Below are 56,457 nucleotides of genomic sequence, written 5' to 3'. Positions count from 1 at the left end.
GTCTATCCTGATAAGATTGAAATTTCAAAATTGAAAACAATGGTCAATAAAAAATGGAAATGAGCCAAAACAATAGTCCATAATAAATGGAAATGCTTGGCTCATGTAAAACATGGTTGGAATATGCATTTTGTTTGAAAATGAAACCTCCATAAAATAGCATTTCAAACTGCACAAATCAATCCAGATATGGTAAAAATACACATTAAACTTCAATTCAGTTTCAAAACATGGAATATAAATGCACAACTAAAAATTGGAGAAAGAGTAGTGTATAGCATAAGGTCATTCAACATTAAGATTAATCACTTGTTGCACCATTGTTTGATGATGCATAACATAATTTTGTTAAGCAAAGCTTTTAACAAAAACATAGCAAGAATTAGACCACCAGCTATAATACTAGAGGCAAAAGTATTGACTCTATAGCTGATAACAACTAATCTACAATTAGTTTATCAAAAGACTTGGCTAGAGTTCATATTAAAATATACATCATAGCTTAAAAAGCTTGATTTTATAGCTTCATAGAAATCGCGGTAAAAGCATGGTTGGACGCAGGTTTAGAGTCTATCGCAAAACCAAACACATGCTTAGTAACCTAGAAATCTACTAGTACTAGTGTTTAAGAGCCAAAAAGTATACATATAAATCTTTGGTGAATACTAACAACCACGTGATTGCACGCAGTCGGCCACATCAGTCGGCCACATCTGAATCGTCTGATCAAGATCAAGCGCAAGTTGGATTTGTCCCACATAGCAACAAGTCCATGTTCTTCAACTTTTTCCACAAACTATGACCTTTCTTCCCAGCAAAATTCTTCCTAGAAGAATTTCCTTCTTCTTTCCACTTAAACCTTCTAGGCTTCTCCATTTGAACATGAACTTCCAAAGCTATCCCTTCACCACCATTCTTCCCTTTGTTGCCGATACAACCGCCATTTTCTTGACTCTCTCTTCTCAAAAGCCTCTCATAATACTCCTTGTTCCTCTTCTCCAAACCATGTATCTGTCCTTGAAGATCTTCAATTTTCCTATGCAATAGATAAACTCTATGATCCTCCCTCATCTTCAGCACACACTTAGCTAACTCACCGGCTTTTCTCTTGATGAAAACCGACTCAGATGCAAGCTCTTTGTTCTCTTCAACCAAACTATTAACTCTATAACTCAAACCCGCATTCTCATTCAACAAAACAAGTCTCTCAGATTCCAACACCTCAAGCAAACTCTTTTGTAACTCACTTTTCCTCGAAGACTCGCAATACTTTCTCTCCATGACACCAACCTCATGAACCAAAAAATCACACATAACATTCTTCATCACAAGCTCAGCTACAATTTCATCAACATCAACCATGGAACCCTTAATCATTGGCAGCATTTGTTGATAAGAGATTGAACTTTCCATATCCGAATCAACTTGACTCACACCACTAATAACTTCTTCTTGATCAGAAAATCCTTCTTCCAAAGTTGAAACTTGTGAAGAGTGTCTACTATGATGCTTATGCTTTGCAAGTGTTTGTATATATCGATCGGATAAAGTGACATAGCCATTGTACAAATCATGCAGAAGTGAAAGTAGTTGAGGTCTCTTTTGGTAGTAAGTTTCTGCTCTTTCAGCAAAAGTGTCCCCTTCTTCTTCTTCTTCATTTGTTCCAATTGCCAACATTTTCATCCTTTCTTCCAAATCTACCACCATAAATAAACCAAGTTCACATTTGAGTTAGTATTGTACAACAAAAGAACCATAACTTCAAAACCATGAAAAAAAACCATTAAAAGAACATAACTATAATAATAAAATAAAAAATAAAAAATTCTCTTACATGGTTAATTCAGTTCCATAGGTACAAAACCATAAAAATAAAAAATACAACTTTTAATAATAATAATAATAATACAGCATAAAAAAAAAGACTATTTTATTACCTGATTTACTCAAGTTCATAGCTTCAAAACCATGAAGAAAAAAGCACAACTTTATAATAATAGTACCAATGATAACACCAAAAGAAGGTTAATATAGACCAGATCTCAATAGGGTTGATGAGAAATTTGAGTTTAAGAAAGTGACATGTCACCAAACAAAGACACAATAAAAGGGAACACTGACAAAAACCATAAATAATTCTAGTAGTACATAACATAAATAAAAATAATAATGCAGAACTAATTTTGAAAATTGAAAATGAAATTTGAATAACAATGTTGTAGAATAGTATAGGTTAGGCATATATAAAGTCTACTATAGTTAAATTTGTCCATAGTTTTGAATGCAAATGTCAGCATCATGTACTTCACCTGAGATGTATGTGCTAAGTGCTAACTTTACATTATCTGATTAAAAGGTCTTATATTATCTAACTTTACATTTTTTTGATTAAAAAACTATAATTAAGTTTAAGATTATAAAGTGCACAAGACATGAGGATAAAATGGGAAATGTGTAATTCTAACGGTTACATACACAACATAGTCTAATGTAACATGTTATGTTAGTACTTCAAATATGTTGATGTGGTCCAGAACTATAATAAAGTTCTTTCCATTGGTTTCAAATTTTGAAAAACAAAAATTGGTATGTAAAGTTATGGCAAAGGTTAAAGAAAGGAACAAAAGTTTATTATGTGAGAAAGTGACAATAGATGTATGAGCCAGAACAATGACAATGGATTTGGAATCTTGGTTGAAATCAGATTGGAGATTGGAAATTTGAAAACAGATTGACACCATCATAGGGGTAGATACCTGTCAATAGCAGCCTATGAAAAAGATTCTTACATGCCATGCCAACTTTTTCTTAGCACATGTTTGAATTTTTATTTCAAATAAATTTTACAATGATAATCACTTAAATTTTAGCTTATTTTAGTATTTTAAGCTTTGTTAAAAACTACTCATATATCAACAATCAATATCTATTTTAAATATAAACAAACAATTAATCACAAATTAGACACGGTGTCACACATCCAAAACAAACACATTGTAGGACAACAAAGGTAAGGTTTAAAATACTATATTATAGGTTAATTTTATGTTGAATAAATGAAACATGTTTTGTATCATGCATAATTCATTGAATTGAATCTATAAATCATATAAATCACATCATTGGATCGAATAAGATTATGATGTGATTTATTAATCAAATGATAAAAAACACACTTATGTGTAGTGCAAGACAATATAATATTACTTGTGGATTAGACAAATCCCTATACTATAACCACATTGTATTAACCACCAATCTATTAGCAACACTTCAAATTACAGATCAGATAACACATGCCAGTATTAGAAAACAATGTCTCTTCGACTCATATGGTTATATTCAATTACTTTCATTTCGCATAAATATTACGTAACGTGTCAATGTCTAAAGATTAGATATTAGTATATTTTTTACGATAGTGTCATGTTTTTTTCTTAACGAAAGCATGCTTATAACATATCATTAAGGGTTAATTATGTTTTTGGTCCCTACAAAATTGCGACCTTGTAAGTTTAGTCCTTACTTAATTTTAATAGCATTTTTAATCCCTGCAAAAAAAATCTGCACTCAATATTAATCCTTACTCAATCCAAATTTGTTTAATTTATGCTTAAACTCTTAAGTTTTTCAACAATTTTTTACAGGCGTGTTAAGAACGTTATTAAAAGGTCCTCCGAAAAAAATATCGCAAAAATTTGATTTCTACGTCCATATTTTTGTTACTTATATCTTAAACTTTTGTCGTTTTAAAAAATTCATATTTAATTTATTTCATGTTAAAAAATTATAGATTTTAGTAAATGAACTTTTCATAGTGTTCTAAACTTATATAAAAAGAATCGTTAAAAAATTTAAGAGTTTAAGGATAATTAAACAAAATTTATTTTAGCAGGGACTAAAATTATAAGTAAATTTTTTTTTGTAGGGATTAAAAATGCTATTAAAATTAAGTAAGGACTAAAGTTACAAGGTCGCAATTTTGTAGGGACCAAAAACATAATTAACCCTATCATTAATTAAATAAATATAGTTATGTGATGATTCTTGTGTACTCTTCATATTTTAAAATTTAAATTCATATATCAATCTAGGCACGTGTAAAGAGAAGCGCGTGACAACATGGGGTATGTTGAGTAAAAATGTAGTAACATGGTATACAATGATGTACGGTTATTGCTGTTTCCAAAGAAGACTTGGACGTTTGTTTTGTTTTTTGAAGACAGTTGAAAGAGACATTTCAGTATCATACAGTGTGGAGGATTCTCTTCCTTCCTTCCTCATCCCTCCTTCCCATTGATGATTGATAGAAAAATGTTGTATTGTAAGGTTATAATAACTTGTAACACGACTAATACCTCAATTTCGTCCTTGAATTATCAGCAATCGATCAAATTCGTCCCTGAATTTATCGAAATATCTATTTAGTCCCTGAATTTTGCAGACGTCCATCAAATCAGTCCCTCCGTCCAAAAGCACCGTTAGTGGTGATGACATGTCCCCTTGCATGTTGTGTTGTCCTGTACACGTGTCAACAAGGCAGCCACGTGTACAAGGACGAAATTGATGGAAATGGAGAAAATTCGAGATTTCACTTTTGAGGATAATTTTTCCTGTGTTTCCAATTATACCCCTCAATTACCATTGTCTTTCATCCTCACATTTTCACTCAGAACCATCAAACCAGTCCCTTACCTTTCACCTTCCCGCCTAAACTGTCACCCTCTTCACTTCTCCAAAATCATCATCATCACCGGCGATCAACCGTGGAAAAGATACGGCTTTGAAGTCAGATTTCGTGGTTTGTCAAGGTAACGCCATTCAACTTCGTTTTCCATTCACTGTTGTTCGTTTCTCCCTTTTTTGTTTCCGTTTCTGTGATTATCAGTTTTAGTTTTAGGCATTATTTTTTCAACTTTTAACATCATATCATGTTTCGTTGATGTTTGTTTGTGCGTGTTGTGTGTTTGATTGCGTTTTTTTTATTAGTAATTTTAGGGTTTTTTGTTAGAAACTTAATAATTTCATATGGATCGATTTGGTTACTAAAAACAGAGTATATAATCAAGAGGAAAATGTTGATGGTACTCAAGGAATGGAGGAAATGGCTTGGGATACTCAAAGAAATGATGAAGACAATGTTGGTGCAACTGTCACCCAACAAACTCAACCAGAAACTCAACCTGAAACTCAACCTGAAGAAACTCAGTGATATATGTACCAAGGATCACAGTGATATATGTTGTGAAAATTCAAGGACCTCTTTGATGGTATTTTTATTAATTTGAGGATCGATTTGATGGATATGTATAAAATTCAGGGACCATTTTGATTGAATTTTTTTGACAGAAGGGTTTGATTCATTCATTTATAACCTCTTTTCATTACAACATTACATGGACTTGGCACAATACAATAGCATTCTAAACAACTCAATCAAACATAATACTCCTATCAAAATCTTAATCAACCTAAGCTCACTTCCTACACAATCAATTTTACCCATCAACCTTGTCTTCCAAACCTCTTCTCTGCCCCTATCATTTGGCTTCTCTATCAACCTTGCATTTCTTCCATGACCAGCACCATTGTTTTTAAAATAGCCCAGTTCTTCAGCTTCATCAACCCACACAAAAAATTTACAATTTTCATCATCTTCCTATACAATCAAAAAACAAAATAAGTACTATTTAAACAAACCATTCACACATCACATAACCATTATTAAACAAACCTTATGTAGAGGGCAGACATAGAAAGGCCTTCCTGGGTTTTGGACAGTGTTTGCTTTTCTTACAACACAAATTCTAGGACACCAACAATGAAGCTCTCTCACATCATCATTGTACATAGAGCTTGAAGATGAAGACTGGCTGTTGTAGTTGTTTTTGCCCATACGCCCACCACCCATCATTCCAGAACACCGAATCTTCAACAATCACCGATGATTTTTTAATTTCGAAATTAATCAACAAAAAAATTAGGGTTTTATGTTTTTTGAATTGGGGAAGAACACCTACTCAATTCATGGAAGAATTTTGGGGGATTTTGAACTCTAGGTGACAAATAATAACATTAGGGTTCCAAATTTATATATTTGGGGAAGAAAGAGCCGTTAATTTGGACTGGAAGAGAGAGCCGTTAATGAGTTCAAGGAGAAAGAGCCGTTGCCAATTTTCTGAAAATCCATCAATTTGGTCCTTCGAAATTTTCTGTAAATCAATCAATTTGGTCCCTGCTTGCGTGGCATATGACGTGGCAAGCTCTGTAAGAGGTTAACGTTACACGTCACCTCCGTTAACAGACCAACTTAACGTAGGGACTGATTTGATTGACATTTTGTAAATTCAGGGACTAAATAGATATTTCGATAAATTCAGGGACGAATTTGATCGATTGCTGATAATTCAAGGACGAAATTGAGGTATTAGTCCTTGTAACACACTAGATGCATGTGAGTCCATTTAATTCAGATTTCTTCACTTTACTTTCATTCCCTTTAATATTATTGATACTATTGTTATATTTTTCTTTTTCCATTTAAGGCAAGCTTTTGAAAAATTTCTCATTTAATACTATAGGTCTATAGTATCATTTTATTTTTAAAACAAACCTATATCAATGACATCAAATTCGTCTAAAGGAAAGTGACACCTATTTGGTTTTTTGGTAAGAAAAAAAAATCAATTTGGTAAAGAATTTGAAAAAAAAAATGTACAATGAAGCTATGAAGTTTAAACATAAACTAGTTATCTGAATTTAAATGGTTAATAAACTTTGGTTAAAGACAAATCGTTTAAAATGAATCCGAGATCAAATATTGGTTGAAACAATTTGCCCGACCTCCGAATTGCCAGAACAAATTCACACATCAATTGGAACAAAAGAAAAATGAAGTTTAAACAAAAAACTCAAGTGTAAAGCTTCAAATCTTCAAAAATTATTTTTATGTTAAGTAAACAAACAGAAATGGCTTTAGATTTTTTTTTAAAAATCTCTAAAAAAAAATTCTAAATTCATTTGACTCAAAATCTATTTGTTTTAAAGTTGAAACAAACGCATCCAATATTGTACCTCAAGAATAGATTTTTTTCTGACCTTATTGCCAAAAAAAAATTCCAATTATGACCCGTATGAGAATTATTAACCTAAATGATCCACTTTTAGTTTTTATTGTCATGTAGTGCTCGTTACAGCCAAATGAAATGGCGGCAATGGCAGATCACGACACGTGTCCTAAGCAGCCTTTTTTTTTAAACAGCTGCCCAGGACACCAAAAAACGGCTGCCCAGAACATGTGTCGTGTTCTGCCATTACAGCCATTTCATTTGGCTGTAATGAACAATACAGACCAAACAAAGTAGGTCATTTGGGTTAATAATTCTCATAAGGGTCAAAAATGAAAAAAAAAAAAAAAAATTGGCAATAAGGTCAGAAAAAAATCTCAAGAATACTACTCAAATCAAACCCATCGTTTAGGAGAGATTTTGACCTTATAAAAGGGCTAATTTAACTATGTTACAGATTTTAAGGACCAATTTATGTCTTTCAATTTGTAAAGAATTTATTTGAATATTCATATTTTATGATATGATATGATTGAACTATTCAACTAGTAAAAATAAAAGATTGAACTATTCAAATATATATGCTACCCCACATTTCTCTAGTCCACACTCAAACAATTTCATCATGAAGAAATTAATATAGGTACGGTAGAAAGAATTAAATACATACCAGAAATGCTGGTGAGAAGCCAGGAGGGCATGTTGTTGGTGGTGATGTTCTTGTCTTTAAACCCTTTTATGCATGAAGAAATCAATTGAGAATTTGAAATCACTTTGTCTTTGTTCATATCCACAATAATGTTGGGTCCCTTCTCCATCAATATCCTTTGCCTATAAGCCCTCTACACAAGGCAACAAAATTATATGAGAAATATGCAAAATCTCAATCTCTGAATGGAAACTATAAAAAGGACATTTTGCCAGAAATAATAGTCCTTTGTATTTAAGAATAAGTGGAACATTTTAGAACCAAAATAAATAAATAAACAAAAATTATACATTTTTTGTTTCATGGTAAGTTGGACAAAATAAGAGTCAATGTGATTATGTTTGTAGTTACACAAAATGTTGTTTTTGCAAAATTAAGATTGTGTTTTTTTAGGACAAAAATTGATTTTGAACAAATTGATTATTAGGTTAAAGGCTAAGCACACACTCAGACACCACCGTACACGACATAAACACATCGACGCCAATAAAATATGTCGATGTTGTATCAGTGTCGGACACGATTGTAGGTTAAAAGCAACTTGAAGGCAAAACGATTTATGTTTGACACAATCAATACAATCATGGTGTCATCGTGATTTCGTTCAATCAACCCTTTGAGACTGTAACATGAAACATACACTAATTTTGAGTCAAAATTACAAATGTTAAGTTAGAATGAATTCTAAACCAAAATCACTCCATGAAGAAACACATAGCAATAGTATAACAAAAATTAAACAGCACAGATCTCAAAGAACAATGCAGCACAAGTAATAAAGTATTCACATTGTGAACATTCAAAATATATCCATTAAAATAACCCTAATCCCAATGCATTTTGAATCTAATTTTCTAAAAGCCATTGAGAAAATTCCATTCTCTTTGATCTTAGTATCAAATTCTGAGTACTCAACGGAGAATAATACCATACCTATCTGAAATCCCAGAAACCAATACAAGAATAATAAGAAAACCATGAAGCAAAAATTCATCTTTTTTTGAAACAGAGGAATAATGAGATAAAGGTGAAAACTTTTTCGCATTAATCATTCAAATTTGAAAAATAAAACATACCCATTAAAGATCAAATACAATATCAAACATTACACCAAAAAAACATTACATTCTCCTCAACAATCTTAATCAATCATGCTTACAATAACAAAATACTCTGTTTTTTCCCTCTGTTTTCAACAAATACCATAAAAATTTAGTTTTAATTTTTTATTGATTTTTTAAATAAATACCCAGAATAAAACAATAACAGTTTTAAAGTTAAAATAATAAACTTTTACTATAAAAAAAATATATTACATTCTACTCAATAATTTTGATCAAACATACATTCAATAAAGTACTCTGTTTTTACTCTGTTTTTTCTCTGTTTTTAACAATAACATTCATTAATTTCTTATAAAAATAAACCCAGAAGAATAAATGCTATAGAAGTGTTATATTTTAAAATAAAATAATGAATATGATAGAATAGGAAGGGGGAAAAAAACTCACAGTGATGATTGATAGTGAAATGAAACAGGGGAGGTGTAAAATGATAGTGAAATGAAACAGGGGAGGTGAAAACAGAGGAAGTTGATGGTGATGAGAAAATGAGAAGAAGAGAGGGACGTTGTTTTGAATATAAGGGTAGGGTCCTACCTAGTAAAGGAGTAGGAGTATTCAGTGATGCAGTAAAGTACTGAAATGTAACAGTAACAGTTAATAGCAATAGTCAAAATGAAATCACCTAAAATCCGGGATAAGGATAGTGTTACACGGTAACTATATTTTTGTCTTTTTTATGTTAGAATATTGTTTGTCTTTTTGTCTAAGAAATTTCAAATTTTAAGTTTATACATTTTTTTTGTTTTTTAGGTGTATAATTATGGCGATTAATCTTTTGAAATTTAAATAAACGGTAAATTTTCATTGAGAGTCTTAACGTTGCGTAATGTTTAAGACTAGTTTCGAAACAAGAATTTTAGTTAATTTAGATGAGATTTTAAGTTTATACTTTTTTTTTGTTGTTTTTTGTGCGTAAATCAGATATCTTCGCACATAACTGCAAAAATTAATCTTATGAATTGCAAATTTTCATTGAGAGCCTTTACGTTACGTCATGTTTAAGGCCAAATTTAAAACAAGAATCTTAGTTACTACCTTCGTCCCGGTATAATTGACCTACTTTGGTTTTTCACACAGATTAAGAAAAGTGTATAAATAAAGGGAAAAGTGGAATATATTGTATTGGGAATGATAAAAGTAGTATTATTTAGTGTTATATTGTATTGGGAATGATGAAAGTTGTATTGAAAATTGAAATGGGTCAGTTATTTTGGAACACTTTTTTTTAGAAAATGGGTCAGTTATTCCGGGACGGATGGAGTAACTTTGAAGATATCATAGGCTAATATATCTTAGTAAAAAACCATGTATGTATCTACCAAAAAAAAAACCATGTATGATATTACTTTTATTGATTATAAAGATATGGAATTGATTGTGTCTTCAATGTTTTTAAATAAATTTGATTATGCAATTGAAATTGGTTCTTAAATAAAAGTAAGATTTATAGCTTTTGATTTTACATTATAATCCTCCTGAAAAAAATACCCCTAAAAATGATTTTACATTAAAATTTGTATTACTTCTTTATGACTCAACATTAAAAAAAATTATCCAAATTAAAATAGTGTCGGTGTATATTATTTGTCTTTTTATTTTTATGAAAGAATATTATAGAATAGTGTCAATGTATACTATTTGTCTTATTATTTTTATGAAAGAATATTATAGAATAGTGTCAATGTGTACTATTTGTCTTGTTATTTTTATGAAAGAATAAATTTTTTTCCTTTGAAGGATGAAAGAACATCACATTTCCTTTTTGTTTTAGTCAAAGAAATTTAAATTTTAAGTTAATGTATCTATCTATCTACTCTCAATATAACAAAACAAAATACTAGCAAAATTATTTAACTGTCCCTAACTCTATTAAATTTCACAGTTGCTTTTTACAACTAATTAAGGGTACATTTGGAATTTCATTGCCCTTTGAAAGGAAGAATTGCCACGTGTCGCGTTGTGATTCGAGCAAGGAATGGCAAGTGTATCACAAGCGCCTAACAAGCAAGTGAAGAGCAGAGCCCGGAGAGAGAAAGGAAAAAAGCTGGACAGCAAGGACAAATGTTGGGCTTCGATTGGTTGGTCGGTTTTTAATTTTTTTAATAATTGTAAATCAATTATTTTGTCGAAATATAATTTTTTTAAAAAAAAAATTATATCAAAATTCATGATTTTTTTTTCTCTATAAATAGAGACTTGGTTCATTTCATTTGGACACAGAAAAAAATACCAAGTTTTTCACTATCTTCTTCTTATTATATATTTCTATTAGCAAACTAAGTGAAGTTTTAATATTCTTTTTAGTGAAATGGATCCCAATAAATTATTTAAATAAATTTTTTAAATATTTTTTCAGTTTTTCTTTATTTTAATTTAATTATAATCGATAATTGTAATTTTATGTAATTATAAAACCAAAAATATAAAATCAAAGAAGAATAAGAAATAAAAGGTGGTGTGGTAGAGTAGGTGGTGGGGTAGAGTGTTGAATGAAAAAACCATTGGAGAGGTAGAAATTGAATGAGTGTTGAATTAAGAGAGAGAAGATGATGTGGAGTGTTAAAAAGTGAAAAAGTTGGTGTTGAAGGATGTTCAATGTTATGATGACAAAAACTTTATATTTTATAATGGATGGTGATTTCACAAGATAGAAATAGTAGATGAGAAAAATTGGTAGATGTACTATCATTTTAAATATTTATTTATATTTGTTGTGTTTCATGCTGCCATTTGTTGAAAATGTTGTTCATGCAAGTCAATGATCAGTTTTAATTGCACGCTACCATTAAAGTACGATTAATCGTACTTCAATTTTTTATGTTGTTTTTTTAAATTCTCTCAAAAAAAATGTTGTTTTTTTAAACTCATTTTAGTAACTACAACGAATGATCAGTTTTAATTAGTATTTTTTTAAATATGTGAGTGTATTGACTATATATTAATAAAATATATGTGAGTGTATTGACTATATATTAATAAAAATATATATGAGTATATGTTTCTTTTATGGGAATATATTAATATATTCTTATTTCTGAAATTTAATGGGAACTATATATTGATAGAATACAAATGAGTATATACACTATATATTAACAAAAATATATCTCACTATATTTCTTTACAGGAATATGTTAGTATATATTTATTTATAAATTCAAATAGAGTGTACAATTGTAATACGAGACTCATTTTAACAGCTACAACGAGTGATCAGTTTTAATTAGTATTTTTTTAATATCTCTATTTAAACATCGTGACTGCCTAAGTTTTATTAATATTTTAAAATAATATATGTGGGTTTATGAACTATATATTAATAAAACTATATATGTGAGTATATGTTTGTTTTACGGGAATATATTATTATATTTTTATTTCTAAAATCTAATGAGAAGTATATATTGATAAATATATGTGAGTGTATGAACTACATATTAATAAAAATATCTCTCATTATATGTTTTTATACGGGAATATGTTAGTACATGTTTATTGTGAAATGTATTTTCATTTTCTTTAATATCGTCAATACTAAAACAAACAAATAAATTCTAATATAGTATGATTAATCATACTTCAATTTTTTCCATTTTTTAAAATGTATCAATAAAAAACCCGTTCGAGTGTACAATTGTAACACGGGACCCATTTTAGTAACTATAACGAGTTATCAGTTGTAATTAGTATTTTTAATCTTTAAAAAAAATTAGTATTTTTTTAATATCTCTATTTAAACACCGCGACTGCCTGAGTTTTAATTTTATTGAAGGAACTGCCTAAGTTTTATTAATATATTTATAAAGTATATGTTGATGTATTGACTATATATTAATAAAAATATATATGACTATATGTTTGTTTTACGGGAATATATTAGTTTATTCTTATTTATAAAATCTAATGAGAACTATATATATATATATATATATATATATATATATATATATATATATATATATATATATATATATCGATAAAATATATATGAGTGTTTTGACTATATATTAACAATGACACATTCCACTGTATTTTTTTTACGGGAATATGTTACAATATGCTTATTTATGAAATATATTTTACTATAACAATATTATATAATACATTAGTTATGATTTTTCACGGGATGCTTATTAGTATTTTTCACATTAAAACATATTAGTAAAATAAAAACTATGATTATTTTTATTTATTAGTTTTTTTAATATCGTCAATACTAAAATTTAATATATATTTGTTCATATGAAAATTTAATTATTTTACAATTTTTCATTACTACCGATCAATATATACATTATTATGCTTTAAATATTTTACATATTTTCACTATGGACAAAAACAAATACTATATCAAGCACAGTCGAGACGCGACACGCGGCGGAGCCGCGGCCATACAGCGCGGCGAAGCCGCGCTAACCGTGCTATAGCACGGGTATCTCGACTAGTATTACTCGAAGAAACTTTGCATGATGCACTATGTCCAAAAATTGTATAAATAAATGATTTTTTTTAAAAGAATTTATAAATAAATGATGAAAACTATGGAAAACTTGCATTGAAGTAAGTGTGACATGGCAAACGATGAATTAGTATAACTTAAGTGTGTTCCTCTCAAAAAAAAAAAAAAAAAAACTTAAGTGTGTTACTCAAAAAAAAGAAAAAAAAAACGTAAGTGTGCATCAATTATAGAATCAACTTAAAAAATCTCAAGCATTAATTTTTTTTTGTTAAGTAGTCTGGTGAATAGAAATTCACATTTTTAAGATGAATAAATGAAGTGTTTGTGTTCGAACTCCGATCTCTTCATATACCATACATTGTCTTTACTAACTAAGATAAGCTCGCAGAGATATTTAAAGTTGATTCTAATTTAGAAGCAAGAATTGTAAATATTGATTTTACATTTAACATTCATTCTACTTTTTATGTATTATTCAACTTATTTTTTTAGGGATATGCATTTAAATAAAAAGTTTCAACTACTTTATTTTTTTCTGCAAATGAAATACTTTTTTTTTGGTATTTCTGTAAAACACATACTTTTTTGGTCAACTAGCCTAGTGATTATTTTTTTTTTTGACACAACTAGCCTAATGATTATAAATTCACATTTATAAGTTGAATAAGTGATGTGTCTGAGGTTCGAACTCCGGCTCTGTATATATTAATGTGTCCTTATCAACTTGAGATAAACTCATGAGGACCAAATACTTTATTTCTAACTCATTTTAAACTAAAACTAATTTTACAAAATTAATTCATTTAAAATTATTCTTATCACATTCACAGCATAATCAAACACGGACAAAGTTTAATATTTTTAAATAATTATTTTTATTAAGATTTTGAATTATTTTAATTTTATTGTATTGTATTTTCTTGGAACATTTTTTTAATAATTCAAATAGATACAAATCACATCACGATAATCTTCACTACACATGCAAATGTTTAACAAAAAGAAAAGAATTTTCTTTTACAGTTAACTTAAAAGATGTTAATGAGCTCGATGTACAAGTAGGACTACACATATATATATATTCACATAGCAGTTAATATGAGATATTGACATAGACCCACTGAATCATATTCATTGCCACTTTGAAATATTCAATTAACCCATGCTACAAGAGTTGGAAGGCCAGAAAGAATTCTTGCAAGCAGTTGCAAGACGAGGTAATTCTGCGCATAAAATCAAGCACAAATTTAACATTTTGATCATGAATCAACCCAACATAAGTTAAGCTTCTAGTGTTGGTAAAAATGTGATTCATTAACAATGAATTTGAGGCTCCCGAGAGGACGGTGAACATGTTAACAATATAGAGAATCAGAAGAACAACAAAGGATGTTAGGGTTCTAATAATACTAATGACATACATAAAATAAGAATTATAAGTGAATCTGTAGTAAAATATAAATTTATAAATCTAATAAAAGGCTCAACAACATGCGGCCAATAACTTAGTTTCTAACATAACCTGCATATACTTCAGACAAGATAGATCAAGGCTAAGGTTGATTACCAATGTCCTTACACGTCAAGTTTCATTTAGTCTATGCAAAAATGTTGAGATTGAAAAACTTACTTCAATGTTCTTCTTTTATGACCGTTGACCAAATCTTTTTAGTATCTTCACAATCTCTCAAATACATAAAAACGACTATTGGGCTTCCATACATCTACCACACTCAATATCATAAGTCAAGCATCTTCTAAATCTTTCTTCATTTGTGAAAAGTTTTTAATGAACAATTTTCCGCAAATTGGTTCTGTTTTTAGTTGGTGCCTTCCACTTTTAAATTTTGTCAATGAGGGGATTGATATTGTTCTCTGCATTATGTTGTTGGAGTTAAATCTGTTCGAGACGGGTCGAACACTACATGTTGGTATCTCACGTAAGGGAGATTAAAACCTTAATTCGTTACATCGTAAACGCCAGCTCTTTATGCTGAATTTAATCTCGTTGGTTATATAAGTTTTAATTGTTAAATATATCAAATTTCTTTTATTATTATATATTACACCATGAGCAAAAGGAACAAAATAAGAGTGAAAGCTGAGATTCCTTGTAGTACAAGTTACTGGCTATAGTACAATTAGCTTAAGTGTAGTACATTTAGCTTAAGTGTAGTACAGTTTCTACATGTATATATATGCTTGTACTTACTTCATTCTCAAATAATAAGATTCATTTTCACTTTTCTTCAACTTCATAATATAGTATCAAGAGCTCTCTTTGAAGAGAGAGTTTGTTACGATCCGTAACTAACTCCGCTGCATTTTTCGCGCGTTTTTTCCTTGACTTTTCGCGCAAATTTCTTCTTCTCTCTTGTTGAATTCGTTGTGAATTCACCGTTTCTTTGTTGAATTCGTTGTGAATTCGTTGTTTCTTTGTTGAATTCGTTGTGAATTCATAGTTTTCTTGGTTGAATTCGTTGTGAATTCATAGTTTCGAGCAATCTCTGTTTTCTGCAATTTTCCTTCATTCAATCATGGTTCGTCAACAAAATCAAGTTGATACTACTTCTATCTTCTACGTTCATCCCAGTGAAGGTCCTAATACTGTGGTTGTTACACCACTTCTCACCGGTTCCAATTATCTTTCATGGAGCAGATCCATGCAACGAGCACTTGGCGCCAAGAACAAGCTTGCATTCATTGATGGATCCACTCATGTTCCTGATGATGATGATTTGAACAGAGTAGCGTGGGAACGATGCAATTATCTCATACATTCATGGATTCTCAATTCAGTTTCCCCTTAAATTGCACAAACGATTGTTTTTCATGTGCGTGCTATTGACGTTTGGGAAGAACTGAAAGAAAGGTTTTCAAAAGCTGATCGTATTCGTATTTCTATGTTAAGATCTTCTATCAATAACCTTAAGCAAGGTTCAAAATCTGTTCTTGATTACTTCACTGAGATGAAGACGCTTTGGGAAGAGCTTAATTCCCATAGACCTATGCCAGCATGCACCTGTGTTCATACTTGCAGATGCGAAGCTATGCGCTCTGCACGTTATTACCGTTTAGAGGACCAAGTTATACAATTCCTCACTGGCTTAAATGAGCAGTTTTCTGTTGTAAAAACTCAAGTGCTGTTGATGGATCCTCTTCCTTCCATAAATAAGGTGTATTCACTCGTTGTACAGGAAGAGAGCAACAATGTGCAAGTTTCTGCACCAGTTCCTTTGGATGATTCCAATATCCTTGTGAATGCTACTGATTCTAACAGAGGTTATGGGCGTGGTAAGAACAATTATGGTGGTAAAGGTTCTAGATATTGCACCTTTTGCAACCGCACCAATCATACAGTGGAAACATGTTACCAAAAGCATGGATTTCCTCCATTTATGAAGTCCAAGTCCTCTGTTAATGCTTCTTCTCATGAAGCTTCTGAAGATAAGCCTGTAAATGTTGTTGCTGAGGCTTCTTCATCTGCTCCCAGTACAAGTGCCAGTATCACTCAAGAGCAGTACCTTCATCTTGTATCTCTGCTTCAACATTCAAGTTTGACTCCTTCAGCTCCTTCCCCAGCCAGTTCCGATCATGTCATTTCTCAACAATCCTCTTCTGCAGGTATAAATACCATTTCTTCAAACTCTTTAAATGCTCAAACTCCTATTTGGTTACTTGATTCTGGTGCTAATGAGCACATTTGTTCATCATTGCAATATTTTAGCACAATTTATCCTATATCTCCCACATATGTTAATCTCCCAAATGGCCAATCTGTTATTGTTAAACAAGCTGGTACTGTCCATTTTTCTCCACAACTTTATCTTTCTCATGTTCTATATTCACCTCAATTCAATATTAACCTCATTTCCATTTTTAAACTTTGTGATTCATTATCTTGTTTTGTCCATTTTCAATCTAAACATTGTTTTATACAGGACTTGAGCTCCAAGAGGATGATTGGTTTGGGTGAACTTCATGATGGTCTCTACAGACTGAAGTTTACTGATACTTGCTTTCCTTCTAATGTTTTTCAATCTAAGCTTCCTCATTGTAATAAACCCATAAATAAAGTTTCTTGTATGCATTACTCTAGTTCTTCTATTCCTTTATCTGCCTTGTGGCATTTCAAATTAGGTCATCTCTCTCATAAGAGATTGTCTCATATGCACTCATTGTATCCTGATATTAACATTGATAATAAAGCTACTTGTGATGTTTGCCATTATGCAAAACACAAGAAATTGCCCTTTTCTTCTAGTTCATCTTATGCTTCTGCTAACTTTGATCTGTTACATATGGATATTTGGGGTCCTCTATCTACTCCATCTATTCATAATCACAAATATTTTCTTACTATTGTTGATGATCACAGTAGATATGTCTGGATCATCCTGCTTAAATCCAAAGCAGAAGTATCACACCATGTGCAACCCTTTATAACCATGATTGAAAACCAGTTTCATACCATTCCCAAAATTGTTAGATCTGATAATGGACCAGAATTTAACCTTCCTACCTTTTATGCTTCAAAAGGGATATTGCATCAGAAATCATGTGTTGAAACACCCCAACAAAATGGGAGAGTAGAGAGAAAACATCAACATATTCTCAATGTGGGCAGAGCTTTGCTTTTTCAATCTAAACTACCTAAAACCTATTGGTCATATGCAGTTTTACATGCTGTTTTCCTCATTAATAGAGTCACCACTCCTCTCCTCAAAAATCAATCACCATATCAGTTACTTTATCATTCCATTCCTGACTCTACTCTTTTCAAAGTGTTTGGTTCCCTTTGTTTTGCTCCTACTTTACAAGCTCAAAGATCTAAACTTCATCCTAGAGCCAGAAAATCACTTTTCTTAGGTTACAAGTCTGGCTACAAAGGTTTTGTTTTACTTGATCTCCATAATCATACCATCTTTATCTCTAGACATGTTACTTTCCATGAACATATTTTACCATACATTCCATCCCAACCTTCTCCCACATCATCTTGGACCTATTTTCCTTCACCTGAACATTCTTCTCCTGTTGACAGTTCACAGTTTCTTGATGATGACACTTCTTTACCTACTCCTGTCATCCCTTCACCTTCACCCTCTTCTGTCATCCCTTCACCATCACCTGCTCCTCTTAGGGTTTCCTCCAGAGACAAACATGCCCCCACCTACCTTAAAGACTTTGTTTGCAATGCTTCTGTTTCTTCTTTTAATACTTATCCTATTTCAAATTACTTGCATCACAATAATTTGTCTCACTCACACTCTGCTTTTGCTTTGTCCATTTTACATCACATTAAGCCCAAAACCTATGCTGAGGCCAGTCAACATGAATGTTGGAGGCAGGCTATGCAAGATGAACTATCTGCACTTGAGAAAACTGGTACTTGGGAGATTGTTGACCTTCCTGCTCAGGTCAAACCTATTGGTTGCAGATGGATATACAAAATCAAGCATCATGCTGATGGTTCTGTGGAAAGGTACAAGGCTAGATTGGTGGCTAAGGGTTACACTCAAGTTGAAGGGCTTGATTACTTTGACACCTATTCACCAGTTGCTAAAATGACCACTGTCAGAGTTGTCATTGCTTTAGCTTCAGTCAACAATTGTCATCTTCATCAACTTGATGTCAACAATGCTTTTCTGCATGGTGACCTTCAAGAAGATGTCTATATGATCATTCCTCCAAGTGTGCCTCATTCTCATCCCAATCAAGTTTGCAAACTCCACAAATCCTTGTATGGACTCAAGCAGGCCAGCAGGAAATGGTATGAGAAACTGACCTCTATCCTTCTGCAACTTCACTATGTTCAAGATGCTTCTGACCATTCCTTATTCACCAAGCAAACAGATACTGATTTCACTGTTATTTTGGTATATGTTGATGATGTGATTCTTGCTGGCAACTCTCTCACTGAATTCACAGCCATCAAAACTATACTCCATGATCAGTTCAAAATCAAGGATTTAGGTCAACTTAAATACTTTTTGGGCCTTGAAGTTGCTCATTCTGCAAAAGGCATTTCTCTATGCCAGAGAAAATATTGTCTTGATTTGCTAGATGATACTGGTCTTTTGGGTGCCAAACCAGTCTCTACACCATCTGATCCCACCATCAAATTACACCATGATTCTAGCTCTCCTTATCATGATATACCTTCATACAGAAGGCTTGTAGGAAGATTGTTGTATCTAAATACAACAAGGCCAGACATAACATACATCACACAGCAGTTGAGCCAATTTCTCTCTAATCCTTCTCAAATTCATTACAATGCTGGTATGAGGGTTCTCAAATACCTCAAAGGTTGTCCAGGTTCTGGCATATTCTTCCCCAGAGATTCAGAGTTGCATATTCAAGGATTTTCTGATGCTGACTGGGCAGGTTGCAGAGACACCAGGAGATTTATTTCAGGACAATGCTTTTTCATAGGAAAATCATTGATTTCTTGGAGAACCAAGAAGCAGCTTACAGTGTCAAGATCTTCTTCAGAAGCTGAATATAGAGCACTAGCTTCAGCAGCTTGTGAGATGCAATGGTTATTGTATTTGATGAAAGATCTTCAAGTTCAATGTAAAAAGACTCCTGTGATTTACTGTGACAACTTGAGTGCTCTACATATAGCAGCCAACCCTGTATTTCATGAAAGAACCAAGCATTTAGAGATAGACTGCCATATTGTCAGGGAAAAGGTGCAAGCAGGCATACTGAAACTCTTGCCAGTTTCTTCAAAAGAACAAGTAGCAGATTTCTTTACAAAATCTCTACTTCCTCAACCTTTCAGCAGTTTATTGTCCAAGTTGGGGATGGTCAATATATACCAACCTCCAACTTGTGGGGGGCTATTACACCATGAGCAAAAGGAACAAAATAAGAGTGAAAGCTGAGATTCCTTGTAGTACAAGTTACTGGCTATAGTACAATTAGCTTAAGTGTAGTACATTTAGCTTAAGTGTAGTACAGTTTCTACATGTATATATATGCTTGTACTTACTTCATTCTCAAATAATAAGATTCATTTTCACTTTTCTTCAACTTCATAATATTATATAGTTTGAAAACCTTTGAGGGTTTTGCTTAAAAAGGTTTCAAAGCGTACCCAATATACTTGCTCTTTATATGGCTCCTAACCCTTTCTTGGAACTCATAAAGACATAAACTAAGCATAACTTTTTAACTAAATCATATTGAAAATATACAGATACATATAAAAATGTACTAAAACTTTCTTGAGAAATGATATTTTGACAACTTTTGGACAACTTTCTCTCTCATACTCACATGATGTTGTTATCCTCTCTCTTCCTTTTTCTCTCTCCATTGTTTTTGACCAATAAGAAGTGAGAAAACCAAGGTTGTCAACAAATTTGTCATTAAATAGATGTCAAAATATCATTACTCAACTTTCTTTCATGTGGTACATGTTGAAATTTACATTATTCACATTATATTTACCTTAAGTATTAAAACTAACACCTTTTCTATCATTCACATTATATTTACCTTAAATATTAAAACAACACCTTTTCTCCCCTCATTCACTTATTTTCCAAGCTCAAGAACACTTTCATTACACACTAAAAGTATATCCTCTTCCTCGTGTTGTCTTAGTGTCTCATATAAAGCAGCATTTTTAGTCTTAGGAAGTCATATACTCAACAAACCACTAACAATTGACAATGCATCAAAAGTTACAAAGCATAACAAGGACTCAAACGATCGAACACATCCAACAAAGATGAAACTGAAGCACCTAACATCAAACTTTGTCTAAGCATTGAAACATAAAAACTTCTAACATTTGTTTGAAAAAGTTCCAAACAATGTCTATACAATACATCTAGGCAGTTGAAGCGGCCATAAAACCAATTGATTCAATAAACAATTGTGTCGAATTTCCTTTTCCTCCAACAACATTTTCACACATGTTTGAAATACTACTTTTCTTCCCTTTGTTGTGTGATGAATTTGAAAAGAACTACATATATATGAATCGTGATACATGAATAACAATTTTCTTTTGGGTGTGACTCTTCCTAGGTTGCTTCAGTCGTTTTCTCTATCATACGACCTATCGAAATCCATCTTCCTATATGCATTTTTTCAGCAGATTGAGCATTGTTGGGGTTCATGGAGCAATCACCTCATTTTTTTATAATTAACCAGTCACATATCCGTGCAATGTGTTGGTATAATTTTGAACAAGACATATATACACAAATAATAATAAAGTTCAACATAACAATATAGTTTAAAACAAATATTTAGATCAGTTTCAAGATTCAAGAGCATCTTTATCTACTTGTGCAATTATCTCTAATTACGTTAATTTTGTTTTGTTCAATTCTACTTTCTAATTTTTCTGAATATGTTGACTTCAGTGTCATTTTGTTGTTATTGACAATTTGTAATGGGCCATAAAGGTGTGATTGTAAATCATGGTAATATTTGCTATTTAAGCCCCTATGTTGCTTAATACAGGCAAAATATAACATCGAAAAATACAACATTGAAAGATATCTTCAAACAAATAAGGACTCAAACACAAGAATAAATCTATATCTAACAAGATTTAGATTTCACAAAGCTTAACTCGGACTAACTTATTTATGCCTGGTTTTCTTATCTTATGATGATATGTACCATTAATTAGTTCAAAAATGTTAAGCTTTGTTTTAACCAAATGTTGATGAAAGGTTTATAAAGTAATCAATTCATGGTTTTAAGATTAAAAAATCAATATTTCTCTGTCAAAATTTGCAAAGTCAACAAACAATCATATGATCAAAACATGGTTTTGTTCATTTTATTCTTGACCATAATAACTTATGGTTGAGAGTAACAAAACCCTTTTCTAATTTCTACTACAATGGACTACTCTTGATGTATGTATTCTATGGGTGAAAAAATAAAGAAAACTGTTCAACTATCATCCGACAAATTTACAGTTTGAGAAAAAAATCGAAATAAAATGTAAAATAAAAAAATGAAATAAATACATGAGAAATGAAAAGAAAATAACTTTAATGAAAATCCAAACTCTAATTAAAAAAAAAACCACTTTAATTCACAATTTGCAAATTTGTAACCAGAATTCAGAGAAGTTGAATATTTTTCTCCCTGCCCTATATTTTAAAATTGTCTACCATTTCAACACATCTTTTCCAATACAAAAGAACTTGAATATTCTTTTCTCCCTGCCCTATATTCTCCAACCTTCAAAACCAATAAATCAACACAAACGATGTCACCAAGTAATAAAAAAAACAAAAAAAATGTAGCAGTAATTAAATAATAAAGTAATAAAGAAACAAAAAAAAATGTAGCAGTATTAAATTATAAAATGAATAAAATACACCCATGGTATGTTTAAAAATTATGAGCATAGAAGATAACAATAATTTAACCTAGAAAGATGAAGAGGGTTTAGAAGACAACAATGCTAACTATAACAAAAAACCCATGATTATAAAATTAATCTTCAATCTACATAAATACTGATAATTTACTATTATAAAATGAATAAAATACACCCATGGTATGTTTAAAAATTATGAGCATAGAAGATAACAATAATTTAACCTAGAAAGACGAAGAGGGTTTAGAAGACAACAATGCTAACTATAACAAAAAACCCATGATTATAAAATTAATCTTCAATCTACATAAATACTGATAATTTACCATACCTGTTGATAATTTACTGTTACGACCCCCCTTTGTTTTTCTGCAGCCTTTCTTTGTTACGTTCAAAGGAACCCCTACATGATGTCAACAATGTAGAAATTATAACATCTCAAAAAAAAAAATGTAGAAATTATAAATACAATAAATTGATAATATTAATGATGATAGCAACATAAAATGGACCCCAATTAAACAATGCTAGGAAACTACATTTTTTTCTAGAACTTATGGAAAATAAAATGGACCCCAATTAAACAATGCTAGGAAACTACATTTTTTTTAGAACTTATGGAAAGGTCAAATAACATGTAATTGACAATTGAATAGATTATTGATATTTTTTACCTTGATCTAATCAACATCTCCCAAAGTTGAATTGAATAATATAATGGTTCAATCTTGACTTTATTTTCTTTGACTTTATGACTTTATAGTTTTATAATATCTTTGTGAGATTTTACACTAAAAACTTGAGGCAAGATTTGGAAATCAATGTATTTTAACATATGTTTGGCATCACAGTGGATATGCCGGAATCATGGTGATCCACTGTGATTTTTCAAAAGCTACAATTTATAACTTTTGCAAAATCACAGTGAGTCATTGTGATTCTGACATACCTTCCACAATACGATACACACTTAACGAATAAAAGAAACTAATTAAGAGGCAAAATTAACAAAATTAATTTGCATTACCTGCAACTTTTTGGCACACTCCAAGAAGGATGTGAAGTTTTTCTCTTATCTTCAGGCAATGCCATATACTTCTTCCAATCCTCAAGCAAAATCTTAAGATCATTAACCTTGTTCTCCAAGCCAACACAACAATTAGCATGCATTGTTAAAGCTTTACCAAAATCCTTGCTAGATTGACAAAACCCTCCAAAATAGCTTGTGCTTAAGAACCTAATCTTAAGCTTCTTATTTGTAATTAAGGGATGCATTTTGATCTTGTTAAGAACATCTTGATCATGCATAGTTGGATATGTTTCTCTAGAGTTGAACCAAAATTTGTAGAACCAAATTGTTCTTGGATTTGATTTTACATATGTGAATCCTCCATTTGGATAGTTGTGCATGTCATAGGAGTTTCCATTGAAATAATCACAAGCAATTTGGAAATCTGTGTCTTTGTAAAATTGTTTGAATGGATCTCTTAGCCACATTATATCAGTGTCCTGCAAAGGAAAAAACAAACTATTAAATTTGTGTTATCAAAATTACAATGTGGCAATTGTGGAATTTGCCTGTTATAAATGTGAAATGTCAAGATCCTCTAAACAATTGGTCTAACCCCTTCACAATATAAATTGATATATAAGTTTTTTACTCAAAGCTCATCTAAGTTCATTTTATAAGCTCTTTAAAGGATGAATTTGGATAACAACTTAATTAAGTGTTTATTCAACAAGTGTTCATTGTATAAGAGCTAATATATAAGTTGTTTCTACAATTGAAGAAGAAAAAAAAAAGAAGCAAAATCTGCATAGGTTAAAAGTAGCTTATAAAAACAACATATCTAGATGAATTTATGAAAATTTTTGCACTAGCTGAAAATAGATTATAAAAACAACATATATAGTTGAGCTTATCATCTACACATAAAAGGACTTATTCAAATAAAAAAAGACCTATAGATATATCAAAACTTATTTTTATAAACTCTTTCAAACAACTACATAAGCTATGAAGCACAGACACTCATCGGATTAGGTGTGTCCTGATTTCGAACATGTGTTGGTGTCTGACATCAACACGACACCAACATATAATTACATTGAATTATGTCATTTTCTCAAATTGTTATCGGTGTCGGCGTGTCGGTGTCTGTGCCTTGTCCGTGCTTCAAAAGATAATCAAATAAGCTTTGCACACACCCCATATAATGAAACATTTGGTAGAACTTAGTTTAATCTATTTTATGACATAACCCCTTACACAAGTAACTAAGAATCTCAATCTTAATTGTCTCTATGTGTGTGAGCAGCATGATAAAGAATTTGAAGAAGTAACTTCTTGCACAAGAAATATACATACCGTGAACACAAAGCTATATCCCAAATGAAGAACAGCGCCAAGAAATTCAATTCTTCTCCACATCATGTGTAAGTAAGTTGGAGTCATGAAAAAAGCTTCATTAGTGAAATTATCACCTTTAGTTTGAAGTTGGTAACAATATTTGTGCAAAGCATTGCAACGAGAGTATGCTTTTTGGTCCCATGTTATTACCACAAGATGATCCAATAGCTTTTGTGTTTGGTTCCCACCAATTTGAAAACTCTCAAGAAATTGATCAAATATTGAACCTGGTTCAGCCCATGCATCATTCAATGTTGTGATTATCACTGTTTTACCCTTCATTGATGCTTGTTTAAGAACACTCTTTAGCTTTGGATCATAGTACTCCTGTTACATAAACATACAAGACATCATTAAGCACTTGGAAAAAAAATCAGTCATCATTTCACATAAGATATTCATCAATGACATGTCAGTTGTATATTTGAATTAGCGGTGTGTTTGACAGAATCACGATTAGCCGTTGTGATTTTAGAAAAAGTTATGAATTGGAGCTTCAACCAAATCAAGGTGTCACCGTGATTTTGTCAAACTAACCCCGACTCCAAACATGCAACATGGATTCTAGAGTAAATTGATTTTGTCTCCAAAATTTATTCTGATTTGAAATTAGAATTTTAAAGTTTTTGCTTTTACAATTTATTTTTATCTTTAAATTTATTATTCAACTCAATTTCACACAAATATATTCACATTTAAAGACATTTTGCATTCAACTCGTTTTTAATCAAAATCAACTTTTATCATTGAATAACCAAACACACACCAATGGTGAAGTAAAACTAAAGTTACAATTTGCCATCACAATTTTTTATGCATCAAAATAAGAGATATACCAACCTAAATTACCAATAATCAAACAAAGCAAAAATAAATACATCTGTCATAATGTATTCAACAAGATTCCTACACCAAAAAAATAGCAACTAGCTTCTTATAACTAGATAATAAAGAGATAAAGCAATCCTTTTTTGGTTACAAAAAGTTTAGGTGGGTTCGGCTCCGGTAACCACCAGGGTCATTGCAGGCCTCAGGGCTCAGAGGAATTTCTTCACAAAGAGCGCTTATAGAGGTTTGTTAAAATTCATGACATCAAAAAATGGTTAGGATTTAGGTAAAAAAATCCAAAAAGAATAGATGTGCAAAAAGTACATTAAAGCCATCAAATTTGAAGTCAATAACATATCATCATATTCATATTAATTGAGACATAGATAAACATACAATGAACGCAGGATGGTTGGTCCCCCCTCCATTTACTTATATACACAAGTGGCTCCTAAGGCTATTTGAGGTAAAAATTGTACATGAATTTTTAGTGGTCTACATGTCATATTACCTTCAAAATCTCACCTATGAGCCTATATATAGAAATATAGAGTGGAAACTGATTTGTGTGACACTATATCACCATTATTGAGGATGGCAACCTCAAAGAATAATATCCTGCCAAGGAAAATATATCCCTTTATTCCTTTCCCACTATATTATATATCAAAAATATAAAAAGGATAGTAGACATTATGGATCATGGAACAATATTTACCAAAAAGTCAAATTAATATATTGCCTTCTATAGTTAGTTTTATGGTAAGTTGCATATAGATATATTGCAAGTTGCCAACAATTAAGAATTCAAATTCACTACATTTATTACCCTTTTAATAGGTAAATACATCGATGTTCGTTGAATCGAAATTAGGTTGTTCAAATTTCAAACTCAATTTTTCAACTTAATACGTATGAAAATCTTAACTGTCTGATTTCAATCCAACAATCATTCATATGTTGACTCTATGAATACATGTAATCAGTATCGTATCAGTGATGAAGAAATCAGAATTCCTACTTAAATGAGTAAAGTGGGCATAAACAACATTACCAACACAATTATTTTCATCTATGTCAATAAAATTGGTAGTTTAAAGTTCTCTAATCTCTAACCAATAAATAATATCATGAAAGAACAATGTGGATTGGTAATGTTTATTTGAAATTAAAGCAAGCAGTCAACACTTAGTCTACATTGGGACAACCATGTGTACAGCTGGTTATGTCTGATCAATGGAAATTATATATGTTAGCACGTGGTTCACCAAGATGGTCACAAACATGCAAAAACATTACCTTAAAAAAAATGTAAATATGCAAGTTGAGGCAATGATGTTCTAAAGATGACACCTATATAAACAAATTAAAACAAAAAAAATTACAAATAACAATTTATTCTGAATAATTTGAAATCAGTTTTTCAATAATATTTTAGAGTTTAATAATTATGAAAAAAGAGATAATTAAATTCTATATTTTAAGTGCTAAAAAATTATGAGCACAAATACAATATTATAATGATATCTATGATCAGACAAAATCTATCAAAGTATTTAAGTTTATCATTTTCAACTTAAATCACAAAACCACAGGTCATTTTAAATAATTTATTTAAGTCTGTCAATGATCTTATGTCACCAATAAAATAACATGTGGTCCACATGAATGACTTTTATACTGTTATTATATTATTATATTGGATGAAATTCATAATTGAAACCAAAAAAACAGAGCTTAACAAGTGAAAATGGTAGAACAAATATAAAATTAACAATATTAAATATGAAAATTTGAAACTACCAATTTTTATTTTATGGGTTAATAGTGTTTTTCACCCCTGTAATATAGGCCATTTCCGGTTTTCGCCCCTGTAAAAATTCCGGTTTGATTTATGCCCTTGTAAAATTTTTTTTTCCGGAAAACACCCCTCCCCCTCCAACTCAGCAGATTCGCTGACGTGGCGGCTGACTTGGCTTTTTTTTTTTCATTTTTTATTTTTTTTTAATGCCACGTGTAAAAAAAAATTTCCAGGTCATATTTTTTTTAAAAATATATTTAAAAATAAATTTTTAAAAATAAAAAAAATCCAAAAAATAATAAAATATTCAGTTTTTTTTCCAAAAAATTAAAAAAATCGAAAAAAAATTAAAAAAATCCAAAAAATCATAAAAATAAAAAAGTTTTTAAAAAAAATTTAAAAAATCGAAAATAATTTTTAAAAAATAAAAAATCCAAAAAATCATTAAAACATTCAGTTTTTTAAAAAAATTTAAAACCGGAAAAAAAAATTAGATTTTTTTGAAAAATTTAAAAATTAGAAAAAACCTATTAAGATTGTATTTGGAAATTTAAAAAATCAGAAAATATAATCAGATTTTTTTAAAATTAAAAAGATTTTTAAAAATTCTAGAATTTAATTTTCAAAATACAAAAAAAGTAAATTTTCAAAATTAAAAAAAAGGTCAGATTTTTTATAAAACATTCTGGAAAAAAAATTAATTTTTAAAAATCTGAATACAAATTTAGAGGTTTTTATAAAAGTCATGGAAATTCCATTTTTCCTATAATTAAGTTCTTCCTTAGAGGAGGTAGAAATCATAAATCATAAATCTCATAAAATCTTTTCACGACGATGGCAAAACCCTTTGATATTATTTGAGAATAAAAAGTCTTACTATAGCCCCAAAATGGATTTTTGTTAGAATCATTAGGCAAAAAAAATAATTTTTGGAATGATATGATTTTTTTCGCAATATTTTATTAAAATTGTGGTATAAGATTTTCGAATAAAAAATCTGAATGTTTTATAAAAAATCCAATATTTTTTTTTTTCCAGAATGTTTTATAAAAAATCTGACCTTTTTTTTTTTAATTTTGAAAATTTACTTTTTTTGTATTTTGAAAATTAAATTCCAGAATTTTTAAAAATCTTTTTAATTTTAAAAAAATCTGATAATATTTTCTGATTTTTTAAATTTCCAAAAACAATCTTAATAGGTTTTTTCTAATTTTTAAATTTTTCAAAAAAATCTATTTTTTTTCCGGTTTTAAAATCTTTTGGAAAAAAAATATGACTATTTTTCTGTTTTTTTATATTTCGATTTTTTTATTTTTTTAAAAAAACTGAATGTTTTTATGATTTTTTGGATTTTTTATTTTTTAAAAATTATTTTCGATTTTTTAAATTTTTTTAAAAAACTTTTTTATTTTTATGATTTTTTTTATTTTTTTTCCATTTTTTTAATTTTCTGGAAAAAAAACTGAATATTTTATTATTTTTTGGATTTTTTTATTTTTTAAAATTTATTTTTAAATATTTTTTTAAAAAAAATATGACCTGGAATTTTTTTTTTACACGTGGCATTAAAAAAAAATAAAAAATGAAAAAAAAAAAGCCAAGTCAGCCGCCACGTCAGCGAATCTGCTGAGTTGGAGGGGGAGGGGTGTTTTCCGGAAAAAAAAAATTTTACAAGGGCATAAATCAAACCGGAATTTTTACAGGGGCGAAAACCGGAAATGGCCTATATTACAGGGGTGAAAAACACTATTAACCCTTATTTTATTTTGATGTTAGTCTAGTGGCGAACACATACATTCAGATAAGTATATATGAAAAGGAAAATGTCCCAGAATTTTACATAAAATATTCCCTCAAATTTTTTTACATAAAATATTCTAAGAGTCAAACTACTAGCACGTAACAGTAACAATGAGGATAAAAACAAGTCCAAAAGTTTTTTTTTCCTTCCAAAATTTTGTTTGTAATTGATGAACATATTGAGAAAGATAAAATGTAAAAACATATACATGAATTTATTGACCCAAAATTAGAAAGAAGAACACTTTTGCTCAGTCAAAGCAAATATAAAAGACTAGAAATTGTTTAACAAAAATTGATTTATTTTTAAGAATCATGGGGATTTAGGTTTATTTCCCCACATATGCATGAATAATGAATTGAATAACATGTGTTACAGGACATAAAAAATAAATTTTATATTGGATGCAAAGAATATTAATCAACAGATGCACGTGTTCGGGAACTGAGAAGCATATCAATGATGCTTAGAACATGCTTATATAAAATTAATATGATTATTGAAGCATTCTTTAGAAGACAGATAAATTGCTCACAGGTACAAATTTTTTATACATTGATTAGTTGTAGAATATTCACTAACTGTTGCTTATAATTAAAAATGATAAAATTATTTCAAGTATCTTTTTAAAATGTATAAAAATGTTTATATAATTTGAAAACCCTAAACAAGAATTCGTATTATTAGGCCCCGGTCTGTGTTGTCTTTAGCTGTGTCTTAGAATTTTCAGTTTTAAAATTTGAGTTTCAGTCTTGAGTTGAGTTTGGGTTCTTGCTTATGCATTAAGAGGATCAATTTGAAAATAAATAAATAAAGTTATTTATAAATTTCATTTTCAAACCCTGCTTTTTGATACGCAGTTCATAACTCGTATAATATATCATGTTAAGAGCGTTATAAGCCATCAAACATCTTATTCTTTTGAATTGTGATGTCGAGTTGACTCATACATTACGTGAAAATAATTTTGTAGAAGATGGTTAGGTTAAGTAGGTGCTTCAACCTCTTTGAGACTCGTTGTTTCGCAGCACCCTCTTCATGTATCTCCTATTCTCCTTGTGGATATGTTTACATTTTAGGAGGTTTCTAGAATGTGGGGAAATGGGGAACAATTCAAGAAAAAATATCAATTGATGCAGGGTTGAAAGTTGAAGCACTCAACACGTTGGAAACAACGGTCTATCAAAATTAAGAACCATGGCAATGTGAAAAGGTTTTAATTTATTTTTTTGGTACATTAAATTTGTTTTTTAATTAAGGTTAAAAGTGTCACGGAATAATTAATCCAATAATATGATTTTTGTCTGATCATACAATTTACAGAAATCTTATATGATAAATACAAAGATTCATAAACAAAAACAAGTAATAAGATTAAAAACTTTTGTATATTATAAGTGTAAATTAATTAATGTTGTGATAATTTAGGAAGTGACATAATAGTGTGATTGAATGTTTTTTGCACAATCAGATACACAAGCATAAAAGTCGTTTAATGGATTCAAAAAAAAATCCTTAAATAAATAATACTAGTATTCTAATTAAATTTTTACTTTTTTCATAACTAATTAATTAAATTATTCTAATAATAATAAGTTCCTCCTTCTTTAATACCTTTTTCACTAAAACTATTTTAAGTAATTTTATATTTAGATTATACAAGAAAAAAGATACCAATCACAACTTGCTTATGATTTTCCTCTAAAAAAAAAAAACTTGCTATGATTTGTAAAATAAAACTTATGATAATCACAAACAAATTATACAATTCTATACTTCAAGGAATATTATAAAAATGGGCATGAGAAAAAGACTTCCTCTTCCTCCTCACACAATTCCGAATGGTGCCAAAATCCAAAATTAAAATTGAGAAAATACAGAAATCTTTACCCCTTAAGAGTCTGCTGAAAAAGATGCATATCCCAATCAGCAAACGTAATCTTTTTATGTCATTAAAGTACTCAAATTAAGCCCCACACGCCACTAGTACCTATTTTCTACTAGCCCTTATTTTCTCATTCCAGATCAATGAATCTTCTAATCTCTATCAAGAAATCTTAAAAATTTCTCTTCAATTTTATCACTAAATAATATACAAGTTTAGTTCACATGATCTTGTTTAACAAACAACAAAAAGCTTGTCCTTCTTTTTATTAATCAATCAAATATGATATTAGATGTTATACAAAAAATAATAATATTTTGACAAAAGAAAAAGAATATCCTACTATTATACACATCATCATCACTATTTAGGTGGAGGAAAAAAGAAGAAAAAAATATGAATGAAACAGTGAATAGCTCCACTCAAAAAACAAAATAGGCAGAAAACCTGACAAAATCGGTTTATGATATTATAATTGCATCGAGTATAAACATATATTCAGATCATCTTTTATTCGAATATAGACTCTTTAACAAAATTTAAAACATTCAAAGTATAAACTATTTTTTTCTTTCTGTTCATGTTTGACTTGGAGAATCAAAATTGGCCCACAACAACAAAGCAGACATCAACTGAAAAACCATCAAAAACAAGAAATTCAACTTTTTAATTGGTTCAAAAGAAAAAGGGACATCCATCAATAACCCAAAATTAAAAAATTCAACTTTTTGAATGGTTCAATAGCAAAACACATCAATAACCCAAAAAAAAATCAACTTTTTGATCAACTCACAAAATAATTCACAAAACCCAGAATTATAATTGCAAATCACAATCTGAGAGAGAGAGAGAGAGAGAGAGAGAGAGTTTACTTGTGTAGAGATACCATTGAAGTAATGTGAGATAGTAGCAGGAAGACCAAAAGGAGAAGCAGAATTGTTATAAAGAAACATCCACAACACAGCAAAAGCAACAAGAAACATAATCATTTGCATAACCCTCTTCACAAAAACATGGCTTCCTGTTCCAATTGACTTCCATGACTTGTTCCCTTCTCCGGCGACGTTGTCGACGGCACCAGCAGCAGCATAATGATTCTTCATTCTATCACAACCTTAATTGTTGTGTCACAAAAATATTGTATCTATGAATGAAGAAAACTATATAATATAATTAATTATGTAATTATATTATAAGCTTTCTTTGTTTTCTTCACCAACACTAAGGTGTATGTATCTATGTAACTATATGTATGTGTCTTATATAAGAACTACCTAGTATAAACAAAGTTTGAGGTTGTTTGTTTGGTACTCTTTGGAAGGTAGATCACATGATTTTCAAGATTATGAAGAAAGAAAAAAAACAAAGGGAATTGGAATTGGGAAAGTTTGTATAAAGAGAAACGGGTTTTGAATGCATTAATTTGTGTTATAGATGCTGACAAATTCTAGAGAGAGAGTCTTTGGAAAAACAGAGTGACCAACTTGCAAAATAAAATTAGTAATTAATTTTAGGATTTTTTTTAATTAATTAGGGAATAAGATATTAGGAAATATTTATAATTTATACAATCCATTTATATAGTATCCCTTAAAAAAAGGTACTTTTTTTTTGGGTACTAAAAAAAAAGGCAAAAGAGAAAAGAAAAAAAAATGAACTAAGGTTTTTTAATTGATTGGGGAAAGAAGATAATAGGAAATAATTTTTACAGTTCATGTATATAAAACTACTATTAATACTAATCTTACGGTTTTTTTATAATTAATTCTACGTTTTCTTTATTGACTGGGGAAGAATATAAAATAGGAAATAATGTATAGAGTTCATGTATATTTTTTATAAGGAGTATACAGTTCATGTATATAATTATTTTATTTTTTTTGAAAGAAGTTCATGTATATAATTATAAACAGCTAATTTTACGGTTTTTGTATTTAATAGGGAAAGATAATTAATAGGAAATAATTTACACCTATACACAAAGTAGTAAAAATATTAGCTCAATTCGGGGTTTGAATCTGGCCCCTTCATTTGTGTTTGTGAGTTTTAATCATTGTTGTCATTTTTATTTATCTAAAAAAAAGTTATTATGTGTATGTTATAACTTAATAGGTAAAATTGTCGAAATTTTTAGTTTGGATATCTTGATTGGAGTTTGGACCTCAGCTTTTTCACTTGTTGGTGTGTGAGTTTTCAATGTCTAAAAAAAAAAAATACTAGTCATACGGTTTGAAACAAAATACTAGTTATACGGTTTGAATTAATTTTGTTGGAACATGTGTGGAAATTGAGTAAAAAGACTAAACACAAATTTCCATGTTGAGTAGAACTAGTGTTGTGTGAATTGAAAAAAGTGGATGTCCCACATCAGATGGAACACACACATTAGTAGTGTTTATATAGTGGGGGTGCACCTCTAATTAATGGGGGTACATAATTATGTGAACGAAGTAAACACTATAGAAAAAATATATATATTGATATATATTTTATTATTTGGAAATGATAAATTAAATAATTAATTTAATCATTATTAGAAAGATTAGAAAGTGTTTTCTTAGTCCCCAAGTTTTGCTAAAATATTTGGGTACGCAATCTAATATATTTTAGTATTTGATCTGAAATATATTTTGGTACATAATATAATATATTTTGGTACTCAATTAAGATATTTTTGTACTAGATCTAATATGTGAATTACTTAATCACAAAGTAATATATTACTTGTTCCCAAAGTTTCTCACTTATTAGTTGTGAATTTTCCCTATAAATAGAGAACTCACATAGTGCATTCCACACACCAAAGAGTTCCATTGAGTTGTCGGAAACTCTTTCTCTCTTCTCCCTTTCTTGACTTGTGTTGACGAGTCTTTCTTCTCGTCTTCTCCTTTTTCTGTCCCTTCGGATTTAAGAGTGTTCTTAAGACCATAGTCCCTTTTCGGTTTAATGTCCCTTCGGAATTAAGAATGGTCTTAAAAACATAGTCCCTTCGGTAATATACGTCCCTTCGGAATAAAGAGTAATTTTAAGATCATAGTCCCTATTTGGAATAACAATGTCCCGTCGGAATCAAGAATGATCTTAACTGTATATAAATATTATAACAATATTTTTTCTATTTGAGGAGAAATGGTGGTAACACCATATTTGAGTGGTCGTAGTACCATATTGATAGTTTGAAGAACTTAAAGGTTAGAAAGGTGGAAACACCATATTTGAGTGGTCTTAACACCATAATAGAATGGTAATAATACCATATTAAAGTGGTTTCAGTATTAAAAGAGTGGTCTTAGTACCATATTGAAGGTGTAATTCTCGAACGGTTTTCTACAGTGCAGTAGTTAACCGCACAGTTGTAGCTGGACTTGTTTTATCCTGGAGGCGGCGTGGTTGATAATCTGCCTTGCACAATTTTGGGCAGTGCCACGAAACGTCTTAAAGAGAGCGACCTGGTCGTGACTCAACCTAGTAACAACCGGTAGATAATAGAATTTGGAAATCCAAATTCAACAGTTTGGAATTCCAAAAACAACAATTTTAAGACGTTTCGATCTGCTATGTCTACCGAAGAAGTTACTTACTGAGGTTAAGTTGTCCCTAAATACATTAAGGATAAATCTGGCTATATAGAATTATATCTTTCGACTGAAACGATGAAGTACTTGTTGTTTCAAACAACAAATTAACCGGAGAGCAATATTGATCTTATTTGATAGCCACATTCAAACCATTGCATGTCTTGCTTACCTTTCATATTAAATAAGAATGTGACTTACGATGTTGAAGAACTTTTAGGGAATTACTAAAAGCATGACCTCACTGTTGCTATTGAAAAGCTAACATCTGTTACGAACCTCTTGCTAGTTGCTATTAAAGAATGGATGGTAATCTACTAATAATTTCCTGAAATGCAATTAGTTGTGATCGGCTGTTAGCTTAGTGAATTGCTCTTGGAATAACCATATGGAAAAATGTGCAAATTCATAAATTTGAGCACTGGTTAATCGTTTAACGAAATTATATGAGAAATTTGTTCAAGATTTCTATTGAATAAGACTGAGTTGACTCAGACTTAAAGAGAGACTTGTGTATCATGCATTCTTGTGGAAAAGACTGCGCATTTGATGGTATGTTCAAAATGTGTGATTTTAATGTTTGACATATCAAAATCACGTGAACAAGTATTTATTTTTAAATTTGAGTAACTTGGATTGAATTCCAAAGTTATATGATTAGGCAATTTTATTTTTTGCAGTCAAGATAAATGAACCAAAAGGTTTATTTAAATCCATGTTTAGAGAATATGAATCTCTAAACTTAATAAATTATGATATGTGCGAACTTGATGGCATATAAACTAGAAATGATAAAATGATATTTTATCATATTGATGACTGTGAATTTTGGAAAATAAAATTGATATGCTTGATAAGTTCAATTTTTATAATGAAAATTGAAAGTTACATTGGATAGAGTACCCAAGTCTATGAACAAAAATTCTAATTAACAAATTTTTGAAGAAAAGACAATTCAACTTGTCCTATTATTCAACTTGTCCTATTATTTTTGGACTTGGGATTGTCTGGACTATATTTTGACTCTGGATCCTAAGAGAGTTGAACTCACTAGTAGAGCCTATGAATGTGTATTCAATGGGTATCGAAACATATATGTTTATGACCTAAATGTTAAAGTGATCATAGAATTAAAAGATGTTGATTTCTATGAAGTAAGTACCCCTGTAAATTAAAGAATAGTGGGGGCACTAGTGGGGGTAAACTAAATTCCCCTTGTATATTAAGAACTAGTGGGGGCACTATATCTGATCATATTTCAGTAATCAGAATTAGTTATGAAAACATTGTACAAGATGTTATAGAACCTCGAAGAGGTAAGAGCAAGAATTGCTAAAGAGTATGGACCTTGTGGTTTATATATTGGAAGAAGATCCATTAAGCCTTAAAGAAGCTATATCCTCATTGGATGCTGAATTATGGCAAGAAGCAATAAACGATGAAATGAATTATCTAGATTCTAACGAAACATGACACTTGGTTGACTTGTCTCATAGTTGCAAACTAATCGGTTGAATTTGGATTTTGGAAAAAGAAACTAAAACCTGATGGTACGGTTGATGAATACAAGGCTCTCCTTGTAGTCAAAGGTTTTAGACAAAGAGAAAATATAGACTTCTTCGATACTTATTCACCATTCACTAGAATCATATCCATAAGAGTACTAGTCCCTTTAGCCGCCGTTCATAACTCGATAGTACTCCAAATGGATGTGAAAGTTGTCTTTTTATGGTGAACTAGAAGAAGAAATTTATATGGAACAACTTGGAAATTTTTGCGATTCATGGACAAGAAAACAAGGTATGTAAGTTAGATAATTCTTTGTGAGGTCTAAAATAAACTCTTAAGGAATACATGAAAAATTTGACATTCTAATATTATCGAATGAGTATAAAGTGAATGAAAGTGACAAATAATATTTGCACGATCATATGTCTCTATGAAGACAACTTGCTCATATTTGGTTTAAAGATTCATGTTATGAATTATGTGAAATCATTGTTTATCAACAACATTGATAAGAAAGACCTAGACAAATGTGAAGTAATTCTTGGTTTCAAGATTACTAGATCAAAAAAAGGAGAACCTTTTTGATGAAACTCACAAAGTTGAGAAGATCTTAAGGAAATGTTATTATTTGAGCGTAAACTTGCAAGCATATATTATGATCCAAGTGTAAGAACACTTGAGATGGAGTTAAACAAACAGAATATGCGAGCATCATTGGCAGTCCTTAGGTAAGCCACTGAATGTATTAGACCCAACATTGATGTTGTCGTGAAACTCTTGTGCAAGTTTACTAGTAGACGAATGAGAAGCATTGTCATGCTACAAAAAGAGTCATGAGGTGCCTTAAGAAGATCATGACTCTAGGATTACATTATGAGAAGTATCATACTGTACTTGAATGGTACAAGATACAAATGAGAAGTATCATATTGTATATGAATGGTACAAGATACAAATTGAACATCCTTCAGATGAGTCTGAAAGCGACTAGTGACTGCACATTGAGCATCATTGTAGGAGTTATTTGTTGAAACAAATGATATTGACTCAGTCCACTATGGAACGAATCTGAGATGAAAACACTAGAGAAAACTAGTGAAGAAGCAAGTTGATAAGATGCTTGCTAGCTGAGAACCCTTAGTGGGTGAAACCGTTGTCCGAAGTGTTATTTATTGTGATAGTCTGCAGCTATTACAAAATTGAGAATCGTTACCACAATGGTAAGAGACGATAACTAAGGCACGAACACATAATAATTAAAGAGCTCTAAAAGGAACGGTTAAAGTATATCGTGCACGTACTGATAAAGAATTAGTCAATCCTTTGACGAAAGGAATTACTATAAAGAAAGTCCTAAACACATTCGGTAGGATGGGACTAATGCCCAAAGATCACAAGTGATGGTAACCCGACCTACATGACTAGAGATCCCAAGAAATAGGTTCAATGGGTAATAACAAGTCATAAGTGATAGAACATGCTATGTTAAAAATAAGAAAGCATGATTCCTGCAGCGATAGAAGGATGAGATAATAGAAACTCTTAATGAGATCTATACTCTATTTGGAGTGGAGTACATAGCTACAGGAGTACTCTTGATAGACTCACCTATACGAATGTGGAACTAAGGGCCGGTTCCTATGGGATTCAGGGCAGAATACCTAGAGCGTTCGTTAAACCGGGATACACGTGCAAGGCCATAAACGCACGGGCTTTTAGAATACACCTTAAGAAAAGGTTTGTGTGTGGGTTCTATGTCTGAGATAGAGTTCAATGCTGTAAGCAACTCTTGTTAATCGGAATATTATCAACTATGCAAAGGTTCAAGTTGTAGGCGACACCTTTGTTTACTAGCAAATCCTATGGAGACGTCTTTGACGTTATTTCTGAAACCATTTTTTAAATTCAAGTGGGGGATTGTTGGAACATGTGTGGAAATTGAGTAAAAAGACTAAACACAAATTCACATGTTGGGTAGAACTAGTGTTGTGTGAATTGAAAAAAGTGGAAGTCCCACATCGGATGGAACACACACATTAGTAGTGTTTATATAGTGGGGGTGTACCTTTAATTAATGGGGGTACATAATTATGTGAACGAAGTAAATACTGTAGAAAAAATATATATATTGATATATATATTTTATTATTCGGAAATGATAAATTAAATAATTAATTTAATCATTATTAGAAAGATTAGAAAGTGTTTTCTTAGTCCCCAAGTTTTGCTAAAATATTTGGGTACGCAATCTAATATATTTTAGTACTTGATCTGAAATATATTTTGGTACATAATATAATATATTTTGGTACTCAATTAAGATATTTATGTACTAGATCTAATATGTGAATTACTTAATCACAAAGTAATATATTACTTGTTCCCAAAGTTTCTCACTTATTAGTTGTGAATTTTCCCTATAAATAGAGAACTCACATAGTGCATTCCAAACACCAAAGAGTTTCATTGAGTTGTCGGGAACTCTTTCTCTCTTCTCCCTTTCTTGACTTGTGTTGACGAGTCTTTCTTCTCTTCTTCTCCTTTTTCTGTCCCTTCGGATTTAAGAGTGTTCTTAAGACCATAGTCCCTTTTCGGTTTAATGTCCCTTCGGAGTTAAGAATGGTCTTAAAAACATAGTCCCTTCGGTAATATACGTCCCTTCGAAATAAAGAGTACTTTTAAGATCATAGTCCCTATTTGGAATAACAATGTCCCGTCGGAATCAAGAATGATCTTAACTGTATATAAATATTATAACAATATTTTTTCTATTTGAGGAGAAATGGTGGTAACACCATATTTGAGTGGTCGTAGTACCATATTTTGAAGAACTTAAAGGTTAGAAAGGTGGAAACACCATATTTGAGTGGTCTTAACACCATAATAGAATGGTAATAATACCATATTAAAGTGGTTTCAGTATTAAAAGAGTGGTCTTAGTACCATATTGAAGGTGTAATTCTCGAACGGTTTTCTACAGTGCAGTAGTTAACCGCACAGTTGTAGCTGGGCTTGTTTTATCCTGGAGGCGGCGTGGTTGATAGTGTGCCTTGCACAATTTTGGGCAGTGCCACGAAACGTCTTAAATAGAGTGACTTGGTCGTGACTCAACCTAGTAACAACTTCGGTAGATAATAGAATTTGTAAATCCAAATTCAACAGTTTGGAATTCCAAAAACAACAAATTTTAAGGCACAACTCATATGATTCAAAAATAAAATAAGACACGATTTGGTTTAAATAAATCCTTAAAAAAATGATTCAATAGATTTTTTTTTTTTTGTACAAGATTCAATAGAATTTATTGCCAGTTTAATTTAAATCTGATTTTCGGCATATGAGTTACAGTTGTAAGAACTTCTAATAATATTAAAATTATAAAGATACGGTAAAATATTAAGTTTGATACATCATAACATATATTTAAAAAGGAAGACTTTAAAATGAAGGTGAGTTCAGTTGATAAGGAGTTAATTCATTCGTAAACAAAGAATAGCTTAATGCAAAAATGTCGAAATTGTTAGGCCGGACGTCATGACCTGGGTTCGAACCTCGGTACCTCCACTTTGTGTGTGTGTGTGTGAGTTTATGATGGCTTCGCCATCTCATCTATCTACCAACAAAAAAACATGTGTATGTATTTTGGTTCGTTTTTTTAAAAAATAGATCCAAAATTGGATCCAACGTTTTCACAAAATGATATCCGAATACATCAATAATATTTAATTTTATGCGATTTAGGATTTTGGACTGGCTTATATATAAACTCCCTTACAAAGGATCGTTCATGGTCGATATAATCTTTACGGTGCATGTATATAAACTAATTTTAAGATTTTTTTAAAGATTTTTTAATTGATAAGGGAAGAATTCTTAAAAAAGTTAATATGGTAAGAAAACAATAGGAAATATTTTATACATTACATGTAAATAAGCTACTAATTTTTTGTCAGAAAACTGCTACATTTATGATTTTTTTATTTAATTACTGAATAAGACAATAGGAAATAATTTATACCGATACACAAATTATTAATGATATTATGATCTAGCTTGATTCAGTTTTGAGGCAAAAATCCTCTGGTTTAAAGATAAAATAACTAAACCAAGCAATTGAACTCGAGTGGTACATAAGCTTCACCAATGACAAATCGATCGGGAGAACCCGAGTTCAATCTTTGGATGGAACAATTTTTAACCTGACTATCGTTAGTCCAACCAAAACATAAATTAATTAGTCATTTAGATTTATGTATGGAATACTTTTTGATAAGGTTTTACTTACCCTCAGATTGAACTGGATTATTAGGGTCTCATTCCTCTAAAAACCGGAGGTTAACAAAAAATAAAGGTAAAATAACAAGTTGTTTTGTTTAGATGACTCTTCAAAAGGAAAAAAAAAATCAATCCAATTTATTCGGGTTTAATTTGGACCAATGTTTGAACATTACAATTGTAAAATATTCTATTAGGATCAAAACTATAAAGACATCATAGTAAGATGTTAAGTTTGACACAAAATAGCAAATATGATATATTTAAAATAGTCAATATGATATGTTAAGTTTAACTCCTTCTGATAGCATCAGGAACTCCCGATGATTATATTTGAAATATATAAAGTAGTAAAAAAAGAAGTATATTTAAAAACAACAAATAATAAATAATAAATTGGAGATTTTGGAATTTTTAATTAATTAGATATGAAGATATAAGTAAACGATTTATCAATACATGCATTTTTTTTCTTTTGTATTTTTTTATAAGATGAGTTTTGAAGGCTCGCCAAGGTTAGGACAAGTTTTATGACTCAAAGACAGTTTACAAAGGTACTTACATATGACCCACGAAAGAGGTCCTTACATTGACAACGAAAATTCGAATCACGACCTTGCTAAAATTCTTACCGACTGAGTCATCCTTCATTGACACAATACATATCTAGACTACTGACTTTATGATTTTTTAACTAATTGGGGGAAGAAGATAATAGGAAACAATTTATATTGTATATGTATGTTACCGTGTTGTCAAACAGGTTTATTATCATTTTCAAAGGTTTGAGTTTGTATGGATCGGTCTCTGGAAATTGCTCGTGTTAATATGTCCTTCACTCTTTTTTGTAATTTGGTTTTTGGCTCGTACACGAGCCAAAAATATAATATAAATGTGAAAATGGTTTTGTTGGGACTTGAACCCACAACAACTAACATAAATGTGCATAAGGCTATGAAATGAAAGTAGTTGAAATGGGTAGAGGACTAGGTGGGTGATAAACGACAATAGTTTGTTCAAAACTATAAAATGTTTTAATAAATTAATTAATTTAAGTTATGAAAGTTTATTTGGAACTTGAAAATAAACTTGATTTTGATATATTGAACAAGTGTAACAAAATTTTATAACTTTGAAAAGGTTTTTGATTGATAATAGTGATTGAACTAGTATGATGTTGGACATAGGAATATGTATATGGCTAATGAGTATGTATAAGCATGAAACCTTAATAAGCTTGAATGTTGGAAACTATTTGATGAATTAAATTAATAAATTAATGAATGATTAGTTGTGATGATTATATGACGATGAACATTTAATGATGTGAGTGATGAGTAATTGTCGAGTTATGTGACAAAGTATAAATGATGAATTATTTGACTAAGTGTAAATGATGTGAGATTGATGTGATAATTCGATATGTTATATAATAAAGTGATTATATAACGATATGTTGATTTAATGATGTGTTGAATATAAAGGAGATGTTTATTTATATTGATGATGTGAATGAAGATGTATTATATTACAGTGATGAATAAGAATGATGATTTGTTTGAGACGATGATGTTAGTATATGATATGACGACGTGAATTATATAATGATGTGATTAAATGAAGTTGTGTTATATAATGAAGTGATTATATAATTATATGATGATGTGTTATATAATGAAGTGATTATATAACGATGAGCTATATGATGTTGTGCATTGTCGAGTCTATACTTGGTGTCCATGCATTCATGGTCAGTCCTATTTGACGTTGTGGGATTAATCAGTAATATACCTCTGATTATCCAAGATGTCGTGGGATCACCAAGTAACATACCTATGATATCCAAAACCTGGTACCACATGCATATAGAGTTGAGATAAGTGTACTACATACATGCTTACAACTGTATTTAAAGATGTGAAATGTGATGACATGTTATTCGAATATGCGAAACTTGACTGTTGTTATACCCTAATTTTGGACCTAAAAATACTTGTTCAAAATCTTCTTTCATCTTTGATATATGTCTATTATTCTTGAAGAATTGCCAATTTGCTAATGTTTACACTGACATTTTACTCTGCTTTATCTCTCAACTTAGCTTTACAAATTTTTTTTCAACTGTGTATTTGTCCATGTTTTCTTGCATTTCAAGTCATCCAAAACATCTTTCTTGCATTTCAAGTCATTTGAATTGGTCTCTGATCAATTGCATATTTCTCTGCATTTTATTTCAATATTATTTGCAAAATTCATGAAGGAGGGCATTTTAGTCATTTCCTGCATTCAAACTCATTTTAGTCTTTGAAATTGTTTGAGTCTTTTCAATTGGTTTGAATAAATCTTTATTTTAATCCCATGTTAAAATCCATTTCAAAAATTACATTTGAAGTCATTTTGGGTCAGTTTAGCCCCTAGGGGCATTTTAGTCATTTCCTGTGTTAAAACTCTGTTTAATCCCTAAAACTTGTCTCTGAGTCTTTTCGTTTAGTTTGTATAACTCTTGCTTTAATTCCCTGTTAAAAAAACCATTTTAAAATTGCATATGAGACATTTTGAGTCATTTTAGTCCCTAGGGGCATTTTGGTCATTTCACACGAAATTTTGGCAGAGAGAGGTTACTTTGAAGTACCTCATTTATGTAGTTGGTTCATTTTAGTCCATTTTGTGTTTTTTATTGGTTTCACTTTACGTTATTCCAAATTACCAAGTTTTAGTCAAAATTTTATTTTTATTTTCATTAAAGTCCCTATTTTCTAGTATTTTCATTTTAAACCCCCAAGTTGTCAAAATTACGTTTCAGTCCTTTTTTTTAAATTTACGGTCCAGTCCATTATTTTTTGGTAATTGCAGGGAGGTCCCCAAGTCCAATTTCAGTCCTTTTGTCCAAATCATCAGCCAAGTCCACATGTCAGCATCTCATTGGGTCAAAGGCCACATGGCAGCCTATAAAAGGCGCGTTCACTGCACAAGTGTCAGAATGATCAATCACGCAGTGCCAACTCATAAACACATTCACATTTCTCTCTCCCAGATCAAAGAATCAAAGTCCAGAAAGATCCCAAGAACATGATGAAGGTTTGAAGAACCTAACAAACCCTAACCGTTTCCAGATTCACCAAAACAAACACGAAATTAACAAATTCATCATCAATTCCACAAAAATCAACAAAAATTCTCAGAGAATTAAAACCAGAACCATTTCAATTCAACAAATTTTCACCAAATTCAATCGGATTCGTGCAAGTTCTCAGTGATTTTCTTCGAAAATCATCATCATCGAACTGCATCTCTTCCCTCTTCTTGCAATTCGAGCTCAAAGGCGATCACAAGAAGGAGATTAAAGGAGAGAAGAAGAAGGATCAAAGCAAGATCGAACCAGAGAAGAAGATAGAGGAGAAAGAATCAGATCGGTGCGTCAAAACAGATTCACCGTTTTATCTTTTCAGTTGAAACAACAACGAAGCGTTCACAAGAAGATCAGAGAAGAATCAAGGAATCTTCCTTCGTTTTCCTTCGAATCTCCAATTTCCAACAGGTAAACACGTAAAACTTCTCAGTTTTTTTCCTTTAAATACATCAGCGAAGTCAGATCGAAGTAAATCGGTGTGAATCTTCACTTCTTTCCTCGTTTTTCTTGAAGACGTTTGCAAATAGAGGAAGAGGTGAGGATTTACACCGTAAAAGCGAACATCATAACATCGTTTCAACTTGTTCTTCGCCAGTCTCAACATAACCGAACCCTAAAAGTGTAGATCTAGGAAGATCTACAAATTTTTTGCAAAAAATAATGAAAGATTCAGATAGAGGACGAAGAAACGAGTGTTACGGTGTTTCTGTTCTAAAGAAAACGTCGGAGAAGATGAAGTTTCCGACCGGTATTCATCCTCTCCGGCGAGTTCTTTGCAGAGCTCTGAGAGAGGGAGAGCCTTAGAGAGAGAAACTAGGGTTAAGAATGAGAAGAACCGGCCTCTTTTTTCTTTTATACAGGCTTGAACCGAACTGGTTCATTCGAACCGGTCTGGTTCACCCTTGGACCATGTGTTTACACCGTCTGATCTAGGGTTTTAGGAACTGGATCAATCCAACGTCCCTGATACGTTTGGATGATCCAGGATCCATGTTCCCTTGGGCCTGGGTTTCTTTTTTTTCGTTTTCTTGTGTTTTTTGCTATGTGCACTGATTTTTCTTGCTATTGGAACCCCTACATGCTTGTTTTTGTACTATAAAATTCCTAAAAAATTGTTCAATATTTTCGTGTTATTTTCAATAAATTTTGATGTGTTTTGCATATTAATCTTGATGAAAATACATGAAAATAATTGGTGCTTTGTTAATTCAATTCTTTTTTATCCTTTGTTAAAAAATCTTGTTGAAAGCTTCTAAAAATTTTGTGAACTTCCTTGCAAGTAGTTTTGACACTTAAAACTTGTTACTTAGAATATTTTGACATACAAAAATGGATAAAAGAAATATTGTGTTGTGTGTTGCTTTATTTCTTGAATTTTAGGTTAAGAACTTGTGAAAATATGCATAATTTTGATTCCAATTTTTAGTGTATACTTGTGAGTTAGGATGTGTGGATTGGGGATTGATTTGTCACTGTTTGGATGTGTTTCTTGCTGTATGTGAATATGTGTGGTTAGTTACTTGTTTTACAAGTCATGTGAACATTTGTTTGTGAAAATAAAGTGTAAAAATATGCCTATGAATATGTCATAACTCTTGGCTTGATATTTCTTGGTGATTCTTATGTCATGGCTGAAATGAACCCTTTGAAAATCGTCATGATATGGGGATTATAGGTCATATAATTGCCTTGATGTTATGGTAAACTCTAGGCATATTTTGCCACTTTTAGATTAAAAGTCTTATTATTTTTTGTCAAGTTTTTAGTGTTTCTTTTGCTTATAATTTTCATGCTATTATACCTTGTGTTATTAACCACTTTACTTCATGTTTCATGCATCCCATAAGCTCCTCTCATCTCATATTCTAGCCTAGTTTTCTTGCAATATTATTTTTCTTACAAAAATTTAGTATGTAAAGAATTAGGGACTTGTAATATTACTTTCATGTCATTTACTTTTCTTGCAAGACCATAGCATGTATCTAGGCCAATGATGTAAAGGACAATGGACTCTAATGATGTACACCGACACAAGCACCGACACATGCACACACATCACATAGATACTTTAGATGTATGATTAGGATATGCATGCCTTAGATGTATGTTTAGGGTTTGAATGCTTTAGATGTATGTTTAGGATTTGAAACTTAGCAAAAAATTCATTTTCCAAAAAACATGAACAACTTTCACTCAAATAATTTTTCTAATAAACTTTGGGTTCAAAATCCCATTGTATTTTCCCTTTCATTTTCTTAAACAAAAACTTTAATGAATTCTAAATCATACTTAGACCTTTTTGCAAAATAACTAATTCCACCTCACTCTTTTCACAATATCATGCCCTTGAGGCCTCTTTCTATTCTTCAAAATTCCAATTTTCAAACTTAAAATCAACCAACAAAAACAAAAACATTTTTTGGAAGAGAACTACGGTGGATTTGATCCCTTAAAAGGGTACGTAGGCAAGGAAACAATATTCCTTCAATTCAAATAAAATAAAAATTCAAACATCTTCTTCTCCCTCCAATTCTTCACTTAGTAAACTCTTAGGTGTAAATATCATTTTTCAATTAGCATTTAAAAATAAAGCGCGCGCGTAGAAAGTAAAGACGGTTCCTATAGGATACTATAGTCGTTATGGGTGCCTAACACCTTCCCGTAGCGAAAACGACTCCCGGACCTCGATTCTCAAGGGTTTTGCTTATTTTTTCCCTTCCTAAGAAAAAATGAGATATCAAAGGTTAAAAAGGTTCAAACGTAATCAATGTTTGACACCCGAAAACCAAGATAAAACAACTGTATTCTACGTGAAGATGTGTCTAATTGAAGATGTCATATTTGATTGATGAGTTTGTTATTGTAATGTGTGAATGGTGTACCTTGATGATCTTACATGTCATTGATATATGTATATGCAAAGAATGAATATTGTCTGTTTTGTGATGAATATGTTGTTCATGTGTACATGATGTTATTGTTTTATCATGAAACTATACATGCGTCCGTATTACCCTTGTGTTGAATATTTCTCACCCTTTTATTGTGGATGTGCCACCTACACTCTTGGGGATGTAGATTGGCAGGATGAGGAAGCGTAGCTACTGTGACTTTTTCGAGGATGACTTTAGAGCCTACTCGTTTTTTTATTGCTTTGAGAGTTTGTCGTATCGAGCTCTGATTCGTGAAACTAGGATTTTTGAGGATTTTGTATTTATTTTCAGACTTTGTCAGGATTCTTTGAATCCCGTTTTAAATGATGAAAATTGTGATGTATTTTGAAGTGTTTTGATGACTATTCTGTTGCGACGTTTTGTTGTTTATTTGAATTAAGAACTTTGAATTTTGATGAGATGACGTGACACCCTTAGATGCTTTATTACTTATTGAATTTTCCGTAGAAAATGTTTTTTGTGGTGTTTAAGGAGTTATAAAAGCTCCACATCTCTGTCTCATCTCAAGTAAAAGCAAAATATTGATTTTTTTCAATCATTGTTAAAATAATTAAAAGATTAAAAAGTGAAGTTAACATTTTGTGAGTATGTCTAAAAAATTTATATTTGGTCTTGTGATCATGTCAGAATAATCCATAAACGTCTTCATATCATTTAGTTAATTTGAATATCTAAGAGCAAATACATGTTGTCTTCATATCATTTAGTTAATTTGAATTTTGTTTGTGTATGATCTCCTTTTCTATGTGGTTGTGTATGCAGATTAACATAAATAAATATTCTCGGTTGTCCTTCTTTCCACCACTTGGAATTATTCTGCACTCACCTTCACTCCTCTTCCAATCCTCTCACACAATCCACTCATGGTAGACCTGTTCCTCTTTGTAAGCCTATATTTCTCTCTCTGTTACATTTCTTTTTCCTTTTCTACTTAGTAAATTTATGTTCCTATTTCAATTGAAATTTGTTTTGCCTTTTCTATTTATTTTAGGATATTGATGAAAGAGCTTAATATCAGATATTATCTTATTCTATAAGGTGTTCATCTTAGACACTTGGAGCCATATAGAACTCGATATAAGTTTACTCAATGATATTTCTTAGTAACCATTATGAAACTTCATGTACGTTCTCCTTTTGGTTATTTGGTCTGTCAAATACCAGCAGCTCTTATTGGTTGGTTGATTCATTTCATGAAATTCTGCAGTACAAATTATACTATAAAAGCATGTGAACATTGTGAAAATGGTAGCCATCACTTGAATATGCTTTAAAACTCTAAGACTTATTTAATATGTTTTACATTGCATTTATACACATGGGACTATATAAGTAGTGGAACTTTGTTGAACTGAAACGTAATACCAACATAAACAAATATACTAAATTCTGCAGCATTTATCTACTGTTAGGGCGTTCAACCATGAAAAGATGCTACAACTACTTTGCTTAATTTAAAAGATTTTTCTCTTTTGCTGAATAGGATCGTGTCTTAGTCCATGAATTAGATTATAACTTTGATCTTTAAATTTGATATTTTTAACAAAGCTAAGAGAAACAAAAATACAAAACACATTACACAAGAAAACGAATAATAAACAACAAAATAATTCATTGAAATGCAATATTGTTTAAGGGGCGAAAACCTCAGAGCCTATGACAGGTTTTCTTATCAATCTCGCAGCCAAATCCAAACTCTTTAATCAAACAATACACACTATAAATCTTTTTCTTAGCTTCCTCCTCACTAAAAACCAAAATTAGGTCTTCAAAACATACATTGATATGAAGGAAAAAAAATTAATCCAAAAAGTGTATTGAAATGCATAAATTTTGATAACAAATTAAAATCCTAAAAAAAATAAATAAGAAAATGGTGTTTGTACCTTCCAAGAACTTTTGCGAGGGTTTGGATGTAACAATCAATCACCTGCTGCTTAGAAGCACCTTCACCACCAGGCTTATCCATAGCGATGACCCAGTGTTTGTTGTCGAGGCCAGTGTAGGTGGGGGAACCATAATCAGGTGACGATTCAGCGGGTAATAGGCATGGCTGTGAATTCCACTAAAACAAGCTGCCATATTGAGTGATTGGAGGATGGTTTGGGACATAGGGACGACGAAATGACGCAAAGTGAAGGATGAAGGTTTGGATAGTGCAGCGGTGGTTGAGAAGAGGAGCGTTGTGAATTGGGTTGAGAGGCGTGTAAAGGAAGATGAAACGATTCTTGCCATGATAGATATGATCTAAGAGAGAACGATAGGGAAATAAGGAGGGTTTTGAGAGATTGGGGATTGTCAAACCTTATGGATCAATATGTTTATTTTTGCCTTTCAAGAAATATTTCACTCTTCTATCCTTCTCTCTTTTATGTAGATTTTTTTTATTGTTCTTTAATTTTTGAAACAATTTTTAAATGCCTTTGGGAAGCAGAGAAAAATACTTATTATTTGGTAATTGGTTCAACGTAGATTTGAGTTGGGTACAATTTTCATAAAATTTGGAGTGAGTGTCAGAAATACCAAGAATGTATATCAATGTTAGTGTTCTTCCGATGAAGATGATGATTGAATTGATATGATTTTAAATGTAGTATATAATTTTTTTTGCTGAAATGTGTAAATATGAAATCAAATCATCTTTGTTACTATGACTTCCAAGTTTTTAGATGTGTTTATAATATATATATATATATATATATATATATATATATATATATATATATAATATTACGTTTAAATAATTTTTTTAATGCATATGACCCGTGCGGTAGCAGAGGTAGACGATCTAGTTAACAACTAACTAAACTTACAAATTAATATCCGGTCTCATTAAGAATTACAATGCTTGTAGATGCAAAATTGGTACCAACTAAAAGTTTTTCACCAATTAGTAAAGGACTCAAATAAGGGAGAGTTGGTTCTAAACCAAGTCACTCATCTACATTTTAACCAGTTCACAATATCAAAACTCATCTTTAAGCAATGCATGCAAATTAGAGACTAGAACCAAAACAATTCGGCATTGTTTAGCAAGTAAATTAATTACATATACTATTTTCACTAGCTTGTAAGCTAATAACAAATTAATTTATAAACACATACTGATTATGTAAGGAATGTTTAGGCCATTAGAGAAATGTTCGGTGGGTTTGTGCGTAGGGAAATCAATGTCATATAGGGGAATGTCAGCACGTAATGTGGTTAATAAGAAATGATTGTTGCCATTATATGCCATTGAATTACCAAAAAGGAAAAAAGCTCTTGTTGGTTGAGCATAAGCAAAATAAAAGGCAACAAACAATTTTGTTATCATTATTAAACAACATCTAAACACTTTAGAACTAGCCATGGTAAATAATTCATCTTGTGTTTTGCAACACCCTAAACCCCACAATAAATAATAATAAAGCACTCAAGGGTGTCACGTATCTCATCAAAACCAAAGTGTTTAATTCAAAACAAAAGAAAATTGCAACAGAAAAGTCATCAAAAACACTTCAATATACATCACAGTTTTCAACATCAAAACGAGATTCAAAAGAATCCTAACAAATTCTAAAAATAAAGATACAAACATCAACAATAATAAAAGACATCAAGTTGACATGTAGCAAAGCAGACATTTTTCACATATTACTACAATAAAAGCACATCATTGAATATATTCAAAAATTCACATCTTCATATAACACATCGTCAAATTGCACATCGTCAAATATTTATATCTTCACAAAAATATCGCCAAATTTCACATCATCACTACACTTGCATATATGTATGCAATGTACCTAACTTGACTCTATATGCATGTGATACCAAACATATCACTATCTTTAAATATTTTGGACATTAGAGGTATGTTACTAATTTTGTCCACACCATCTTTAAATACAACGTCGTTAAAAAAACTCGACCACATTAACATTACACATCATTCAATGACTTGACAATACATATTTAAATAGCACCATCGTCAAATTCAACATCGTCATATAACACATATTTACATCGCACCATCATCAAATACAATATCGATAATTAGCACATCATCAAATACGCACCATTACACATTCTTAAACAATACCTCTTAAATATCATCAAACATTCATCTTCATATATTATTGAATATTTATCATCATATACCATCAAATATTTCATCACCATACATCATCAAATATTCCTCATCAAATATAATTCAAGTACTCTTGATTTATACATCTTTATATCAACACATTTATCACATCTTTACATCAATATATTTATAGCACATCTTAACTATACATCATATTCACATCATTAAATGAACATCATTAAATAATCCATCGTCATATCACACATCATCATAACAACATATCATTATATAAAACATCATCATAAGAACATACCATTATTTAATAAAAGATGTTCACTTAAATTTAAAAGTAAATACAAAAAGAGTGATTTATTTTTTATAAAAATAAAAAAGGAAGTTACTTACAATTCTTAGTTTGATTCTTGACATCAATTTCCCACCAACATTCTGAGAAACAATATTTTCATATTGAAAATCCAAAGTTCTAAAACTTTGAACATTTGCTCCCGTCAAAGCATGAGATCTCAATCTTCCATCACAAGAAACCAATCCTTATTGCCATACATGATTAACCAAGCTAACTTTTTTAGGAAGTTGTAAACTTGCAAAGATTATCATGTTTCCATCTAGGTACATTCCCACAATATTATAAACTGGATAACTAATGTTACTCTCTTGTAACATAGTTTGGTAACTTGTTATTGATGAAGTATAGACTTTGAAACTTCCATCAAAGTTTCGATGACCGATTAGAGCTTGTGATCTTAACATGCCATTCGAAGTAGGGTTTATGGCCCAAGCAATCCAACTAGAATCTTTTACATTAATTTTCTTGAATGCAACATCGACAACTTAGTTTTTGGATTGTAGTTCCAATAAAGAGAGGAATCTAAAACGGGTAGGTCACTACATCTTGCATAGTTAAGGTTATTTGGAAAAGTGTATGAGTTGCAGGGTAATGAGGTTGTAAGGTTGATGAATGATGTTAAGAGGGTCAGAAACAAAAGAAAATTTGGAATCGAAGCCATGACTTGAGAAAATTTTCGATAATGTTTTGAATGATATGAATTCATAGATTCCATTGTCTATATTTATAGGGGTTGCTAGTAAGTCACACGCTAAAAGTTTGTTTTATTCTTTCTTTTTTGGCTAATTAGTTTCATTAAGAAATAGGTAACAAACCCAAAAATAAAAAAAATATAATAAACTTGAACATTGTCATCACCACAGTTGTTCTACAAGAGGTCGAGTTGGCCTGATGGTCGATCGGCCAGGTTGTCTCATCTCAAGTGTATCAGGCTTGGCCAACTTAAATGTAGGGATCCACTCCTAAAAAATGGAGATCAAACTTAAAAAATTGAATTCAAAAGGAAGCAGAGTAACTGTTATGCATTAAGCGAATTTATACAATCAATTCTTTAAATATATGTCTTTTATTTTACGCATTTGTGCAAAAACAAGAAAGAAAGGAAAATAAGAAAATATAAATGAAATAAATGAGACCCAATAAATAATGAATGTTGTCTATGTATCTATTATAATTTCAAAGTTGTAAATAATGTAATTTATATTCTTATATAAAATAATAAAACGTTAATAATTTTTGGGTTAAATAGTGTTTACCCCCGCCATTTGAGCCAGCTTAGTCCCTGAAAAAAATTTGGATTTCAGCCTTATATATTAAAGATTCTTTGATTTTGGACCTTCACGACAAAAATTTCAAAATTTAAGGTACTTTATTCCCTTGTAATTTGAGCAAATTTTAGTTTAACCTTTGCCATATCAACTAGTTTGTACAGTCAAAATTCACGAATGTTCAAAATCAAAGAATCTTCAAGTTACAAGGTTGGAATCCAAAGTTTTTTTTACAGGGGGTAGACTAAAACTCTCCTAAATAACATAGGGTTAACACCATCATCAACGCTGTCCATCAAGGGAATTGGGATCCAGTCCAGATTTCTAATCCGGGGCCTAAGCTATCTCACATTCTCTTTGCTGATGATGTCCTCTTATTCACCAAAGCTCGTAACTCCCAGCTTAGAGTCATCTATGATTTGTTTGATCGTTTCAGCAAGGCTTCTGGTTTGAAGATTAATCTACATAAGTCTAGAGCTCTTGATTCTTCAGGCATTCCTCAAAGTAAGATCACTACCCTTAATTCCATCTCTGGCATCCGTAGTACTACCTCTCTTGACAAGTATTTGGGTTTTCCTCTCATCAAAGGCCGCCCTAAGAAAGACGATTTTCTCTTCATAATTGAGAAAATGCAAACAAGATTATCTTCTTGGAAGAATAAGCTTCTTAACAAACCGGGTAGACTTGCTTTAGCTTCTTCTGTTTTATCTTCTACTCCTTCTTACTATATGCAGGTAAATTGGCTCCCTCAAAGTATTTATGATAGCATTGATCAAATGACCAGAAATTTCATTTGGAGAGACTCAAATGACAAAGGTATTCACTTGGTTGGTTGGGAAAAAATTGCCAAGCCTAAGATCATGGGTGGTTTGGGAATTCGCACAGCTAGAAGAACTAACATTTGTCTTCTCGGTAAATTAGTTTGGGACATGATTCAACATTCTACAAAATTATGGGTTCAGCTCCTTTCTCATAAATACTTAGCCGCCCCCAACTTTCTTCTTGCCATTGCTCATCCAAGTTGCTCCCCTACCTGGACAGCCATCATCTGCTCTAAAAACATGCTCTCCGATGGCTACGCTTGGAGGCATGGCAACGGTGCTTCATCATTTTGGTACTCTAATTGAAGCTTGGCAGGCATTCTAGCCACTATTGTCGCGTTTGTCGATATTCATGATCTTCACCTAACCATCAAGGATGTTCTCAATAGCCCAGCTCCCCACACTAATATTCTCTACACCATGTTACCTCCCGAGGTTGCTAACAATATAAACAACCTCAATACTCGGTTTAATGAAACCATTGAAGACTCTGCCATTTGGTCTAGCAACAAGAATGAAGTCTACACAGCAAAAAAAAAGGTTATGAATGGCTCCTCTCCCAATCAACAGTTAGTGCTAACGCCATTCCCCCTCATTCATGGTCTTGGATTTGGAAATTGCATCTCTCGAAAAAGTACAAATTCCTTGTTTGGTTGGCCTGTCATGATGCTGTCCCAACTCTTTCTTTATTAAGTTACAGGAATATTTCCCAATCTGCCTTGTGTACTCGTTGCGGTCAGCAGGATGAGACCTTTCTTCACTGTATCCGCGACTGTCTGCACTCCTCAAAAGTGTGGCAGCATATTGGTTTCGGCTATGATGATTTTTTTGCCTAGAATAACGTCTATGCTTGGTTAAAAAATGGTCTTACAAGTCCTCATTCTCTCGCTTTCTCAGCTGGTTTTGGTGAGTGTGGCGTCACCGCAACCTTATGTGCCTCAATAATGAAGAGTGGTCTCTTACTCGCCTTGCTTTCAATATTCATAATTTCGTCGATGTCAACCGCGCCTCATTCCCTCCTATTTCTCATGCTGCTGATGTGGAAAGAGTGGTTAAATGGAATTGTTGTAATCATGACTGTTACATTCTCAATGTCGACGGGAGTTGTCTTGGAAATCCTCAAAGATCCGGTTTTGGTGGCCTCCTTAGAAACAATGTTGGTTTTTTCATCTCCGGCTTCTCAGGATACATTGCTAACTCTGATGATATTCTTCTGGCGGAGCTTTCTGCCATTTTCAATGGTTTGCACATGGTTAGAGCTTTGGGTATTACTGATTTTGTGTGCTATTCAGACTCCCTCCATGCTGTTAGTCTCATCAATGGGCGTCCCTTAAAGTTTCATGTCTATGCCACCCTTATTAAAGATATCAAGGACTTGCTCATTCTCAACAATACTTTTGTTTTACACACTCTTCGTGAAGGGAATTATTGTGCTGATTTTCTTGCTAAGTTAGGAGCCGCTTCAGATTCTGTGTTGACTAATTATGTTTCACCTCCGGAAGGGTTGTTACCGCTCATTAGGGATGATGCTTGGGGAACCTATTTCCCAGGGGTTAGCTAGTTTCAACCCTTTTCTTGTTGTTTTCTTTCTTTCCGTTTCTATTCATTTTCACTTGTAACCAAAAAGAAATAAGTCTCAATATAATGCAGTGGTGAATCAGATTTTTTTCTATAGGTAATGGACTAGTGGTGAATCACTTATCATTATCAGAGAGAGTGGGACAATTTGAGGTTGAGTTGGTATCATTTGGCCCAATTGTTTATGGGGTGTGTAAATTAAAAATTCGGTCGCTAATAGTAAAAGAATTCAGCTCTTCCCCCAGCAAGTTTCGCTCGCGCCCTGCAAGTTCGACCAAAATACCCCTGCGTTAGTTAACTAATGCATGTGTAAATTTATGCACTAGTTAACTAACGCGGCGCAAGTTAACTCATGCTAGTTCATACTAAATTGGAATACGTTTGTTGCACATCCCCCAACCCAAAACTCACGTTTTATTTATCAACCAAGCAAAAAAGGCAAATATTTTAGTCCATCATCATCATCATCAGGATGACATAATAATCAAGAAGGTAAATAAATGCCTCAGGCCTCAGCCAACGTGTTCCAATTTCCCATCTTTCTAATTTCCAATTTTCTTCAGCTGCTTTTCGATTGTTCTCGGCAAACAGTAACCTACCAAAGTCCTCTTCTGTAAACTCCATATTCAATTCTTCTATGATCGTAACACTCTCCAATTTCCAAAATTCTAGTATTATAGCCGCTGTCGAATTGGAGGCCCATGACCGAATAACACACACACTCTCTCAACCAGATGTATTCATAAATCATAATCTATCTGTGTGTGCTATTTTCTCTTAATAAATGGCTATGTCTATGGCTTCTTCTTAATAATCTAGTGTAAGTTAACTCACGCGAGGTATAATACTTGCGTGAGTTAACTAACGCAGCGTGAGTTAACTCACGCAGGGGTATTTTCGGTATTTCAGCTGGGCGCGAGCAAAATGTGTTGGGTAAAGAGCGGTATTCATAGTAAAAAAAGAAAGTTTAATAAGCCTGTGGGTCCGCTCCACCCCACTATGACCCGCTTTTTCAGCGGGCTTAACAGGGGTGGGCCAACTAGAGAGATGGGCTCAAAATCTCACCCCAACCCGCCTAAAATGGCGGGTTAAACAGGCTGGCCCGACGGGCCGGGACCGTTTTGCTACCCATATCCACGAGGCACACCGTGTTTTTAACTGAGACTTAATAGAAGGACCAAAACCAAAAATTTTACAAAGCACAGAGACCAATGCCAAACAATAAAAAGTGCAAGGACTAATGCCAAAATTCAGTGAAAGTGCATGGACAAATCACATATTTATATACTACACAATCAATTACATTAACATAATAAATGATTTAGCATTATAAAAAATCTAAGAGAAATGGTAACAAATACCCTTAGAACACTTGCATAACCCAAAATCTAAACAAAAAGTTCGTAATTTACTAGAGTAGGAATATGTACTCTAAAAGATATAATTCTAAATTTCAT

At 31.3% G+C, this 56,457-nt stretch overlaps 2 protein-coding genes and 1 pseudogene across 3 annotated transcripts; all 3 read right to left on the bottom strand.

The window, feature by feature from the left end:
* Nucleotides 1-275: 275 nt before the first annotated feature.
* Nucleotides 276-9,505, bottom strand: LOC146917493 (kinase-interacting family protein-like). 2 transcript variants are annotated; one of them, XM_085719318.1, is made up of 3 exons: nt 9,288-9,505; nt 7,738-7,909; nt 276-1,697 (listed from the first exon to the last, which is right to left on the bottom strand). In XM_085719318.1, exons 2-3 carry the CDS (start codon nt 7,883-7,885, stop codon nt 733-735), a joined length of 1,113 nt encoding a protein of 370 aa, XP_085575444.1. In that variant the 5' UTR covers nt 7,886-7,909; nt 9,288-9,505; the 3' UTR covers nt 276-732. The 2 variants fall into 2 exon arrangements, with proteins under 2 accessions (XP_085575444.1, XP_085575445.1); XM_085719319.1 differs by lacking the exons at nt 7,738-7,909; nt 9,288-9,505 and adding an exon at nt 1,938-2,486.
* A 12,641-nt stretch (nt 9,506-22,146) lies between these two features.
* On the bottom strand, nt 22,147-32,842 carry LOC146917492 (uncharacterized protein At4g15970-like). The gene is made up of 5 exons (XM_085719317.1): nt 32,321-32,842; nt 25,092-25,460; nt 23,751-24,232; nt 23,055-23,126; nt 22,147-22,581 (listed from the first exon to the last, which is right to left on the bottom strand). The coding sequence occupies exons 1-4, from the start codon at nt 32,549-32,551 to the stop codon at nt 23,072-23,074; spliced, it is 1,137 nt and encodes a 378-aa protein (XP_085575443.1). The 5' UTR covers nt 32,552-32,842; the 3' UTR covers nt 22,147-22,581; nt 23,055-23,071.
* A 15,696-nt stretch (nt 32,843-48,538) lies between these two features.
* On the bottom strand, nt 48,539-51,994 carry LOC146917491 (cytochrome b561 and DOMON domain-containing protein At5g48750-like; annotated as a pseudogene).
* Between the last annotated feature and the right edge of the window lie 4,463 nt (nt 51,995-56,457).

The sequence above is a fragment of the Medicago sativa genome, chromosome 6, assembly GCF_051527215.1.
Source record: "Medicago sativa cultivar Bolivia chromosome 6, Bolivia_mono, whole genome shotgun sequence".
In the NCBI taxonomy this organism is placed as follows: domain Eukaryota; kingdom Viridiplantae; phylum Streptophyta; class Magnoliopsida; order Fabales; family Fabaceae; genus Medicago; species Medicago sativa.
The sequence above is the reverse complement of the archived record's forward strand: the minus strand, read 5'-3'. Positions and strand labels throughout refer to the sequence as shown.

What these genes read in the sequence shown, in the direction of transcription:
- LOC146917493 (XM_085719318.1), bottom strand. Translation starts at nt 7,885, where the DNA reads ATGGAGAAGGGACCCAACATTATTGTGGATATGAACAAAGACAAAGTG. An exon ending in GCTTCTCACCAGCATTTCTG is followed by an intron (nt 1,698 to 7,737) that starts GTATGTATTTAA and finishes TTATGGTGGTAG; the next exon opens with ATTTGGAAGAAAGGATGAAA.
- LOC146917492 (XM_085719317.1), bottom strand. Translation starts at nt 32,551, where the DNA reads ATGAAGAATCATTATGCTGCTGCTGGTGCCGTCGACAACGTCGCCGGA. An exon ending in TCAATGGTATCTCTACACAA is followed by an intron (nt 25,461 to 32,320) that starts GTAAACTCTCTC and finishes TTTATGTAACAG; the next exon opens with GAGTACTATGATCCAAAGCT. An exon ending in GATATAGCTTTGTGTTCACG is followed by an intron (nt 24,233 to 25,091) that starts GTATGTATATTT and finishes TTTCCTTTGCAG; the next exon opens with GACACTGATATAATGTGGCT.